This window comes from Amblyomma americanum, chromosome 10 (genome assembly GCF_052857255.1).
Source record: "Amblyomma americanum isolate KBUSLIRL-KWMA chromosome 10, ASM5285725v1, whole genome shotgun sequence".
Taxonomy (NCBI): Eukaryota; Metazoa; Arthropoda; class Arachnida; order Ixodida; family Ixodidae; genus Amblyomma; species Amblyomma americanum.
In genome coordinates, this window is record NC_135506.1 from 98,786,426 (window position 1) to 98,841,425 (window position 55,000).

The 55,000-nt window shown below is 47.0% G+C and overlaps 1 protein-coding gene across 1 annotated transcript; it reads left to right on the top strand.

Moving 5' to 3' along the window:
- The first annotated feature begins 17,783 nt into the window (after positions 1-17,783).
- sha (shavenoid) lies at positions 17,784-42,957 on the top strand. Its single transcript, XM_077639239.1, has 6 exons — positions 17,784-19,497; positions 33,056-33,501; positions 35,225-35,518; positions 37,098-37,342; positions 40,080-40,223; positions 41,892-42,957. Exons 1-6 carry the CDS (start codon positions 19,143-19,145, stop codon positions 42,805-42,807), a joined length of 2,400 nt encoding a protein of 799 aa, XP_077495365.1. The 5' UTR covers positions 17,784-19,142; the 3' UTR covers positions 42,808-42,957.
- The last annotated feature ends 12,043 nt before the right edge of the window (positions 42,958-55,000 follow it).

Genomic DNA, 55,000 nt, shown 5'->3' on the forward strand with positions numbered 1-55,000 from the left:
GAAACGACAGAGCAAGCACCAGTATGAGAACTGAATTCACACTCGCTACAGCTTAAGTAGGGTGCATTTCTCGAAGCAAAACCATGCATGCACGCAACAGTGCGACATACTGATAACGTGTCGGCATACAAGGCACAAGCGCCCCTAGAGTATAAGTTTGGCAGCAGCGGCGTTAGTATGAGCGCAAAAGTAGAAAAGGAACCAACCTGCAAACATCGATGCAGACGTGGTACAATCAGCGTGACTTGTCGCGAGCTGCCACTACTACGAAATCGGGGAAACGCCTACAGAACAATGCAAGAAAACTTCAGATGCGTCGATGCCGGCGGTGCTTGGCTTGACGATGGCGATGTGGATTCTGCAGACCACGGAGAATTAAACCGCCGAACATTCAAAGCAGTACCAAAAGGATTTGAGAGTCAACACAAGCGGTTCCAGGTTCATACCATGGGTTACCAGGAGCTCAAAGTTATTGAAATCCAACTGGAAACATAGAAGCAGATGTGGTACAATCAGCGTGACTTGTCGCGAGCTGCCGCTGCTGCCAATCGTTGCACGCACGTCTTACAATGCGATCGGAAATCCGGTGAGAAAAAGTTGATGTGCAGCAGCGCGCGGTAAAGAACTCAGTTTTTTTTAATGATTATGCAGTGCCCTCTAGAATCATCATCATCATCATCATCATCATCTCAGCCTGACTACACCCACTGTAGGGAAAAGGCCTCTCGCATGTCTCTCCATTTAACCTGTCCTTTGTCAGCTGCGCCCACCCTGCGCCTGCAAACTTCCTAATCTCATCTGCCCACCTAACCTTCTGCCGCCCCCTGCTACGCTTGCCTTCTCTTGGAATCCACTGCGTTACCCTTAAGGACCAGCGGCTATCTTGCCTTCGCATTGCATGGCCTGCCCACGCCCACTTCTTCACCTTGATTTCGACTAGGATGTCATTCACACGCGTTTGTTCTCATACCCACTCTGGTCGCCTCCAGATTCTTAATGTTACACCTATCATTTTCCTTTCCATGGCTTCCTGTGTTGACCTTAGCTTAAGCTGAACCCTTTTCGTTAGCATCCACGTTTCTGCCCGTATGTTAATGCCGAAATGCAACCGCCGCGGCCGGGATTTGAACCCGGCCGCGTCTTTTGCTCGGCAGCCTAGCGCCATAACCACTGAGCCACGGCGGCGGCTTAGAAGAGATAACTTAATAGAACGGAAGCGAACAAAACGAAGCAAAACAGAACAGAAATGAGCCGAGCAGAGCTAAACAAATCACACCTGAACGTAACTGAACCGAACCGAATTGAAATGAACAGTATTCAACTGGAGGGAATTTAGCGTAAATGCACTGACTGGAGCACAGTAATTTTACAACCTCATGATGTAACAGCACGGCTTACCTTACTCTGCTATGAATTATAATGAAGGACAACTTTGTCTATAATCAAAGAGGAGCTCAGAATTCTGTCCATGAAAGCTGACAGCGTGCGTGGGAAACGTTGGCGTGATTGGATGGCGATCGTGAGCGTTGCCTTCACGCGGTCCCCATCACCCATACACAGGAACCACATAGCCTGTGCACACAACAGAACATAGTTTTGTTATCTGCACCGTATTTTTCGCGCCTTTGTACCTTGTGTAATAACATACGCTGACGCGGAAACATTCCGGACATTAATCATTCTGTCAGCAAGGCTCCCCCTGAAATGATCCGTTTAGCGCAAACAGGAGCTTACGCGTACACAGCGTCCACTGCTAAACAAGTATCCTCGTTCCTGCTCATTCTTCACCTTCAATCCCCCCCCCCCTCCCCCCACTTCATCCACTCCCAGGCCCTGCTTATGCTACTGAATTGCAGTGTACCCAGAGCAGTGGTGGCCTTGGTCGCCATAGCTCGGCACTCACGTCTCCCGCCTCGTTAAGGATGGAGCGTGCCGGAATTAAGAGAGAGAGGTCGCATGTAGGCGCACCCGAGCTTCAGCTGAAAGCGCGCATGGCGCTAATGAGCGGCGGGCAGCAGCACAGTTAGAGACGAAGTTCAGAAGAGACTGTGGCGGCCATCCGGCCCTTTTTGTTCACTGGCTTGGTATGGGGTGATTACATTCACTTCCATGACTTTATGCTGTGAAATACTTTCTTTGCAGCCGAAAAGAAAAACACAAAATAAAATACGCAGCATTGTACGCATGTTTTATGCAATGACATACGTATTTGCAAAAAAGAAAGAAGTCAAGAAACAGGACGTCATTCATGCCGTGTAAAGCATGTAGCTTAAATGATGACAGCGCTGCAGAGCAGCTCTTCAGCTAATTGCGCGTGGTTGTATAACTTTGCTGGTCGCATCTCAGGCATCCTAACTACTATAAGAAGAGAGCATCACAAGGGAGAACAGGAAGGCACGTAGGCTTGCATGTTACATTTCAGTTATGAACCAGAGCTATAATACACCTCAATACCCTGCTTCTGCCACCCTTAAGCTGTAGTTACGCCGGTAAACAAAAATAGAAAAAACAATTATCACTACGGTCTCACAAAACTGCGAGCTAAATAAAACCGTAACTTCTAGTATGAACGATCACATGTCACGAGACACATGAATAAGCGATGAGAATAAAGGGGGACGAATGATGTAACTGTTAAAATCATGCTAAAAAAGGCGCATAAACTAAATCATGAAATTAGTCTAGAAACCAGCAAGACATGAGGTAAACATAGCCTTTTTTCACGATCTTTTCAACTATGGCAGCCTCAAACAGTTTTAAAGGGGTACGCACGCGAAATTTCGAACGCAAACAAACCACATGGTTTGTTTCATGGCAGTAAAGAGATACCTAGCAGCAAGTTTCAGTCGCAGGCGTTGAGCTAGTGGCACATATTTTAACATGATTTCGTAACGTTTTCCGAGCAGCCGCTAGGAACTTCCACCCGAATCCAGTGACGTCAGCGTGCACTTGCCCCATTCATTGTGACGTCATCGAACCCAGTGTTTTCCACAGGAACAGCCTGAGCTTGCCGGCTACGCCGACGTCCACAAGATGTGATATTTCAGGTTGATAATTCGGCCATGACGTCAAAGTGAAAAAAATGAATTATTAATTATTAATTATTATTATTTTGGGGGAAAGGAAATGGCGCAGTATCTGCCTCACAAATCAGCGGACACCTCAACCGCGCTGTAAAGGAAGGGATAAAGAAAAACTGGGAGAAGAAAGGGAGAAAGAGGTGTCATAGTGCAGGGCTCCGGAATAATTTTAGCCACCTGGTAATCTTCAACGTGCACTCATATCGCACAGCACACGGGCGCCTTTGCGTTTTGCTCCATCGAAACGCGGCCACTGCGGTCGAGCCTCGAACAGAGGTACTCCGGATCAGCTGTAGCCGAGCGCCCTAACCCTCCGAGTGGCTAACATGTGTAATGGGAACGAGTGTCTATCAGAATGCAGCTCACTGCAAGACTGCTTTTCGCGCTTTTAAGAGGGCTGCTAAAAAGCCCCGCAAGCGCTATTTCCTGCAAGTGAACCTCGTGATTATGAGCCACATATGAGTACGCATCTCAGCCATGCAGGCATTAGCCTCGCTCCAGCAAGCGCTGCGTAGTCCCTGCAACTTGGAGTTTTTAATATTTTCTCTTCATTTATTTTTTTTTTCCTTTATGTATCAGAGCGCAGTGACCGTTTTTTCTAGCGAGCACTCCTCTCCGCACGATAGGATACACTAAGCTTCGACGCCTAGCAGTAATTGCTGGCGTTACCCAAAGAAGGCGGGACGGGTACGCTTTAGCGAGCGGGTTGCCCTGATTGGTCGCTGCTGATGGCATCGCTTTTATAATATACACTAATTATGATTTTGAATGCAACCTTCATGCAATTTTTACTGTTTGTTTGTTCTTTCTTTTTTTCTCCTTCTTTTCCTCGAGCTATTCAGAGTTTTATTGCGTCAATTCAGTACGGCTCATGAAATGAAGAAAATACATGAGTGACGCACGAAAATCTGCTCCCGCAAATGTGAAACAAGCATCGCGACTGTAACATTTTAGCGAGTGATGCAACGGACGTAACAGCAATTTCACTGTGGTTAAGAGGGTGAACATGGTACTGTAGATAAATCACGTGGTTGGTATTCCGTGTAACTTACGGCTTTTGATCCAGAAGCATAGCCAGAACTAACGAGAACAGCCAATGGAAGCAGGGTATCTGTACTGAGGTTCTTGGTATTTTTTTGTATATCAGAGCCCAAACTAGTTTTTTTCATCAGGTTATCATTAGCTCTAGTTTTTTCATGCATCACGAGGAATTAGAGCCGATCGGATATGATCCGCTTGGACAAGGCACGGAGCAGAAGCACGGGTGGCTAAAAAAAGGATTAGGAAACCTCGCAACCAGGAGGTGTAACCGTAGAAGGGGAATACCGTGATGCGCACTACGTGTAAGTATGGGACTTTCGGCTTGCCTTCAGAGAAATCAGCCAAGAGTTCTAAGAACTGCTCGTCGCCTGTTCTCTTTGTGTAACCTCCTTTGCAGCTAATAGCAAACAAAAGGCCTACTGATCACTAGCAAAACAAATTCGTCTAAAGCGGAAAAAAATAGCCGCCGATTACTTAGCAGCCATTAATTGATCGCTTAATTGTAAAATGAGAAAGGTTTAGCGTGGGCTCATAATCCGCGACACCAAAAAAAAAAAATAGCACCCATCGCTCGGAAGTTGCAAGCATGTGCTACTTAGATTTTCATTTTATGCTGAGAAAAAAACAACTCCCCGATATTTCGTGCTTCTTTTAATTCACATGCTAATATAAGGGCACTTTTGTGCATACCACTGACGCCGAAAATTATAATGAGCAACGAAACATAGCTATAGGATAAAAGTACGCAATACTATTTCGCCGTTACTCTTGTACACAGAAGGCGCAACTACCGCTAAAATAAAACCATCCACAAAGGGAGGTTGCAAACCGCGTGCGCTCTGTCAGTGTTGGGGTGCTCAGTGCCATATATATGTATTCCTGTCATAAGCTGTGCCACTTGCTCAGCTGTTCAGAGAGCGGACGGCGTCGGGAATCAAAAACAAAAGTGTTTCATATAAGCAAAACTGACCATATGAAAGGCGGAGTGGGCGAAATAATTCCCGAGGAAAGCGTGGATGGAGGTGATTTAAAACGTTTAAGAATTTAACCCTCAATTCCCTTCGTTAAACTATACTTTCGAATCTGCTTTAAGCAACTGCCATTTGCGGCACGAACACATCAGATCAGCTTAACCACGATCAGAGCTTAATCTGTGTCTAATATCGTCGCCAGGCGTGCTGCCGACCCAGCAAAGCAAAACCATGAGCCAACCAGGCTAAACACATGCTTTCACACGTCTAATTGGTTTGACTACGTTAAAGCCCTACCACTTTTTTCGATTTTCGCTGGCAAGGCACTTAGTGCTAGAGTACTAAAACCGCCGTAAGATTGCGCGGTTGTTCAGGAAAACTTTCCGTAGTTCGAGTTTTTTCGGGCCATTTTTCGCACAAGTCCGTTTAACATAACACTACCCGTTTTTCTTGTGCACACAAGATGTCAAAGTTTTTGCTCATTGTTTAATAAGCAGCATTTTAAACCCCAGTTTCACTGAAACTTAATTAGCAGTTACGATTTTTTTCCTTATTGCAAAAAAAATGACAGGATTGCACTTCAGTCTGCTTAACAGGAGAAAAGCGAAACCCTTTCCCTTTCCTCTCTTTGTCCATCCTTTTTCATTTCCCACGAAATTCTCGGAGCTCAAACCCACGACATTTGCGGCACTCGTTCATACGACCTTAGAGTGACTCGGACCCACGACCTTTTTGCTATCACTATCATCATCGTTACTATCATCACCATTATCACGATCGTCGCTATCATCGACTATCACTATCTATCATTGCCATCAACATCACTATCATCATCATGGCTATCACCAACTATCACTATCGCTATCAGAAAACAAGGACCACGGTGACTTCACAGGAGACCAACTTCCGGTGGCACATTTTGAGGACACTTCCGGCGTTAACATAGCCATCTAATGCTTTCGCATTAATAATTATTCGCGTGCGTTACTAATCACCCTTGGAGCCCTCCCGCGTCTGAGGAACACCGTCCTTCATTCGTACACTGTGAAAACATTCACCATCACAGCGATCATTTTAAACGCGCAAAGTCCTTTGATCAGGGTGTGATTAGCGAGGTTAGCACTTATTACTGTGGCTCCAACAGAGAATCTGGTAAGAAGCAATGTTTTGGCCTCTCGCTTCTAAATCGCCCTTTTCGAACATTTATCTTCAGATTCATTAACCTCATGAAAACAATTTTTAAAAGAGGTTTAAGACCTTGAGTTGACCTAAAACACCTGTCTTGAATATTCAAGCATCAGATATCTCCATTTTTTTTTGCCTGCGTAGTCTACAGCTTTGTGGACTGGAAGACCAACCTCGTCAAAAAGGCTCATTTGCGGAAGAAAATCGGTTTTAGCCCTGGTATCGAGAACTATGTTTGCGCTGCAGGAATCGTGTAATATCGGGTGTTCCCTGAAACGAAGGCCGCTGCTACTAAAGCACTAATCGTTGTGCTGTGCTTAGTAGTAAACATTGCGCTATGTTTTAAAGAATGGAGTGTGCGCTTCGTCCTTTGTTACAGTACACAAGGTGGCAATTAAAAAATATGCCAATAATACCACTGCAGGAATGCGATCCACGATTACAATAGAAAGCACCTTAATCAATGGACGCGAGAGTATGTGCCAGTAAAATGTCAACCAACACACTTTCCGGTCATATTCCACATATAAGTAAATGGTCGCCCCTGGGAGCGAGAATAAGGAAGGCGCGTCGAAGAAAATTATCAGGTGCTTAAAAGCAGTCGTACTTTACGCGTGCGTATGGTGTTCTTTAAAGCACACTGGTAGTGGTGGCTTTTCGGTGACACGTGACAAGCGTGCGACAGAACTCTCACAGCGTGCTTATTGGCCCCGTCTTGCGCTTTCAGTAACAGCAGGGTGTGCGCCGGGTATTCTGCAAACACGCACAGAAGGCCGTTCACAAAAGTTTTCCGAATGCAAAGTTCCGCATGGCCTGTTGTCCTTACGTCGTTGACAGAGCTTCACTTCAGCAGCCGACGTGTCAGAGACCTTGGCTTGAAAACCGCTGAAATGGTGTTGTTACGTCCTGCCAGCTGCCCTTGCGACTAGGAGGCTTTTATGCTGAAGACCATTAAAACAACTTATGTTTTACCGGACAGGAAGAACATTGCTAGGGAGGAAATTTGTTCTCATTAACAACCAGTGTAGCGAGACAAATTATTTTTGGAAACAGAGACATGCGGTTGTTCTAAAAATGAAAATAGGACAAAACTTGATTTTGAGTCCCTTGTTTTTCAATATGGCCGCCGTGTTTCATCGCTTCTGCGTTCCCCATGTTTTATCTTTATCTTATTTCGAGAGCTTTTTTTCCCCGGCGTGTCGTTAACGTTACCGCTTACGCCATCTAGAGGAAGCCTGCGGGCCTTGCGGCTCCCTTCTGTTTGCTAATGACGCTGGCACACACTTTGTAACTAGCATTTCTTTACTTTTTGTCTCGCTTTCGGTAGGCCTATCTTTCGCTTCCAAGCGTTTCCTCCTCCTTCTCAGATGAAAATGAATTTAGGTTTTTTTAAAGCTGCCTTCCACTAGCCCCTTCGTGTTTCTTCCTTCCGGTGTTTTTACTTTTACTTTCATTTTTTCTCTTATTTCCTTTGTTTTTAGGAAAAGCATATTACCATGTGGTGGCGAATCTCTCACCAGCTTTCAAAACATGCATGAGTGTTTCTTTTTTTTTTTATTGCGCCTGTGGTTGCATTCGCTGCCATCGTTAGGTCGGTGAGCGCTGCACGTGCGGTTTTCCTGCAGAAGTTTGCACCGACTTTCTAGGCTGACCTCATTTACGAAGAGAGGAAATAGCGGCGGAAGTGAAAGGCGATCGCTGAGGCGGCATAATCGTTTTTTCCGCTCTAGGAGTCTTCTCGCGGAAGTAAGCTCGGAGTCAGTGCGACACCAGATTATGCGCTGTAAAGAAACGAAAGGTGTACAACAACAGGAAAGCCCCCCCTTTCCCCTCTCTTCTCTTCCTTCCTCTAAGCACCGCCCAAGGCAATTTGATAGTCGGAACGGCTCCTTTTTATACCTTTATCGCCGAACACACTGTCTACTGCATCGGTACGGCATCGAATTCCTGGCTACTTACTTTGGTGTCCAAGAAACCAGGCTTGTAAAAAAACATTTATCGTTATATCTTGGAAGTTTTACAAGGAATATATTAATGACGGCAAACACACGACACCGTGGGATTCATTTTCTTTTTCAGCACATTAGACAGTTTTAGCATAGCGTATTTAAGCTTCCGCTTCGCTCAGCCTGCAAGCGGGAGCGCTAGTGCGCATGCGCCAAGCGCTCAGACTGGAGCGCGCGAGGGGACCGGCACTTCCGCTCCGCTCGTACGCAGTGCTAGTGGAGCGCGCAACGGTGCGACGAGCGTGGTTCACGCAAATCCTTCTGGTCTCGGCTTGCTTGCTAGTTCAACATGGCGGCCGGTTCAACAGATGTCGCATGTGCCGCAACCCCTGCAGAACGCACACGTGTCTCTAGCCGCAAACCTAGAAGAAAAAGGTTGCGCGCTGATGAAGATTTGGGACTTTTGCGCGAGGTGGTTGCGGAAAACCCATTCAACAACTTCTGCATTTGGCAGCAAATGCGCAGGAATAAGAAAATTAACAATCGACTGTCCAAAAACTACGTATGTCTTTCACTTCACATGTTATAAAATGTTCACGAACAAAAATATGTCTTTGAAGTGCGGAGGAAAAATGAAGTTGTTGTTTTTTTATTGTGTTCTTCCACTTTTTATCACCAGGGAGCTCCTCGTGCAGTTCGCCTGTCTGCCTCCGCTTAGCTAAAAAGATGTTTTACAGCCAACGCTCAGGCAAGGCTGAGTGGGTACCCTGAGCGGAGCGGAGACACAAATACGCTCTGCTAAAACTGTCTATTGTATTACACTGCGTCCTTTCAAGTTGCCATCCGTTCTACTCACCTGCTGACTGGGGAAGACAGGAGGAAGGTTAAGTGACTTCTATTTTCAGTAAGAACCTAATTAGAGAAATTGTTATGAACACTTTTCGTACTGTACTGTAGCACTTTGCGGTGACGCTGACTTGGTGTGCTTAGTTTTCTACGAATTCTTAGTGCATGTTTTGGTTTTTCTAGTGCAAAGCCATGAGGACTACACGGGGTGTTCTTGCGCGCAAGAATTCGTCGTGCAACATGATTTGAAATGAAAGTGCGCTAATTCGAGCAGTGTACAAGTGAGGAACACAAAAAAAATCTCCACAGGTAACCATATGACCTGATGCGAAAACCTTAAGTATCCGTTCTATATTTCTCTCTTACCGTGATCGCCTTACCTAGAAATTTGCTTTCAGTGTTAGTTTTGGTGAGTGGAGCCTCCTGCAGGCTTCTGGAGGCTTCTGGAAGCTTCTGGACGCATCTGAGACTTATGGAGGCTTCTGGAGGCATCCGAGGCTTTTGTAAGCTTCTGGAGGCATCTGAGACTTCTGGAAGCTTCTGGAGGGTGAAAGCGGTGAATGGTGGAGACTCGTTGGTGCTAGATGCATTTCTACCGGTGGTGCTCGAAGGTGTGCCCACAGCAGGGTGCCCCGAAGGTGTCCTGGCGGTGGAGGCTTCACACAGACAGCGGGTTTTTACCGAAAGAAAGATATACTGATAACGCAGTAGCACACAAGAAACACTACTGCGCGTCCTGTGTAAGTGGGGATGCGATTGTTTGAGACCGCGAAAACTGGCGAAAGTCGATTTTTCAACAAACCGTTTTCGTACTAAACGAACTTCTTACTTTATCTCCGCAAAACATCCACTTCCAAACGATCCCAAAGTGCATAAATATTTATTATCTTGAGGGTCGCGTGGCTGTGAAGTACGACCTCGAAATGACGATCTAGTTCATGCGAATGCAATTCCAAAACCAGTCCCCAAACGCCGCCATTTCGCTAACGTTTGAAAGCGTCTGTTACACCTTTTCTTTTGGCACCTTTCAACAGGGCATCAGAGCAGTGCAGTCAACACTAAAGACTTTTTCCGGCAACTTGATTTGCCCTCGACTAAATAAGTACACACAGACTTCGTTTTTCTGAAAATATTTATAATAGTTAATAAACATTTTGTAGCTAACGGCTGGTAACGAAAAATCAAATTGGTCCCACATTTTAAGGCCAGCATGCTCTCTCAATGCCTCACCGTCTCTGAGAGTCTATGGTGCGATAGAGGACGCAGAATGAAGTGCAGCCGTATTACCAGTTAACTTATAACCCTGTCACACGGGCATTTTAAAGGCGTTTGAACAAATAGACACCTTCCCAAATGGAGCTGCATTCGCAGACACACGACTGAGTTTAATCGCTTTTCCAGAAGCGGTCTTTTTCGAAATCGGAGATCGCCGATCACTTTTACGGTTGGAAAGACGTAACCTCCAACGCAGTGGGCGCTAATAATTATCATCTAACAAAAAAAAACGAAGCAAATATGCACATTGTCTCACGTTTGCAGATCGTAAAAAAGAGTTTTGTGTTGCTCACAAGCTTAGGTAGGCGCAATAATGCACTTTTTCTACAGCACTCTCGTAAGCAGACGATCCTTTCCATGGCGATGGCGATAAGGCCGCACCCTCTGCAAGGTCGCTAGACAAACTTGCAAAGTCCGCTACTTCTGTGAAGGTTCTTGAAACTGTCTCAATAGATCGTCCTTAATTTAGCGTTTATGAATATAATTCAGATAAATTTACTAAAACACGTGCAATACAATACGTTTTTGATTTATAACTACAGATACATCGGTTTATTATGACTGGTTTTGTCTCAAGATCTGGCGCAACGCTTTCGATAGCGTGTTCATAAGAAAACGTTAAAAAGAGATCGCCAGCACCCGTGTGTTTGCTGCGCAACTCTCTTCATTTAAAAGTATTTCAACTCGGTAAAGGAGCGATTAGGTAAAAGAGTTTTTAGGTGCTCGTGTGACAGCGGTATTATATTCTCTCACAATATAGCACTGAGAAATTTAGGACGTACGCATGGGTGAGCTGATAATGTGTGATCGTATAACAGGGTACACAGCCAGCAGAATAAAAAGAAAAAGACATAACACAAGAGCCCTGACTTACTGCATTTTATTGTGAAAACAAAGAGATACGCATACTGCAACCGAGAAGGTTCACACAGTTGTCACACAGAACCCACAGCATTGGCCGCGGAGCCAGGGTAGCCTCATGAAACTGCTCTAGATAGCGACGCTTTGACAGCGCAGTGTTATAATGAGACTGGGCCCATGTCCATGCCCTATAAAACAGAGGAGAGACCTTGCTTTCTATTTGGAGGAACGCTTTGAAAAGTGCCTTTCGCGTTCACTGCGCATCAGACCTTTTCCGCGGGCTCGTTGATTTGGTTTTTTAGGCTTTCTATGCGTTTGTGCGCTTGTGTGTCGACACAAATACCCGAGTATGCATCTGAAGTGATGTCAGTGGCAGATTCACAAGTAATTTCCTCGCGCAACACAGTATAGAAGGCCTGAACAGCTCTTCCGCTGGGTAATACTTACTGCATTAAGAGTTACAGTGCACACGGAACTAAGCGACGCACTGCTGCTATTCCCGATTTTGGCTTGGTGCGGCCTTTCTGTACAATTTCGCAGCTATATAAAACTCGGAAATTATTCCCCCATACAATTTCACGCTCTATCTAGCACCTATTTGAATATACCCTGAAGGTATATCGCTGCCGCGGTCGTATGCTGCTTTGGTTCGGCTCGTAAGTGAAGTCATCTGCAGCCCCATTCATTGCGTTTGAAAAACTCTTCCAGCTTAAGAACCTCCATGAAAAACTTCGAAAGGCACCTCACTTCCCGATTTCCAAATCCACAAGCAGGCGAGCTATAACGATGCTATTCTTAGCTGTCCTGTGGCCATCGCTTCGTGGTCGACCGTTGCCGTCCACTCCAATAGTGCAGGCGTTTGACTTCTGCTCTGATCGGCACACACCTGCACAGTGGTGCATGCTGGGAGATAGTAATGATGATCACAACAGGAAGTTGTCTTTATCTGGCAGCTCGTGGAGGTGGGCGGCGCTCAAGGAAACTTGATACAAGACCGAAATGCAGTTGCTATTTCGGACCTTTTTTCTCCCAAGTTTGCAAGCCGATAATATAGGAGGGCGGCCGATACATAAGTGCGGTGCTTAGTAGAGTGTATATGTTGCTTTAAAAAAAAGCGCGCAAATTAGGCACACTTGAAACGCTCGGCGCAACTGCTGCAATAATTAATTATGACTGACGGCACGTACAGGCTACGGAACTCATTCTTTCAGAGGTATTTTCGTCCTCATCTCGCACTATTTTCTCTTCATCTTCGTGCACGGTCTAAAAGCGCACGTGAATAACGTGGATAGCGTGTGCTCCTACCTGCGGGAACATGCATACACTGTGCACCATAGGTTCCCTTGTATACTGATTACGCCTTCAAAGAGATCAGTGCTCTTCATTCTGAGTTCTCCTGTTTGGACACTAAAACGTTGCACAGAAGTAAGGACCCTAAAGTAAGTGAAAATCAGATGTGGTTTTCTTAGAGTACATTTCTGAATTAATACATGCACCGTCGCGAAAAATATGCAAAAGTACAAGCTCATCCAATAATGAATGATAGGAGCTTGAAGCTCCACGGTTGAGACAAGTACAGCCCTGATCAAGAGTAACGACAGAAAGGTTTACTTATAACCTGCGCAGTGGGGCTCTAGCAGCATCTGTAGAAGTTCTGTCTAAAGCAGTGGTGAGTATGAGAGTCTCTCTTGCCATCACGGGGATTGGAACGATCCAGATGCATAACCACACAAAGATCACTGTCTAGACGGAAACTCTTTGTGCTCTGTGAATGATAAAGCCTATACACAGGAACGCTACGCTGCCGTACAGTAGTGCGCTCATCCGCGATAAGCCTATTACAGAGGCAAAGTGCCAGCACGAAATCGACCGACTGCTTTCGTCTCTTTCCTTTTTACTCTCCCCCTTTTTTCCACTTATATCCCACCTTTCTTGATAGCAGCCCTCTTTGAGGTGCAAAGCCTTGAGGTATACCAGGATGCATGCTCCTCCATTTCCTTCAAACCATCTGCGCATTCGATGAGGAAACAGGTTGGTGAGCCGATTTTCCTTTTTCCTCTATAGCTTGTTTTCCTTTTCGTTACGTGCTTTTCTTCTTATCCTCTTGCGTTTCATCCCTTCACTGTAAAATGCGAAGCCACGGTTCAATGACAGGCAGCTTAGAGCAGTTATTTCGAAGAACACCTCGGACGCACCGCGTACTGAATGCGGAAGACTTTTCTTTCTTGAAAGAAAAAAAAAACATGTTTTCACACAAATTATGTTTATTTTATGACAGCGAAATTTCTGTATTTCTTCCTTAGAAATAGGAGTGTCAAGCTAATAGTAAATAACTATGGCCTGAAGTTTAGAAAAGGGGGTTAAGAATAGCAAAAGGTGATACTCGGGGAACAGATGCCCCTCTTTCTGGCACATACTTGCAGGCCGCATGAATCCGTTTTTTTCTTTAAAATCTTTTCATAATTCTTCAGACGCCAAATGGATGAGAAATGTTTCAGAGAAAACGAATTTTTTTCATTATCACAACAATTTTGCTTTTCTTATTGAGAAATCGAAATTCCGCCTCAAGAAACCGTGACTGAGGTTTTGTAACGGGGTGTTTGGGAGGAGAGGCCTCTACCAGGACGACAGATGCCCCTCTTATTGAAAACTTTTCTTATCACGCCATCTAAAAAGACACTACTTCTTGCAAAGTTAGTAGAAAATTTTGAAAAAACGAAGAATTCTTCTCGTGATCATACCAATTTTCTGTTCCTTTTTTGAGCAATGCAAACGTCGAATCAATGATAATGAAACAGCGGCTGGGGACTGGGAAGGGGGCGCTCACAGCTGTACGAGGATAACAGGTGCCCCCTTTCTTGACATCTACCTGTCTGGCCCGTCGTGATATCTTGCAAGTGCTACAGCTCGAACGATTTGCATGCATTTCATGTGCCAGTAATGAATACTCCTTGTGACAGCGCCTGGCACTCCTTTCGGGCCTCTTGTTCGTATTACAGCCAGCGAGGCGGATCGAATGAAAGTGATGGTCAGAGGACTAGTAATGGAGGTCCCACCCAAGCACTAATGCGTCGCAAAGAGAACGCTACAGAAACGCGTTGGTTCTGTAGTGTTGTGTGGCTGATATGCTGGAGGCAGAACGCAGATTCAAAAGGCTTATTCGCTCCTCATCCAATGTCGCGCTCAGAGAGCGTACACTTCCGCTTATAGCGTATATGCCTTACGTCTCGTTGCTGGCTTCGCGAGCGCTAATTACAAGGAAGCTGCCGGCACCGCTACGAATTGGACCAACCTGCAAATGCGTGATCTGCATGCCTAACGTGCTCTTTGGCATTTCAGGAGCAAGGTGTACGCTGGCAAGGTTGCCTTAAATAAGCACGTTCGGCGCGTTGTGAAGGAAGGCATAAAGTTTCGTTTGGGGGAGCAGCTTCTATTGGGGGAAGCGAACTTGCGCGAAGAATTAAGATGCTGAACAGTGAAAAGGGAAATGTGATAGTGAAAGGCTTCTAAGGACCAAGAGAGTTCGCACTGAAGTCTGAAGCCAGAAACATGGAAGCACCAGATATTAAAAGCAAGAAAAAATTAAATGAAACCGTACACTATAACTACATTTGAGCGCCAACCCTGGGACTTCAGTCTGCGCGCAATTTACGAAGCGAAAGACCATCTACCTCATACATCCCAGCTGTGCCACTTTTTAAAAGCGGGTGACCATTTGAAAAAACAAATGCCCTTCCTCAGAACTGACGCCAGTAAACAGTATTTTTTTCTTCCATCAAATTTGAATATTAGCCAGTTTCATTAGATATTGCTTTAAATATTGCCGTCAGGTTAAAGAGTCAATCCAGAGGCTCTAGATTCTCTTTTAAAAAAACTACCGGCGGGAGTATTCGCGCCAAGTCACCATTTCGAAGGCTTTTCCAAGAAAAGCTGCCATGTGAGATAGGTGCTAGTTCATCCTGCCAGCCCGCGTGTCAAGAAAATAAACCAGCTTTTCTACGGAGCGGTTTCTCTGACGGTGCTTGCATGTACAGTGGAAGACAAATATGGGCCAGTAGCTGTCACGTGGGAGGTTATGTAAACGCAGTGTTTCTTTTAAGGCCCCTGAATGCAGACGCGTAAATGATACTTTGGTGAAAACGCTAAGTGCATATTCGGGGAGTTGACCCGGTGTATTGTGGACTTTTCACAAAGGGTCGACTATCGCGCAAGACACCCCACTGGATTTGAAAACTACACAGGTCGCTTGGTGCGACCCTGCACATAGCCAGGCACTCCTGTGTCTGCAGTTCAGTTCAGCACCACCGGCCGCCCTCCACCACCAGCACTCTTTACTTTTCCTGGAATTAAACTTTTCTTCCTCTCACTCCTCGTCAGTAGTGACGCTTCAATTCCTTTCTGCCTTCAATCAAGGTCTACTCTCGAAGCCGTTCGTCTATTCTTGTCTTGTTCAAATATCTTTCCTGACCGCGACTCGAAGCTTAGACGCAGTTTTTGCGGTGGTTTCGTCGGAAAGGGAACGAAACTGACGCCATGCTTTGCAACGATCCTTTCTGAGTACATTCGGTTTATCGATTCACTACGGGAACAGCCACGAGCTCGGATACCGGAAACGAAATCATTCTTGGTAGCTTGGTAAACGTGGCTAACACGGAACCTCAACGTGAGCGCCCGTCCTGTCGGGATATAAACATGCATGCCAATTATTTTTGCTCTTTTGGTCTCCTTTACAATAGTGAAGGCCGTGCGAACATTGCTATCTGCATTCTATTCTGCTGTTAACTGTCTCGCTGCTGAAAGGGCGAACACCAACTCATTTCAATGTATAAGGCATTTATAAAGGTGCACATCTGAGCAGGGTCTACTCAACATCATTAGAACCGCTGAAACAAGAATGGCGAATTCGGTGGCTAAATAGAAAAGCAGCGGCTTCTTTCAATGCTCGATATAGCGCCTTCAGTCTGTCAAACAAAATACTTTGCGATTCCTAACATGGAAGTTAACGATCTTTCTCTTACTTTTCTGACCCAGTCTGCAGCACGTTTCTGTCCCTGTTCAGTTATATTGCTTCCTTAATTCATTCTCAAAAAGCTCCTTTCAAGCCGCAGCCAATTTTCATTAGAACTAGTTACGTTTTCTTCATGTTTGCACACGCACTGAATACCCGTATTCCCAGGATGAAAGGCCCGCTGAATGTGCAGTTGCATTTTGTTAATTTATTTCCTCCATGCTTCACATCCTTGTCCTATCTTCAGGACCGCAAACTACATGCGAACTACTTCGAGAAACGATATAGCTACGTTACTAAAGTTAGCCAGTAGTGCAGCACGTGCGGCCGGATGCATACGAAGAGACGCGCACACCCCAGCGCTTGTCGGCAAACAACCCTGGCATTATTTCAGTCCGCCTTCAATGACCCACGTCGCTGATCGAAATTCGCCCGAGGAAACTCCGTTAGATTTCCGCGAACACACAAACGCTCCGGCGAGTCGCCCTCGCTTCGCTTGTCCGGGGGGTAGCGGGGTCGGTTTCGAACCAGGAAGACCATCCCACACACGCGGACGTCTAGCCGCGTGCATCAAACGGAAGCAGCATCACCGGCGGGGACCGCTATTACGCCCTGGGCCGAGACCGACGAGAACGAGGGAGGGAGCGCGATCCAGAGCGCAAAAGCGCGCCATAACAATGTGACCTTGCACACCTGACTGACGCCGTATCGTAAAACGGTTCCACTTGCACCCAGGTGCGCCCGGGCAGGGAGCAAACTTTCCGAGCTGCGCCCACGATGCGTGTTCTATGCGGGGCCCCGCGTGCGTCCGCTACCGCCTCTTCTGATGCAGCGGAGGCGAGGGGCAATCTTCTTGGCTTCGCTCCGGCGCGCCGACGGAAAAGCCACCATTTGTCTCGGCCGCCGACCAAGTGCTTCTTCCAAAGAGGTGCCGGCCCGGCGAGATTCGGACGAATCTCCGGCATTCTGTCGACGCTCTTCGCCAACAAGCCACCCGGCAACGTCCCCCTTTTCCCCCCGTACACGGCTTCACCTCCTCCTCTTGTTCTTCTTCCTACTCCTATGATCTGCAACGCCTCAAGAGATCCTGACGCGTCTGCAGGAGGTGGTGGTCGCTCAGCCGATGCTTGAGGTACGTTGCCGGACTCCTGGTCGACGTGGCGTCGGCCTCGCGAAGGAGGGAAAGGAGGACTGGTGCAGAGAGGGTCAAACTTGAGCTTTCCGCTCAGGTGACTCCGTTTAAGGGGCCACGCCAGAACGGCGGACCTTTTTTCTTCTTCTTGGCGGAGAAAACGCCGCGGTGCTGTACGCGCTCCCCCTTCGCCCTCACCTCCGATCTTCACTCTTAGTCCTCCCCACCTGCCTTCTTTTACTCCTCGCACTTCGTTTTCGACCACTCGCTGCTGCCGGCAGCTGAGAAAGGTGGGGGGAGGTGGCTGGCGGGATTCAGTTCAGCGATCCATTTTATTCAGGGGCCGTCGATAGAATGGACCGGTTCCCCGCTGCGATGCTGAGGACCGCTACGCGAGAGGTGCGTGGCCGTCGCCTTTTGTTCGCGTGCCGTCGACGCAGTGGCCGAAACCTGTTTCGACGCGGCGATGCGGACGGAGCCGTCCGTGGAGGGCCCAGCGCTCCCGCGGCGAGAAAGTCCCGTTGCGCAGGGCTGCGAAGGTCAAGGCGCTGAGGTGATGACCCGCGCCGGAGCCGATAGGCCGGAACCGTTGAAGCGAGACGAGCTGCCGGTATTGCATTTGGTGCTCCCGGCAGAGACAAGGGGCGAGGAGGACGACGCCCGGCTGCAGCGTTGGTCGTGCGAGGAAGAACGTGCTATCGGGCGCCCTGTCTGCACTCAGCTCCTGCAAGATGTGGCCCCTCTGACATCGATGGCACCCAACGATGCCAGGCCTTGGTGCTGAAGAATGTCGTCTTCGAGAAGACTGGCAACTCTTGTGTGTTTGTGTGTCGGAGACCGCAGTGGACACGTATGAACGCGATATGCGCTCATGACGAATAAGTTCTCCCGGTATATTCATACATTCAACTTTCCTTTTGTGCCGAACTCTCCAAGTGCAGTCATCGGGAAGAGATCCAATGCTATTGTTTTTTCAGGAACTACATGCCGAAGCTCCTGTGCCAAAGATCATCACCGCTCTGGAAGAGGCATCTCGCTACAGGGTGATAACGTGTAGTTTAATTCACAGTACCATTCTGGGACTTCAAGGAGTACTGTGAATTATCTGTACTGATATTTTCCAAAAAAGGAAAGACTTTTCAACGTCCTTTTCACCTCTTGAAAGGTAATACAGTGTCAAATTTGTTTATAATTATAAGCGGAAAACGGTTTCCGGTGTTGTTACGCCTGTCATTGCTGCTAGCCCACTGGGACTTAAGCAGTGCTTCACCGCCATAGAAGTTCGTCAAGTAACCAGAGCCGCCAAAAGGTGCCAAACTCTTTTCCGTGGACACACTTGTGAGAAGGAAGCATTTTTCGATCCACTCCATGTGAGCAAAGGAGATGCTATTATGAACAATCAATTTCTATGTCACTAGCCGATCACTCCCGTCAGTTGAGCCCAGATCGACGGCCTTTTTCTTACCCTTTATGTTTTCACTCACTTTTATCGCCCTTATATATGCCACTCTTCATTGAACATGAACTTTTCTCGACATCGACCACAGTGCAATACGCTGCTTTCCATGTTTCGCCCTTCGTACGTAAACCCTTCCTGTGCGGACACACTGAAGCGGTGCGGCAACCTCAGGTCGGGTCTCACCGAATCACGGTGACGGTCAGTCAAACTCTGTGTGGTGTGTGGCCCGTCATCGCTCATCGATTATACACCGTCCTCCTGGAACAACGGAACTAGTCTCAGCCTTGAGTGGACCCGGCCTAACCTACTCCTGCTCAGCGGCGAGGCATGATGGAAGGATGCTCGCCTTTCTCTTCGCCACGCCCCTGCTTCTGGTCACGATGAGCGTGGCTGTCGCGTCCAGCAACGGCGCAGACCTGGAAGTTTCACGCCACCACGGAGGAGACCTGTTCCGAGACTGCGCGGGATGTGGTCCGGATGCGGCCCAGGCTCCCGGCGGAGGCCAGTGCCGGTGCCAGTGCGCGCCGTCCCACCATACTTACCGCGAGGACATCCGCATGTGCGTGCGAGACCTAGGCGAGTGCCGTCTGGGAGCCTTCGTGCGGCCCGGTGCCCCCATGGAACAGATGCCGCTTGTGTTCCTTCCGCTGGCCGGACAGATTGTACATCCCGGCGCCCACCTCAGCCTCACGGGTAAGCGCTTTTGCTACTATCAACATAAGCAGCAACTCTCCGGCCTTTTACAATCCACCGGTGCGAAAAATTTGCATGCTTTTTTTTGTTCAATACCCTATGTGATTATTCGTTACAGTTCCTTTTTTTATGCAGAAATGAATTCCGCATCTTGCTGGCCCCATTTTAGCGCGCGCAATGTGGAACTCACAACACTTGTATAAAAATAACAAGTATATCGACGGTTATTAGAATATACGGCACAATAGGCCGGGTAGGTAGAAGGCCTGCTTGAGTTCTTTAACGTGTTGGGACATCGTATAGAAAGAGGACGTTATCGCATTGCGTCGCTATCAAACTGCGGCGAGCCAGGACTGAGCCTCGTTCCGCGACGATGTTCATAAGCTGAACGTCGCATCTATTGCGCCACCACCACTGAAGGTAGCAGCACGAGCGAGTGTTGAGCCACTCTTAGACGCCTACCAGGTTCGGCAGTAGGACTTCATAAAAGCAACAAGATACTCTGTGATTTGAACCCCGCAGTGTGTTCCAGGTGGGGCCGTAGAAACAACAGGACTGGCATCCGAGGAATTACTCGCCGAAAATAAAGACAACGGCAGGCTTCGGCAAAGACACGCATCATCTATTTCTGCGTCCTATTTCGAAGTAGTCCGCTGTACTGCCGGAGGAAGCATCAGTGTTTTTCCTGTAGTAGTTGAGGAAGCTTTCGTTTTCAGACTAATTGCATGTGTGTATAAATACGTAGCTAGCCGCTTCATCCTTGAATTCTCCTCCAATGTCTATTTCCTTTACCTGAAAGACGCAGTGTGCTTCCTTAATTTCTGTGGCAGAAGCAACGCCTGTGCATTAACGACGTTTCTGGGCAAAAATCCGTGTCTAGAAAGTCGCTGCACTATGAAATAAGCGTAGCATCAGCAAAAATCTGCCATCTAATAAATGCGTGAAAATTTAGGCCGGTGACAGTTCCTATGTTCACCTTGTTTCGAAGTGGTGTAGACCTGTCAAGACGCTGCATTTTGAACATAACATTCTTGTGCGGCCCAAAACAGCATGTCAGTTGTACCAGAGGGTTAAACGTACAGGCGAGCCATCTTGTAACAAATCTCATGGTAGCGCACGGACTGCGATTTTTGTATCCGAGGTTCGTCGAAAATAGGCTTCCGAAAAAGCCGCCGCGATGGATCAGTGGCTATGGCGCTCGGCGGCTGACCCGAAAGAAGCGGGTTCGATTCCGCTGGAGGCAAAATTCTAGAGGCCCGTGTGCTGTTCGATGTCAATGCAAGTTAAAGAACCCCCCAGGTAGTAGAAATTTCCGGAGCCCTTCACTGCGGCGTTCCTCCTAGCCTCAGTGGTCATGGATAGTTAAACCCTCATATAGCAAAGCAATGCAATGCAGCCAAAAATAGTGAAACAGAAGTGAAGCTTAATTATTAAAAAAGTCCGCTCATTGCTGCTTTATTTCCCTACGTTTACGGGTACGTGGTTCATATTGTATTGCTGCTTTTAAAGCCGTTTTCGGCAGTAAACACTTTTTAATGGTCTTCGCACGTTACACGCGCTTCACTCTCGCCCGTGTTTTATTCGCCCATCAGAAATCTATGTCCAGTGCCTGGCACTGCTTGTCGTATTCGGCGGCGGAAAGACATAGTCACCGCTGTCAGTGAAGGCGCTCCGCACATTTGCCGACCATGAACAAGAACCTCGTTGTTTTTTTTTTATCCCTACATGTAGTGGTCGCCCTAAACAAGTCAATCGACGAACAGTTGTGTGTTAGCCCTATCCTCTTCATATACTTATTATGCCTAGTGGCACACATGGAATAAAAGTTTCGCTTGTAATCCAGGCCTGTAGCCAACGAGAACGTAGCTTCCAAGGCACCGCGACTTGTGAAACTTGCCCATTGCAAACGGCAAGCGCCGATCACTGCTGTCCGGCTTCGTGTACAGATGGGCGGTAACGCGAAGCTTACCGTGCTTTGCACCATGCAGCGCTAGCGTCGCCTTCCAAGGCATAGATATTCGACAGCTGCATCTGGTACAAAGTTTAGTTGGCATAATATTCGCCGCGCCATTTTAATTGCTTTTTCGGCTCGCCCCATGGCTTCTTGTGAGAGGGAGGGTTGTGCCACGGTTGCTGGGAGACGCTGATCGGTCACCACTCTTTCAGTAAGCTTTAGTTTTTCGACTGTGGGACCAAGTTTATGCACCTCCCTAACCGCAATTTGCGTCCACGCTTGTGCGTTATGTAAGATGCCCTTGCGTTAATACTTAATTTCGCGGTAGCAGATCCCTCGTTTATTTATTTATTTATTTATTTATTTATTTATTTATTTATTTATTTATTTATTTATTTATTTATTTATTTATTTATTTATTTATTTATTTATTTATTTATAGTCAGATGATGAGAGATTCAAAGCACAACTTTTGTAAAAGAGCTCGAACAACGACGGACAAGAACAAGAAGGACACGGGACGAGCACTGTCCCGTGTCCTTTTTGTTCTTGTCCGACGTTGTTCGCACTGTGTTACAAAAGATGCATCTGTACCAACTTGCCCAACTGAACGCCCTGCTTATTCAAACCCACGGAACAGCCATAAAATACAGCAAAATAAGGCACACATCTACGTACATTAATGACACAAAGTTCACATTAAGCCATTCCATGAATAAAAGCATGAATAGAAGCGCAAAACGCTTCTACAGATGTGCCGTCAAAGACATTTTTGGAGAGTTTCTTCCAAACAGATATCACGTGTGGAAAGTAAGAGGTAAATGTTAGTTCGACGTTTGATTTCATGCACCTTAAAAGCATGGTCCCGGCGTGCAGATACAAAATGTGGCAGCTGAACACACAGAGCTATCAATCTCGGTTTTGGTTAACTATATTCGACAGAAGATTTCTAGTTTACTGCGCATGCACTAAACTAGTATGCAGTGGGAGATGTTCCGAGCCAAAAGATTCCTTTATTGCTGAAACGCTGCGTCGAAAGACGTAATCATGGGCGACAAACCGTGCTGCACGGTTCTGTACGCGTTCTAAACCTTCCGATAATGTCATCATACATGGATCCAACACCGCGCTAGCATACTCAAGAATAGGTCTAATGTGTGTGAACAACGACAATTTTGTTATATGTGTTGGCGCTTTATAGAAATTACGCCAGAAAAAATTCAACATTCTGAAGTCTTTTCCTATCACATATCCAATGTAAGTTCTCCATGTAAGATCCTCTCTTAAATACACATCAAGGAAAAAAATTCAGGCACTTTATCCAAAGCAGCAGATTTTAAACAGTACACAGAGTTTATTGGGTTACTTTTTCGTGTAAAAGCAACATTTGTACATTTATTTGAATTCAGCGCCACTTTCCACTTGACACACCAATGATGGATGGTGTCTAGATTTTGCTGCAGGGTGCCAACATCATGATCGGTGACTATTGGGCTGTACACGACGCAGTCGTCTGCGTACAAGCGGGTTTTACAAGAAATGTTCTCGACAATATCATTAATGTAAACTAAAAACAACAAAGGCTCCAAAACCAACCCCTGAGATGCACTGGAAGTAATATCTGCGGAGTGGGATTTATTACCATTAATTACAACATATTGTGATCTATCAGAAAGGTAGTCACGAATCCATGCAATTACAACGTAGAGGACACTAAGGGGAGCAAGTTTATGCAGTAAAAGGGCATGCGGTACGCAGTCAAACGCTTTTTTAATATCCAAAAATATTCAGTCAACTTGTTTCCCACAGTCATGACACGAAATAATATTATGACTGGATTCCAACAAATGTGTAGAACATGAAAGCCCAGACCTGAAACCATGCTGTACATTCGCAAAGAAGTTGCTATTTTTTAAGTGTTTTATAACGGCACTGTAAATAATAAGTTCTATAATCTTGCAGTTTACGCAAGAGAGGAAAATTGGTCATTTGTTTGAAACCTCAGTATTTTAGACACTTTTATGGATTGCGACTACGATAGCTACTTTCCATTCTGTGGCAAAACAACCAGAGTCTAACGACTTGTTATACAGCGCAACTAAATAATGTGCTACCACTTCAGCGCATGCCTTAAGAACATAAGATGGAACTCGGTCCGGACCAGTAGCGGTTTGAGCATTGAGCGATTGCCGTTGCTTCAAATTTCCATTATACGTAACTGTAATAGGTGACATAGGTACAGAAATAACTTGAGTGGTTTCAGAAACTTCTACCCAAAAGGGAGCGCTATAAACAGACCGAAAATAGCGATTAAAACAACAAACTTTGTCATAATCAGCAGTGACGACAGCTCCGTCAACAGATGGGTGTGGAACGCCAACCTGTTCCCTTTCGTGAGATTTTAAAAACTTCCGCAGCTCCTTAGTGTTACGCGAAATTTTTTCAACCAAAGAAGCAAAGAATTTATTTGATATCGCGTGAAAGGACCTTCATACTTGAGAAACAGCTCTTCGAGTACGAGGTGAGAAGGTGGTGCGGCTTTTTGGACAGTGCAGGGATATCTCGATCGAACCATTGTTTTTCATTTCGCTGTTTGCAAGACACCACCTTTGACGGTACATGTATGTCAACGAGAGCTTTGAATTTGTTTTTAAAGAGCTCCCAAGTGTTCTCACAGTCTAATGTATGAGTGCTCTTTAAAAAAATCAGACAAGAAGGAAACAAGATCACGTGATAAGGATCTATACTCACCTTTCGTGTGAGTATACATCCGTATAAACTTCCCTATCATCACTATAAACTTTTATAACTTCAGTGTAAACTTCCCTCGATTGCTTATGCACGGTCCGTGCAACTGACACCGTAAAACGCGCAACGACACAGTTATGATTACTTAGACCAGGGATTATTAATCCTTTATCTGCTGGCGAGGTTGTATTTGAGAAAACTAAATCGAAAATGGAAGACCTTGAGTGTTGCTGTCTAGTAGGATCATTTACGTGCTGTGTTAGATCATTAATTCGCTTCACCCTCTGCAAAGGCTTACGACAGTGCAGACTTGTCGCTGAGTATGGGTTTCTCATATTCAAGGTTGGGCACGTTAAAATCACACCGATGATAACATCATTATCCAGTGCGGAAAGGAACTATGACAGGACGCAGTACCACTCGACACAATTTTGACCAGGTGAGTGATAAAGGGACCCTGCAGCTAGGATAAAGGGACCCTGCTGCAAGGACATGCTTCGAACGGAAGCATGTCCTTGCAAGTACAAAAACGCGGCCCCCGTGAATGACCCTGTCCCTCCGGTGCACGTCATAACCAGAAGCGAAAACCTGAGAGTTATCAATAGATTCATGAAACCAGGATTCGGTTCCGAGTACGACGTCAGGCTTTACTTAACATATCAAAGTGGCAAAATCGCCAATTTTATTTTTTAATCTACGACAGTTCACAGCAAGAAAAACTAGCTCATCGGCCACCGGATTCGATCGACGAGTACGGGGAACATAAGAAGGCGCGTTGCGGGGCCGACCCTCAATGACTTGCATTTTCGACAACCTTAGAGAGGCGGCATCTTAAGTGAAGAACCGATTGTTGTCGTATGACTTGTTGAAACGCAACTTAAAGGGCACATCTAGTGAGCGCGCATGGGCAACAAGCTTATACTGCGCGTGGCGCACAGAAGGGCTCAAATCTTCTCGGGTCACAATTCGCTTGCCTTTAAGCTTCCCACCAAACGACAAAACGCGGTCTTTGTCTTTGAGAGCGCAATATTTAAGTATTATCGGCCGCCTTTTTTTTTCAATTGTATTTACCCATACGATGTGCACGCTCAATGCCGGCCTGTGACAGTGATTGTCCTAGTTCGGACTGAAAAAAAAGCCAGTTCCTTTTCCTCAGATTGCTGCCAGGTCACAGAGCGCTATCCTCTAAACCAAAATTTAGTAGGTTATTTCTTCGGGATTGATTGCTAGTCTCCTCAATGACAGCTTTTAAGAGAGAACATCATGGGACAATTCAATCAGGTGTAATTCATCACGCTTCACTTTAGTCATATTTTCTTCAGGAGTATGTACTCGATCTAGTAGTCTGTCGCGCGTGCTAGCCATAGCATAGTGCAGCACTTTGACGGATTGCAAGTCCCCGAGGAATCTGGCTTGACGTTCCTCTAGCTTCTTAAGGGTCATCAACACTTCAACAGTTTAGTTTAGGTTTATGGGGTTTAACGTCCCAAAGCGACTCAGGCTACTTCGTCAATAGTGGCCGCATCCTTAGGGTCAGGGTTTGTCTCAACATATCCCGTCACTAGCAACACCAGGTGCGACCAAGCATTGTACGCGACAGAAAACATATCGAGACATTTTCGGCTTCGGTAAAACAGAGCGTGTGGGCACGACACCGCAATACTACATCGGCTCGAGGAACGAAGACAGTATGCATTTCGCATGTAACTGACCTGGGTAAACAACTGGGGTGAGCACATCGAAGAGGCGATGTCGTGCCCCGGGTGCCGCATGCAGTAACGCCTCTTAGGCAGCTGGGCCATATCGGTGGGACCGCCTATTACTGTAGTTGCCAGAAGATTTGTTGTCCAGATGCCAACATCGGAAAAATTGCGTTGACGATCGGGAGAGGTGCGCCTGTAGGTAGGGCGTGCCTTTTCAGTGGACTTGGAGCCGGGACAGAAGTAGTTGTCGAGGCTGGTTCCAGTGAAGCTGGAAAATCTGTTGACGCCCACGGTGCCAGCAGTGCGAAAGCCAGCACCTGGGTAAACGCTGGGCGCTCGTTCGTTATAAATGCGGCGTTGTAAGTGGGCTAGACTGTATTTATTTGCCCTGCTGGTTACACGCATATGTATTCACTATGTTCTGGCTGAATACTAACAGAAAAAGAAATACACGGTGACGACTTCCATGTCGCAAGATATATAAACTACCATTCTCTTCGACGCCGAACTTCAGTCGTAGCACCGTGTTGAATTGAATAGCAGGGTAGCATAGCCTCCGAGATCCGCACAAGCGTCGAACTACGCGTTTTATTTGCGAAATTGGCCGGTGATGGCGAAACCTGTTTTTTCTTTGTTTTGTCTCTTCTGCATATAATTAATAAGAATTGGTTTTTGGGGAAGGAAATGGTGCAGTATCTGTCTCATATATATCGTTGGACACCTGAACCGCGCCGTAAGGGAAGGGATAAATGAGGGAGTGAAAGAAGAGAGGAAGAAAGGGGCGCCGTAGTGGAAGGCTCCGGAATAATTTCGACCACCTGGGGATCTTTAACGTGCACTGACATCGCGCAGCACACAAGCGCCTTAGCGTTTTGCTCGCCTGTTAATTGTTGCAGGTCTTTTTAGTTTATGGCGCAATCGATGCACCGCTGTCGCTGGTGGCTTTCGACGCCGAGCTGTAAGGCCAATACTTGGCCGTCTTAGAAGGGAGCTGATCAGTTTCTTGTCAGAGGAACTCTTTTTCTTGGGGGAGGAAAAGTTTCTCCGGCAGTGGTCATGCCCATTTATTTCTGTTAACAATGAACGTCTTGTTCTGGTCTTTAGACCAAACTGGCGCTAGGGTCTTCTTCTTTATTCCCCCCCCCTTTTTTTTTCCGTGTCAGATTTTTCCGGTATCACTCACTGTTAATAATCATGCCACGCCGCTTTAAATCGCACACAAGAAATTCCTGTCAGTTATTCAAAAATGTTTTGGCACTCTAATTGGCTCGCCTTACATGCTGAGCGTCATGTCAACTTGTGAATGTCAAATGTATCCGGTAACCTTGGCATGTGTACATATGTAAATAAAATTTTTTCTAATCAGCGCCTTAGCGTTTTTCCTCCATAAAAACGCAGCCGCCGCGGTCGGGTTCGAACCCGGGAACACCGGATCAGTAGTCGAGCGCCCTAACCACTGAGCCACCGCGGCGGGGCACTCTTCTGCATATCAACCCTTCGTTTTGAGAGAGAGTTATCTATTTGTGATGAGCACACTGTATCTTATCGATACAAGCCAGCATGATTGGTCCTTATTTGGGCTTTAAAGCATGTTGAGATGGCGTGTGCGCCAAAAACATTACGGGGACGGAAGACCACTTCGACCGCAATAAAGAACAGGCCGCCGCATAAAAAGTAAAAAGGAAGCAGACTAGGTGCCTTTTTTGGCTGCGCCGTTCCCGTTTTAGAATTTTATTGCTCTGTGGTTTCACGCCAGCGAAGCAATATTTCTATTTCCTTCAGGAAACGCAAAATTGGCTCGCAGTTCTTAAAAAGTTTACTACAAAGCAGCACCGAAGATGAATTTAAGTTTGTCCAAACAAACTGACAACCGTGTTCTGATGACAATGACACTACTTTCACAAGAAACGGAGCTGTTATATATAAGCTATAACAAACAAGAAATGGAGGATAGGTCAAGCCGCCACAAGCCGTTTTCACAAGCAGACTGTGCTGTTGGAAAGTGCAGTCTCCTCGCTCATCTCCGAGGCTGGTCCAGATCAACTGGACAGATGCTAGAAGCAATATAAAAATCCAAAACAAAGAATATTGATGCTTTAAGTAAGGCTAGTTTACTATCTATATTAAAATGAAAGACTTTCACCAATAACAATTGTGGATGGAGTTTTTCCCGCCGTCTCCTATTAAGAGGTCCTTTTCCTGCTTAAGCTTCGAGGCAGCTTTGCATACGGCAGCCGCAAAGTCCCCTTTTGGCTTTTGGGGAGACGCTTCTCAGGAGGGCGGGCGGGGAGCGGCTGAATTTTAGGATATTTTATTTTTGGTAGTATGATCAAGCTGCGCCCTATTATACAGGTCTTTGAGTGGCAGCGTTCGTGAATGGAAAGCCCAGTATTATCATAAAAGGGGATGATCGCACCACTGGTGGTTGGCTTAGTAGTTTAAGCATCCGCTTCATGTGCGGACGGTACTTAGTGTTCGATCCGCAGTGCTGCCAAGCATCCATCCGGTTTCCCCATGGATTACCGCTTTGCCCTGCCCGGGTGCTCGCCTTTTTCAGCCTTTTATCACTCTATAATAAGCTTGGTTTTTCCTTCTTAAAATTTGGCTTTTATTTTTGTTTCTAGGAGCATTAGGCACGCTGGATGATACATGAAATAAAATGCCTCTTTAACACCCATTCTTGCATTGTAAACACGAGAGCCTTAGCATCTTTTGGCCAAACTACATTTGATTCATTACAATCAAATCAGCATTGTCATCATCGTCTTCACCAGTTAAGTGAAAACGGGAGAGGTGCCCGTGCACCTGTCCCTATCGCTTCATTTCCCCTTTTCTGCACAGTCTGAAAAGGCCCCTGGTTTTTGCGATGACAGTTTTATATACGTCGGCCAAGATGAACGATGTAGCCGTCATACTTCGTAACCGGAAATCGGTGTAAGCATGTTGGCGGATGCGAGATACCATCGAGATTAGCCGGAAGGAGTCGCCATCAAGATTGTGGCCTTTGTGGTCGCTTGGTTATGGCCCATTTGTGAGCCAAAAGTAATAAAGGACCAGGGCATTCTCAATCTCAAGATTCATGGCCATTCTTGACTATCCGTCTTTCGCGTCTATCTCATCCTGAGAAAATTACCTGGTTCGTGCTGGCCATGTGCGAAAGAGACAGAGAGGAGGAGGAGGAAGAATAGAAGAGCGGACGCAGCGAGATTACCCAGAAGGTGTTACGGCTGGCTAAGGAGAGGGCAGATCTATCGCTTCGGCTACTTCGCCCTTGGCGGAGCGTGGAAAGTTTTCTTTTTTTTTTCTTTTCATTTTGTGTGCTTATGTGCGTTTGGCGCTTCCACCCTGCTGCTCTCAACAGGTGATTCCTGGAACCTAACTGAATCGCATCGCGCGCGTACCTATAACAATTCTGTTTTTGGGCCTCATTAGTGCCGAGCGTGAGGAACGTTTTAGTGCGCTAGCATTTATAATGATTATTCCCCGAATTTAGCGGTTGTGTTGCCTCCTTCTGACAGGTGATCCATGTATATATACCGAGAGATAGAGCAGACAAAGGAAAGGAAAAGAGGGGCTCGTATTGACGTACATAAAGGAATCCAACAGTCGCCGAAACAAAGGCGAATAGAGGAATGCCTTCTTTATAAAACCTGTGGCGTTGATCAAAGGGAGATTACTAGCGCAATTTATTTATAAACCAATTAAACTATTAATCTCCTATTATTCATGAGCGTAAATTAAAACAAAAAGAAACATTCCACTATACTCCTTGGTTTCGGTGTCTGTTGGCTAGGTTCACGTATGTAGAGGGTTGGTCAGAAGTTCCCAGGCCACAGGGTCTGCTTTTCGCCGGTATATCCTAACACTTAAGATGCCCATAAAGCTACGGAGGTTCTCACAGGTCAGAACGATACTTCTTCTCCCCTAAACAGATACTTCGAGGTTGTCGTGATTGCCTGACTATACTGCTCGAAAGCATACCGTGTGGCCTGGGTACTTTTGGGCAACCCTGTACACACACACACACACACACACACACACACACACACACACACACACACACACACACACACACACACACACACACACACACACACACACACACACACACACACACACACACACACACACGCGCACGCACGCACGCACGCACGCACGCACACACACACACACACACACACACGCGCGCGCGCGCGCACGCACAGGTGACAAGTGAGCCATATAAAGCACGTGACTCACCTTTCGTAAACAACCCACACCACGACAAACACCTGAGCGTACAGCGTTTAATGGTGAAAAAAATTCGAAACACGCTACTAGGCGCACACATTCACATTTGACCTAACTACGCAAATCGGCTGCCATCTTTTACTCCGTCAGTCTTTTCACTTTTCTCTTTGCCAGACATCACCAGCAATAAACACGGTCGTTAAAAACCCTGGCTGATGTTTTCAGAGAACCCAGCAGCGCTGCTTCATACAAAGACCAGAGTTAAATCTCCCCTTTAAAGAAAGAAAAACAGAAGTGTTAGACGGGAGTATTGGGCGCCCTGAAAAAAGCGGCTGGCAGTGATGCACGCTTACGCCATCCAGCTTGGTGTTTGTTACAAAGGCTACACGTACCACTTCCACTTTTCGGTAACTGGCGTACGTTGAAGCGGTGCCCATAAATAAAAAAAACGGTTTTTGGAAGCCCACAGAAGAACTCAATGAAGGCAACCAGATTACATGGCAAGCGCTTTCACTCTGCGTCGGTCACGTTCTGGCAGGAGATTCCGTGTCGTTAAGGTGCATCCTTCTGCGGCGTAACGAACTCCTCAACAACGTAACTATTCGTGATTAGTCGGCGTCTAGCCTTTACTATTTTCTCGTCCATTGTTGCTAACCGGAGCACGGACGCTGGCGTTTCACAGATCTGTGCGTGCGTGCTGACTGCTCTGTGAATTAGGCTCGAATTATTTCTAACTTCGCGAAAGGTCGCAGTGCAGGGTCTCATGCAAGAAGCGACAGGATAAGGAGGGATTGGAAGATACCGTCTGTAAAGCCCTTGTTTTGTAAATGAAAAAGGCGTCCCGTCTAGTCGCTACAAGTCCCTCAGACTAGATGGCGGTACGTCAGGTGACAGTGCTTAAAGGCATAGTATGATTGCCTCTAACACGCAGAAGCAAAATTCTTCCAGCCTACATATCAATCCTTTCGATCTGGATACTACCGCAAGGATTTAATTTATGTTTTCGGAACAACTAACGAATGACCTGAAGACGAGTCGCAGAAAACGACAAGAATTTGATGGAGATATTTTCAAATATCGAATTAGGCGTACATACTAACGTGACTATTGTTGGTGATGTATCTTCGCTACTGCAAAACTTTTTTTCAACTTACTTGGAGCCCTTGGTCCTGGGGAGCTAAAGAAAGCTGTTTTTTTCTAACCTTTGTTCGAGGCGGATGTAGACAGCAACCCATCCAAGAAACATGAAAAAACAAACGGCGACATCGTGAAGGCATGCTGGGCAGATTATCGCTATTTAAACTCCATCATTACCCGCTGATTATCTTTGCAAGCACGGCTTAGGAACAGCTCCTCATGGTCCACCTGCCATGCGTGCCGCCGTGTGCACGACCCTGTGCTAGGTGCCCTGTATTTACTGCGATGCACAGGTAATTATGCGATGATTGTTCGAGTCCTTAAACTGCTCGTTCTTCAGGCCACTCCCTAATACACTCCCACCGTTGGTGGCGCTATTTGTTGCCCATTAGCACATCGTTGCACGCAACGAGTCTACTCCAGGCAGCATGTGTTCTGCACCTTGCTGAATCAACTTTTGTATTAACTCCCTGCCTCTTTTTACACTTGCGACGGTGCTTCTTAGTGCACGCGACTGCCAGCTAGTGGCTGACGATGCTGTTGCAATGTACCTTTTATCAAAAAAAGGACATACTCAAGCTTTTCTAGCATTGCGAAACCTATGAGATGAAAAAAATTACTACGTGAGATAAGTTAGCTCATCGTGGTGCCCCTGTAGACATAATTTAAAACCTTGGTGCATTATTGAAGCCCAAGTATACGTACACTGACGTAATGACTAAACGTTGATTTTCCTTTTATCTGCGAACATGCAAGAGCTCCTTAACGATTGCTCGCTTGTGTACTGCTACAAATATGCCCACGTAAATACGTCATTAAGCATGTCTTCACCTTTGCGGTGGTTAAGCGGGGTCCGTTATTCTCAACGACTGGTGCTTTGGTCAGGCTCATTTCCTTTGTGTGTCTGGCACCGGAAGTGTTTTATAATTTCTTTGACTTGTGGCGAAAGTTTCCCACAGAGATTTGCTTTTTTTGTATTTCTGTTTATATTGTCTCTTCCGAGTCCTTAACCAATGGGAATCTCTACACAATGTAACTAACTGGACGCAATGTAACTCGACGCGCTCGTATACGAGTGAGCTCGGCACTAGAGTGCACTTCGCCGTCGGGTAACTCTGTCCGCCTTGCACGAATACGTTTCATGGCGACTACTTTTTAGTTAAGCTAATGCGAAGGCACGTGTTAGCATGATTTCGAGCTTGCTGCGGTCATTTCATCATGAGCGTTGTGCCATGCGGAATCAGGACTTCTCAGGTTTAAACACTTCGACCCGAAATATCGATTTCATCATGGCCGGATGATATCATCTGGCACATAAACAGGGTAAGGAGGCAGACAGCATTCTGCGTCTAGTGCCCTTCATGCCCCCGTATAGGAGAGAGAGAGAGGCGGGATTGATGTCAGTAACAGTGGAGAGGATGCCCTGAGAAACATACCTCTCTCCTGTTACCCGACAAGACAGCGGGGGAGAGAACGGAAATTAACAGCAAAAACAAAGACTGGACGTGTGAAAGTATAACATCATAATACACTGAACACTGGATGTGGTCTCCGACACATAATGCTTATGTCCACACACACAAGCCAAAGCACACACTGTACACATGCCTGAGTTACTGACTGCCGCAGCGAGTAGGGACCTAAAGATGGGAACTCCAAATTCCGCTGACCTGCAGTATTATAGCGCCATGATAAAAAAAAAGGGCAGGTCAGCTTTGCATACTCACATTCGTAAGCCTTTCTGCAAGTTCCATTAACTTTTGAGTTGATTACTTTCTCGACGCAGGTATGGCTCCCATCGACCCGCTCTGGTGTCGCGTCAACCGGACTCAGTACTTGAGCCCGGAGGGTTGGCTGGAGTCTCGAGACCCAACATCGTCTTCGACCGGAGGTCAGCCGTTCGCTTTGTACCGCGCCAGCAACCGGACGTTTCTGCAGTGGCTCGGCGGCGAATCTGAGAGACGCAAGCTTCAGCACAAGCTGATCCTGCTTCGCGTGCGTTGTACGGACGACTTCGGTGCCGTGTTCGAGCCCTGCATAGCCTTCCGCGCCGGGTGGGCGCCGGGCATCTCGCCTGTGGAGCGCAGGACCACAGACTACACGGTCGTCGGGCTCTGCCTGGGAGTGCTCGGACTGGCCTACGTCCTGGCTGTGCTTGTCTACCTGCGAGTACGGCAGGCTAATGTGAAGTCCACATTCCGCAGCTACCTGGAAGAGGAGCAAACGTCTACGGTGAGATTTCTCGTCCTTGCATGAAGTTCATATCTACCTCGCGAATACACATTGTGCATCTCGTCTGAGAGAACTTTCACTGCATCTGATTTCATTATACGCATGCGAATCAAGTATTGCGTCAGCTATCTGTTCCCTGTGCTTGACGGCAAATCAAATCCTTTTATTCAGCATTTTTTTCCATAATAAGCCAGGAAAAAACACTGGGACAGGAACAAAAAGCTACTATCCTAGTAGCTTGACTGGGTTCCTGCCCCTGTCTTGGCATGGGTAGCAGACAACAGGCACTTATGTACAAAACTTAAATAACGCCATAATCATACACACGCTCAAACACAACATCGCATAAGTCATTTACAGGTCAGATTAACAACAATAAGACAGAAAACATAAAAAGGATAGAACAATCAAATGCACATTTGTGTCAAATACAGTCTTTGCCACTCCGGAATCATAAAAAATAGCAGAGTTACATGCTTTGTGATATGAGGTATTCTTTCCATTTTTTCTTTGATTAAAAATCTTTGTGGAGGGTTAAGTTAAGGCATCTCTGTGTTGCTTGTGATTGCTTCTGTCTCCACTTTCCTTTCCTGCTTTCCTTCTTTTCATCTTCCTTCTTTAATTCTTTCTTTCTTTCCTACTTTCCTTCCTTTCTTTCTTTCCTGCTCTTTTTCTTTCGTTCTTTCCGCCTTTTCCTTTCATTCTTTTCCCTTCCTTTATTTCTTTCTTTTTCTCTTTCTTTCTTTACTTCTGCAGCCCATTCTTTTCTGGCATGAATGTGCCGCTCTGTGCAGACTTAACTGCCGTTTTCATCAAAAGTAGGTGTTCCTGATCACTAGTTTCTTTTTCTCATAGTATTTTACCCTGAAATACCCACGTTCTAGGCTTTCGTCCCTTCACTGAAGCTCACTCCTAAAAATGCACCTTCGACATCCTAACAATAACTTGTAGCCACCATGTAATTTTGGCGCGCGTTCACATTTACAGCACCGCGACCTTATTTAATTTCACGTATTACAGTTGCATTGACGTTTACACCAGAGCCGATACCGTCATCTCAGAGATTAACAGAAGGCATGAAAAACTCTTGACTCCACGCCTTTTATGGTTTAACTCTAGAGTTGCCTAATATTATATCAGTTTCCAGTGTTACGTTTTGTATTCCCCCGTTTTTCTTGAGCGTCGTGCAGGAAAATAATCACTTCAACATCGCTTCGTCGCGTTTCTCAAAATAATACGATTTAACACATTCCCATAGGCCTCTTGAAATCCATTGGTAAAGAGAATATCGACTGTCATGCGAGAAACATTTCGGCTTCAGAATAAAAGCAGCTCTCCAGTTCGTCTTTGCCGAAACTATATAGCTCCTCGCTTTTAGGTGACCCTTCCTTTCATACGACATCTAAGAAAAAGCACTGGAGTCATTGCAAGGCAAATAATTAAGGAACACGGGCCCAGGACTTGAGTCTCGCCCAATGTACCTGCTATCCAATACAGTTTTGCCCTTTGGAACGCAGTGTTCGGACAGTAGGTCGCTAGAACTCTCTGTGAATAGTTGCGAGGAGCTAGTCTAAGCAAAATTTCAGGCTACTCTCCTATGAGCAAGAAATACTCTCGCTTTACGCCATTCCGCTGCGCCCACTGTCTTTAGTAATTGTCGACTCTTCTGAACGCTCACGAATAGTGCCCCCCCCCCCCCCCCCCCCCCCCTCGGCCTTCTCAGGTCGGTGGGCAGCCAAGCCAGGAGCAGCAGCAGTACCACGCGTACGATACGCCTCGCGGCTCCGGAAGTGAGTCGTCGAACCGTGACGTCTTCTTCAAGCGTTCCGGCAACCAGCAGCAGCAGCAATGCCTGCCGGGAGGGAGCGCATCCGGAAGCGACGGTCGCCGGCAGCAGCACCTCGAGTCGCGTGGATCTGTGCGCCGCGCAGCGCTCCAAATGAACCTCGGGCCCGAACTGCTGGAGCCGGAGATGCTCGCCTGCCCGCCGCCGCCAGCCCAGGAGTTCCTCGCCAAGGTGCGAGTACGTCTTGTCGTTCGGAAATGATGGCTGCAAAAACGCCTTTCATTGCGCGGAAACAAGACAGTTTCCTCAATCACAGCTAGCGCCATCTGTTGGCCGAGAAAGTAGCGAATACCACGCAGCTCGATGGGAATATTATCACTATTATTTTACAGACAAGTGCAGAGTGCAACAGAATGCTGCGGTAACATGTTGATTCTGAGGGCCTGGTCTTCCTACGCGTTTGAAAATCGACCTCGTAAAACCGTTCCTGCGCTCGCATCGGCTCTTTCTAAAGGCCCCAGAAAAACAAAGGGTGTAGCATACATTGAGAATTCGGGCGTTTTTAACGCGACGGCGTTAAGAAGCCCCTGTCGCAGAAAATCCGGCGTTGACGTCGTTTGCCGTGCGCACAAGAATCCCTGAAAACCCGCCGGAGAACCTATGTAGGAGGCGGGGGGGGCACCTAGGGCACGTGGCCTTGCGGCATCATCACAACCTGTCCACGGCATTGCGAGCAAATTGACCAACGTGGCCGGTGGAAGTTAATGATTGTTCGCTCGTGAAGAGCAACTTGGGTCGCACCAGGCCCACAGGTGGCAGCACCTGCCATTCCAGGGCAGTGGCATATCGTTTAATCGCTGCATCACAGCGCCAGGAGTGGTGTGAAAACTCCTAGAGATCTATGAATGGAAAGCAGAGAATGACCAATCCAGCATATATGGGAATTCACCCATTACGCTACCGCGTCATACCCTTAAGGCAGATCTTAAGTGTCCTCTCAATTTTTTTTATATTCAACGACATGTGGCACGCGGCACGGTGTGGAAGACCAAAAGCTGAAATTGATTCTGAGCTTGAAGGTGGTCCTGGATAGCCCTTAAGCAGTGGCAGTGGCGGGGAATTACTAATAGCTACAGAGCTTGAGGTGCACAACAAGAGCGCTGAGGGGCCTTCGCCGTCTGCGCAAAATTATAGCTCGTAGTTTTAAGCAGGGACTGTCAAAGTGTAAGTTTTAAGCTCAATTCATAAAGCACCGCTCAAACACGAGAGGTTTGTAAGTGTAGCTCAAGGCCGGAGCAAGTGCAGTTTCGAATGTGTAGCGTGCGGCATCCAAGACGCTGGTTACTCATGCGCAGTTAGCTGTATATAAAGCGCGAACAGTTTTCTATAATTTCGGTTCAGACGGTCGGCTCGAATAGCGGAACAAAGATGCGGGCAGTTGTCCCGGCTGCATGGCTTAGATACAATCAAAGGTACACTGGCGAGTAAAAAACTTACGTCAAGCTGACTCGTTTAAACGGGAAGCGAAAGTTAACCTAAAATCAAAATTGTAATGGCAAGCGATAGCACGAAGCAGCTGTACGCAGGTTATATTTACAATGCCAATGCGCATGCGCAAATGACCCTGACGAGAATGTGCGCCTACAGCTTGCCTGGAAATGGCGCCTCGGGGCTTTCAGCGTATGCGCATTGGAGATTGTCATGGTAAGCGGCAACGCAGGGCCGGTACACTGTATGCTAAAACTCTCTATTCCATGCAATCTAGGCTGATCCGTTGCTACCGTCATTTGGGCGATCGCGTCTTCCTCAGGTTCGTGAGATGGTGGCCGCTGCGAGGGCCAGGCTACGCAGCTTCCGGTTCCGACCCTCCCTGGTAGACATACCGGAAGACGATTACTACCACACGCAACTGCACCAGCAGCATCTGGGCCTACAGCAGGGTCATCACCATTTCGCCAAGAAGTCGGATCTTTTCTCTGGCGCTTCCAGCGTATGCAACGGCACCTACGACAGCTCCGTGCGACATAACCCTCTGCACGGAGTCGACTGCCACAGGTGATGAAACTCACAAACTCAAGGTCATTTTTATGTGATCTTGGATTTTTGTATCCAACAACATTACGGCGATAACCGTAAAAAGTAAGCAAATTCACCGCCGCAGTGCATCGTCAAAGAAACAAAAAAAGGCTTTCTTGTGCCTACCACCGTCAACATTCATTATTATCCTGGTGAACAGCGTATGCTCTGCAGATGAACCAGGCTTAGCGAGGAGAAGCGGGTGAAAATCTGGAGACGCTAAGGTGCTGCCAAGCTGCATTTAACGCTGCCACTGTGCCGTGCATCAAAAGGCGTGAGACCTGAGAGTGGCAGTCCCTTCAGATTATTACGAGGAGCTCTCTTCAGCGACGAATTTAGATTTCCTAATTCACCTGTACACTTTCATGCGATTGTATAGTTATCTTCTTTCAGGCCAGGGTTGAGAACAATGTCTGCCGTCGACACTACAATGAAAGTCAGAATTAGCCAGTCGCTGAAATAAAGAAGAACGGATCGGGAAGAAGATCGATATGGTGTTCGAAGGCTGGTCTTGTTCTTCTGGGTTCAATGTCTCGCGTCGACTTCGACGGAGCCGAAATACAAAAATGTCTGAGTGCCTAGTTTTAATCACCATCCCCAGCAGCACCGCAACTGCGTTAACTGGTGGAGAAACGCCTTCACGGTTAATATCCTGTTAGCCCAAACCAAAGTTTCAGTGCCTGTTGAAGGTGTAGGAACACCAAATTTTTCATGGTATGTTTTCGCTTCAGAATAATGCTCAAGACAACAAAAAATATGGATCACAGTATAAAATAAACTCTACTCTACAAATAACTTGTAATTGTATTTCTTCTCTTTTGCACTTTCTGTTTCAGTAGCTGGCAGCTGGGTGTATGCGTCACATCTAGGTTTTTGGCCACGTCAGGTATACAAGAACTGCTATATAACTGACGCTTTCTTTTTTTAATTTGTTCCAACTGCTACGCTAACCCGCTCTAGAAGCCTGCAGAATGATTGCGACCTAATAATCAGTTATTGTATTGCGGGTTTAATATTCCTCACATGATCTCATATTTATTTATGTCATGGCCATCGTTCGATTGCTCCAAGCCAAACCCGCAACTGCAGAAGATATTAAAATTAAGTATAAATTATGCATCGAGGGATGGCGAGATTCGCTTGTTAATGCTTTACGCACAAAAATGCTAGAATGAACTACAATGGGCTATATCGCAAAACGCGGATTTCGGTCACTCCAGTGTCGCTTTTCTCTCGATGAAGAAGTGTGTGTGTGTGTGGGGGGGTGAGGCGTTTTTCTCAAACACTTAACCAGAGAAGCGCTAGGCACTAGGGCCGGGCAAGTATTGTGCCTATTAGGAAACCTATGGGTACCCGTGCCTATCGAATGCGAGGAGAATGCACTAGCTTCTGTGACATGGTTAATTGCAGAAATACGGGAGAGGCATTTGCCCTGCAGTGGGCATAGTTAGGCTGGTGATGATGATAATGGTCATTGCCTTACCCATTTTTCGAACGATTAACACACTATGAAGGAGGTCGTCGAAAGTGGCCCTCCACTAAAGCACATCTGACAACCCACAGTGTTGCTTCGGCGCGCAAAAATACCTTGATCGTTGTTTGTTACGAAGTTGGATCACAGGCTTGACTAGTAATGTCCTCATTCTCGTTACAAAATAGACAGCAGCTGGCACTAAATTTCCTCGAAGTGCTACATTCGTCTTATTTCACGCCACGGTTTTGGGCTGTGCGCTGAGGAAAACCATGTTTGGGGGTAAATCCTTTTTACAGCGATGGCTGTTAAGCGCCCGTCCCTGGCTTTTTCTTCGCCACCGCGGTCGGCGTAACCGGTGGGTGCGTTAATGTCACAGTCACGTGACCTTATGTCATGGTCAACTGGGGTCGCATAAGCCTACGGGTGGCTCTGTTTGGAACAGCCGCCTGCCAGTGCAGGGGTGCATAACTTGACCACTACACCAGTGCGCCAGGAATAATCCTTAAAACAAAGCGCCTAAACAGCTATCGCTGAACATCGCGTTACACAGTCGAAACCGTCCTGAGTTTTTTTTTAATTTTATCTCTACATCTCTGTTACCTGTCTATATTCTCATGTAGCGCTTCAGTGTTGGCGCTATGTTTGTTCAACCCCAGCAAAAGCTTTTATGGCTGGTTAAACACCACCGTATTACTGGCACGTATTTTAGTAGGACAGGCGAAGCAAGGCAGTGAGTGTTGCAGCATCTGGTTTGGTTTATGAGAGTTTAACGTCCCAAAGTGACTCAGGCTATGAGGGACGCCGTAGTGAAGGGCTCCGGAAATTTCGACCACCTTGGGTTCTTTAACGTGCACTCAGATCGCACAGTACACGGGCCTCTAGAATTTCGCCTCCATCGAAATTCGACCGCCGCGACCGGGATGGAACCCGCGTCTTCCGGGTCAGCAGCCGAGCGCCGTAACAACTCAGCCACCGTGGCGGCGAATGTTGCAGCATCAACAACATGCTATGGCGAACGTCCTGTCTAACTTGTTACTGCCGTTGTTCTAAGCTGCGGTTTCTATACACAGGCATGTAACGTCTGTAAACCAACGTGACGACTAAATGAGAAAGATTGTTAGAGTAAGCATTGTTCTCAACAACCACCTAGAGCGTTACGTGAGATTTCTTTTTTCTTGTTTTGCTTTTAAGAAAGACGTTCCAGGCCGGTAAACCTCAACCCGATGTTTGCCATCTGCACAGGTTCTTTGAGGTGAACGAAAGCTTCCAAGACTCACCGCTTGAGGCCTTGGCGCATCAGTCGCCTTACCCTCCACGACCGCCAGAACGACGCCGGAAAAAGCTGTTTGGCAAGGAGACGCAGCAAGCCCGTTTCGACCTCTTCAGGTGGGCCACTCATTCTATATCACCTGTTTGACCTCCTCAAATAGAAAGCCAGGACTCGTTGCAGAAGCAGGTTACGCGGTTTCAGTTTACTATTGCGCGAGAATAGCCGATGGAACAATCAGGGATGATATCACCCGCATTTGTCTCTTAAATACGTTAAGCGATATCGAATTACGGCTTTTTCATTGTCCTCTTCATTCCAAAAGCACGAAACCCTGGTCGAAACTGTCCGGCGCTACATTTTCGTGTAGGCGTTCTGTTCTGAAGGCTTGTCTGTTTCAGTAGAGTGTTGTGTTTGCTTTAACCACTATGATGTTTCTATTGTGATTTCTTGGAGCTCTCATTTCAGCACAGACATTTCAATAAACTAACCAGCAAACTAGCTCATCAGGCATCCGGAAATATGACTCGCTGACCGCACCAGCTGTTGTGTTCAGATTTGTGAAAACATGAAAAATAACTTGATCAATGCATGCTGCAAGGCTGTTATGGTGAATAAACAGCGTTTTTTTGTTCAAAGTGTTGAAAACTTTTTGATATTTTTTATAATGTAGTTTTATTAAATCGTAGAATCAGAAAAATCTTCTCACTACCTAAGGCGTTTTGAGTGGAAATTTATGTGACCTGTTTCAAACACCCTGAACGTTCCATTGCTTTCTGTTTAAATATGTTCAGAAATTGCCGATTGCAATTTCCGATGATAGACCAAGGGAGTTTAATTGTTTTTCTTGAAAAACAAGACGCTACACTAACACACACAAACGACAGGACGACAAGTGCAGGTGCCACATGCAGAACCAACTAGCCTGGCAACATACCTTTCTCAGTTAATTGTTTTCTTGCTTATGCGGAGCTGGTTTCGGCACTGCCTGTGATTCTTAGTTCGTTTGTCTTAATGCCTCAGTTTCGCTTTTGGACTGGATATTTTCTTGCATTTATGAGGTGACCACAGTGAATTCTTTCAAGAATTTACTAACCGGTTGCACTAATTTGCAGATTGCGCTTGGCTTGTCAGGTACAAAGAAATTCTACAGCAGTTCTATTCTGTTCACCTGCAGTGCATGTACGAGGCATTCTTTTCTCAGACTATGAGCATTTTCTTTCTCGATCAGATATTCAGCGATATAATTTTATGGTATTCGCCATCGGTATGAACTAGAAAATTTGAAGGTATTCCAATATTTGTGTGCACTTCACCAAAACAATATATATATATATATATATATGTATAAGTGTACATTTTTAAAGAAACTTAGTTCGCAACGGCAACGTCACATCAAGCAGTACTATTTCACCTTAAATTCTGTCTGTGCGATCCCAAACTAAATTTTAACCACTGTTGTAAGCATCATTTAGTGTATCAGTGTTCGATATAACATCATTAAATTGCTTATATGCGAAGATAATTACATATTTGCTCTTTATTCCGTTTGCCTTTGCACTGTGCGATATGTCAGTGCACGTTAAATAACCCCTGGTGGTCAAAATTTCCTTAGCCCTTTACTAAGGCGTCTCTCATAGCCTGAGTTGCTCTGGGACGTTAAACCCCCATAAACCATAAACCATCTTTATTCCGTTTGAAAGCTTGTACTGAGACGAGAAAATATTCCCCTGTTGGAGCAAATCTCAGGCATTGCGTAATAAATATAGCGTGTATTTTTCTTCCAGGAAAGACCTCTACGAGAAGCTTCAGAGGCTGCAGGAAAGCCGTGCGCAACAACCGACCGGAGTGCGGTGTGAACCCGATGGGAACTCGGACAGCCCGTGCTACGAGAACGTCTTACCAGCGCCGCTGCCCAAGGGCTCCTTCCACGATGCGCCGCCCCGGCCACCGCCCCGCCTCTGTTCTTCGCCTGTCGACCAGCTCCGTTCCGATGACTTGGACGGCGACAACGGTTCCTCCACGAGCGTCGACCTCGACTCGCTCTACTCACCCTGCGATTCCCTAAACTCGAGGAACATCACCAAGCTGTCGGTACCTCCAGACCAGACACTTCTCGAAGGCCTCGACGAGCCCATCATCTTCGACTCACTTCACAATCCGCGTCCCACTTACATCATGAACTCTGCCCGGGTCAGCCCCGACATGATAGTGAAGGTCGCGAGCTCGTTCAAGCCGACCCACTCCGGCCTCTACATGAGCGTGCAGTCCCTCCAGAAGTGCATCAAAACCACGTCGCGGTTCGGACCTTGTCCTCGAGGCTTTGACGCCATGGACGCCCTTAGGCGAGTTACTGCTGGCGACATCGAGTTCATGCATGTGTGCCGAGGTCAGCTGAAGCGTCGGGACAGTGTGGGCTGCTCGTCAGTGGCCTCGGACAGCCTGGTGCCGTCACCATCCGACTCGGAATACGACCCGGACTACTCCGACCCTTCGCCGCAAACGGACGCAAGAGTGGTTAGCCTGCGACGCACCAGGCGTCGCTTCCGCTCACGCGCGGAACGCAGCGGAAAGCATGCGCAGCCACCACCGCCGCCTGACGTCACAATCATCGAAGTGGGAGACGCTGCTGGAGACATCCTGAACGGTAAAGGAAACTTCGTGACGCTTATAGAGTTGGACACTTCAGAGAGCTCCAACTGACGCGACATCAGAAAATCTGGACTCCTCTCTGAGAGCAATCGCTGCACGTTGGATGGATGAATCTTCAGTAAAGCCATTGGTGTGTTCCCTGGAAAGCATCGGTCAAAATATGCTGCGCCGACTTCGGAGTGCTTCGAATCACGACGCCGTGCTGCGTAAAGTTTGCGTGGTTTGTGATCACGAAGCATCAAAACTCTGAAGTTGATTTTCTAACTGATGACCGCTACACGTGTCTAGAAAGGGCTACAAAACTTGAAGCACTAAAAGTTTTCTTGGCGCCCAGTGGTTTACGAACCGAAATCTAACAGGGGTGCTCTACTGTGAGACAGACCTGCTCCTCATATAGTCGGATACAACTTGCGACTGCGACGGCTTCTCCTCGCCAAAGGACCCTCTTCCAGTCAATGGGATCGGCCGATTCTCATAAATCCGCTAGCGTGACAAAGGAGGGAGTGGTCAACGGAAGGGGATAATCCCTTCATCCTCTCTCAATTGTGGCTCTCCCCCTGCATTGTCATGCTAGCAGTCATGAGAATCGGTCGATACCTTTGGTTTGAAAGGGGTCCTTTGACACGGAAAGCCGCTGCGTTCTTGAGTTGTATCAGACTATAGAAGTGGTGCCTTTTAGTTTATCATATACTTCCTGTCATCACATCTGTTGGGGACGCAAGGCTATGGCGTACACCATGAACATTTGTGGAATTTTTTGACGTCTGTATTTAGCATTGTTTTCACGACAATAATAACGCACTGATAAAACTCTCTGCTCGGCTCAATATCAAAGTGCTGAAGATTGGAGAACCAACACCATGGCTCCGTCAAATGGTTTCGGATCAAGCCCTCCATTGTTTTGTTACTGTGTTTATTTTTCGGAGAATGGTGCGAGTGCGAGGACCATCTATGGAAAGCACACCTGGACATTTGAACTGTTTTGCGTGTACACTGCGAGACATTTTATCACGTATCTTGCAACTCAATATGCGTCGATGAGAAATGTCTTTAAGGAACAGAGCACGTGGACGTGTTCCTTCCAAGGTGCAGAAAACTGAAGGCACTTGTACCAGCTTAATTACAAATAATAATCTGTAAGGGCCTCGTGTACTTTGTATAAAAAGGCGGAACCTGTCACCAGTGCGCTGAGGCTAGATGCCATAACTTTTTGCCAAGGAAGGATTGTTACTTGGGTAGGAAATAAAAAACATAAGGTATTTTTACACAATAAGCTATGGGACTGTAGGCAATGTCTTTGCATACTGCTGCATCTTTTTGAGTGCTGGGGGGGGGGGGGGGGGGGGGCAGAATGGGCAACCTTGTGAAATGGGAGGCTCAGTGTGAGATCGACCGCCTCTAGGAAGCGACCGAGATGAGAGCATTGCGTTTCACACTTTTGGTAAATTTGATGACAGCCCTAAACGTGAGAAATGTGTATGCAGTTATTTTTGAAGCGAAAGCTTCACTACGCTAGGTTTTTATGAGGGCAGCGTCAGTTCAATCACGTAACAGGTGTCCCGTGGCAGGTCATGTGACCTACTGATGTCATCACAATCTGCCCACGTTGCAGGTGGCGACTGCCCCATCAGGCTGTGAGCAACCTCTCTACCGTGGCAGGTGGAGATTAAATTTATGATTGGCTGAGAGGCCACGTGACTTTTTAACTTCATCTGCTGATTCAGCCATCTGATCTCGAAGCGTCCCGTCTAACCAGCGACGTAGAGTCGGAGGTTTCTACAACTTCGACAGCTTTTGCTTCTCACCACAGATAACCAAAGTTTTAAACCACAGCCAAATTTTTGTAACTAATTTACACCATATCCGCACTCTATACTGCGCATGACATCAAACTCAGCTTCCCCTAAAGCACTTGTAACAAGACATGTTGTTTGTGGCTGCACACCTGTCCCGTTTTCTTACTGAGTCCCGTGAGCATCAACAGAAACCTAACGTCAGCAGCTTATCGCAGAGCGAAGTGGCTGTGTGGCCGCGTTTACATGAATGCGACAGAAGTCGACTCCAGTCCCCTTTTGGGGGGAAACTGCAAAAGCGTTGAGGAGGAAAGTAGAAGACGAGTCAAGCCTTTCCTTCTCAAAACCTGCTATTTCCCTCAAAAAGGGGACTGGAGTCGACTTCTGTCGCATTCATGCAAAACGAGGCTAGTTTAAGAAAATCACGCACAGGAAGAAAGCGCCATGTTCCTGCATGTTCGATTAGCCAAACAAGCAAAAATGAACCAACTTCCGACTTTCTCCCTTCCACTGGTGCGAAATGGTTGCGGTATCGCCTACTGTGCAGCTCTAACGTCGCGCTGGCCTCCAACGTTGAGCCAGAGCGGTGTATTAGACGTAAACACGAATACGCCTAAATAGCAGTAAGGGGAGTAAGCTGCCCTGTAGCGCACTGCTTTTTTTATAAAAGGGATTGCGTTAGACGACAGCTTTCACCTTTTTTACTCCTTTCTGTTGAGTGTTAAAGGCCAGTAAATGAAAGCCAACGTACAACAAGCTTTAGACCTAGTATAAAATAGAAAAGAACCATCTTTGTCGCTTACTTTAATCTTGTGGGCGAAGCTGCATAACATTGTGACGGCTGCCCGAATGAGGAGTGCAAAGACTTTTTTGAGCGAGCAACTCAACGGACAGAGCATGGCGTGTTTGTAACTATCTAAGCAACCAGTTCCCCATTCAGTGTACGAAACTATAATCTGTCAACGTGAAGCCAGGAGTTTCGTGACGTGCATTGCACGAGGCTTTTCAGTCATCGCGACGACCAGACAAGTTTACCTGCTTCTTACCGTGTAAGAATTTTTTTTCTTTTACTTTCAACGCCTGCTGCTCCAAAGTTGCGCTTTAGCGTAGCGAAGACAAAAATACGCACTTTCCGTCTTCAGGATGCTCCGCAGAGTGCACTACCGCTTTGGTTACACTGTTACTGTCGAGACGGCCATCTACTGAGAGTCCGAAGAAAGAAGAGCTTCAAATAGGCCTAGTTGGTTTGTAATCTTCGACATGGTTATTGCGCTACTCAATGTTTACACACAATAGAACTACACATAGACAGGGCGCAAACTATCAGCTGATTATTTTATTTCGTGGGAAATTCGTTTTATATGAACTGTTAAGATGAAAAAAGAACGGACACAAAAACAGGTAGCTTGATGGAGATGAGTTGTCTATCTTATGCTGACAGGCATGCGTAGAGGATGCAGTCTTTTCACTTCCTTAAAAAGTTAATCTCTCGCTTCGTCAGCGCTACCGACGGGTCGCTTACGCAAGTGCCTTCCAAGACATCATGAGCTCCCTTTGCATTTTATCTTTGGATCGCAGGATGACAGTGGTGCTATCAAGCAATGCGCTGCCAGGTTACCCGATGCGGGGTATGTATGTGTCGTTCATGTCTGTGTAAACCTTGAGTAGCGCAATAACAATGTCGAAGTCCGAAGAAAGCCCGGGCACTCCAGCGGCAGTTTCCGACTTCTGGCTGACCTTCCGACATATTGCCACTACCCATTGACATCATTAGCCACCACCGACATGACCCGGACGCCCGACTCACTATAGTGTGCTCCCCGTTATGAAAGGCAAAACGCAAGGCTGCGCGTTTATCGCGGTTACCGCTCCCTCCAAGCACGCGGGCGCCTGCGAGGAGTCAACCGCCGATTGACACGCGCTATTAAGGCCAGCCATTTTGCTCCGTCTCGCAATCTCGCATCCCGGACACGTCAGGAAGCGTCCCTGTCCGAACGCTCTCGCTAATAGCCGCCGTGTGCAGTGAACGAGCTGGCGATAAGACGTGACTGTGTGAAGCCACCTTGTCGGGGAAGCACCGGGGTCGTAACCGTGACAATGCCATTATATGACATGGAGAAGCCTGATGTTTCTACAGCGCATGCTAGACAGGGACAGAAGGACGAGAAAACGGACACACGAGAGCTGAAGCCGCGGTATAGAGAAGCCGCAATCTTTGTGTTTTATTTGCTCTTTGCTGCGCTCTGCGCCGGTCTTTCAATTCATTGGTGTCCTTTTGCACTGTGGCCTGTGCGTTCCCGGTAGGCGAGGCACTGCTGTCGTGCGTAACCACTAATAGCAACGACGCGATAAAGATATGTAGGCCTATTTCAACGATGATCACGATAGCGTTTAGAGTACTTATGGCTATGCCTCAACGCTTAGCACGCTGCATGTTCTGTTAAAGCCTAATAGCAAACCACTAAGCGAATCATCTTATGCGACAGCCTGACTATGCTCAGTGAAGGGCGAAGACCTCTCCCATTACTCTCCAATTAATCCAGTCCTACGGCAGCTGCGGCCTCCTTATCCCCGCAAGCTTCCTAATCTTATCAACCCACCCATCTCTCTGTGGCGCCCTCTTAAGCTTGCGTTCTCATGGAATTCAGTCCGTTACCCTTAACGATCATTCGTTACACTGTGTTTGCATTACACGTCCTGTCCATGCACGGTACTTCGTCTGGGTTTTGACTAGTAAAAAAATAAGTATATGTAAAAACCGGCTTATTTTTGGGCACGCCTGATATGCTTAACAAATGTTAAAATTTCAGGGGAATTTCTGGAGGTGCACTTGGAACGGCAACTCAAGCGTAGATTAACGTACAAAAGGGAGTACTCTATTGAAGCCTATGTTAACTTCCTGATTTTTCGCCCCAAATAAATGGCACGTAGAAACCCAGCGGTCACTCAACACGCAAGGTAAAATTTAAAGATAACATGTTAGTGAAAATTTCAGGCAGTCAATGCTGTTCGTTTTTTCCTCTTCTTCCTGGCACTGTTTTCATCATTTACTTTTCACTCCTTAATTTACCGCCCTCCTCTGCACGTGTTCGTGGTGTGCCGATGGTGAGGCAGTTTCTGCGCCTTTACTTTCGTAATGACCAATTTATTTTATTTATTTATTCTCGCCGGCTGACCCCTACAATGTTGAAGCTGCGACTCCTACATGGGACCACGGAAACGTGCGCACGAGATCTTATGCATGCTTCTCATTCAACAGTTTTCACTGAAATTCCTGAATTTCGAACTTCGGAAGCTTTTCACGGCGTTGTGGCAGTTGTCACATCTTTAAACGAAAGTGCCAAATTCTATTAATGGCTTTGTCACTTATGGTTCCTAAGAAGAAACTCGCAAGAAAGCGTTAAGTATTCGCATTATTTAAAGCTTGCCTGTCATCTGTGGCTCCAAACGACCTTTGTAACTTTGTGTCTGCCTATCCGTACTTTAATTTTTCGTGTATGTTGCGCCCCAGCCACCGCTTTCATGTACAACGTTTCACGACGGGACAAAACTCACAAGTGTGATATAGTGTGTGGAATGCCAACGCGACGCCGCACGGTCTAGCATGAAGGCCATTGTGTGCACCCGCACAAACATCACTCATCGCACTCACGGCAGAGCCCCTTCAGAGGCCCCGCTCCACTCCCAAAAACAAAAGCAATGGGAAGCGCGCGGGAAGAATCCCGTGCAAAAATTTTTTTACACAGCTATAGACAATCTATTTATTTATGGGCATACACTGTCAGTGGACAATTGTCTATAAACAGTGAATAGACAAAATAAATATATATAGGAAGGCAATAGAGCCAATAAGAAGTCTCTAGACAGTCTGTAGACCATTTTTGTAAGGACAACTAGGCGCCATAATGAATGCCACATCTTCGCCTACACAAGGAAAACAACTCGCGGTGTGCCACAATGCTACTATAAGCCCGCCTGCGCGAATCCTAACGAGATTTCTCAACCCTAATCGAATTACAATCCCTCTGGGCTATATATCTGGCAATGAAGGCATTGATAAAAACAACATAATTCATACATCAGCGTTAGCTGCCTCGTTGGCCTATTCAGTGAATACTATTACCACAGAAATCGCAACAGGTTTATGAGCACACCAAGTATATCTGATACCAAAGCCCCAATAGGACTTATCCGAAATACAGTGCCATCTTTTGGCCACCGCGTGCGATCCGCAATTCACCGAATATACCTGACACTAAAGCACCAATAGGCCTTATGCGAAATGCAGTGCCACGCATCGGCCGCGCCCCATGCAATCCGCCATGTTAAGAAGATAGCCTCCGATATCGCAGCACGGATCTGCGGACGGGCGTCGCGCGCGCTCTAGTTTTTTGCTTCTCAGGATACCCACATGTTGATCCGTGCCTTGCTGTACACAAAAGGGCCACAAGGACGCTCAGGAAAAAAAAAAGATGTAAGGGCGCTTGGTTTGAGCGCATTTCTGTTTTTCGTCCGCAATTGACCCTTCGCGGAAAAGTTTCTGCGCATGCGCGGTGACGGCGCAGCCAGGCCCCCTGTACGCGATTTGGTTTTGGTTAGAAAACATGAGCCGGCAGTGCATTCCTGCGCTGTAGTGCGGTGACTGATGTGAGCTGTAACAGCCACGTAATTGCCATGTAACTGCAACGCGTTTTTATCTAAGCAAACCACGCGTTTTGCAACAGCGATACTTGTACGTAATAAAGGTCGCGACGAGATACAAGGCGCAATAGACGAAGGCGTTGATGGGGCCTGTGATGTGCGCATCCAGCACGTTTCGAAACGGGTGTTCGCGCTTTCTGCAAAGTGCACACAGCTCTGTCGTTCGAGGAGAGTTTTGCGATCGACGCACGTTCGTATTCGGGGAAAACCGAATGATATACACTAGTATGAAAATTCACCACAAATGATACAATGTCAAGCTGCGCTAACTGAACAAGCGGGAGCACGGCAGAGCGCAGCCTCGCGTATATCCGCGCATTCTAACGCTCCTGCGGCTCGTTAGCACGCAAAGCAACGCTCTGCCGTATCAGCACGAGCTGTGATTAAGATAGTACAACTGGTCATTTGCTAACCAGCTAAGTGTGCCCTGCAGCAAAAGGTGTTCTACAAAATTAGCAGAAACTCCTCCCTGTCAAGAAAGCGCAAAGATAAACGCCTGTGGGCATTAGGAAAGTGCACCCCATTATACTGTTTATTTATTTAATGAATACTGCGGACATACTGTATGTCCAAGCAGGAGAGGGAAATACATACAGGGGAAAGAAAAGCAAGTACGATAGTGCCGAACAATATAGATGCCGCAAAATAAACAATGCAAAAACACAAATGAAAATGCGGTTACAGTGCAGCTACTAAGCCAGCGGTGAAGATATCAAGAATGATTGAAAGCAACGGAGAGTTCTGCGGTAGAGCATTCCATTCAGAAAATGTTCTTGGAAAAATGAAAACTTGTATGTATTTGTGCGGGCAAAAAAAAGGTTCCAGGCTATGGGTATGCTTGTGGTGCGAGGCTCGTCTAGAATCACTAGCGATGTGATTTTGTGGTCAAATACCAAGTCGAGAAAAGTATAATGAATGAAGTAAATTGAGACGGGCTTTCTTTTTTCTACCTGCAAGTGGTTGTCGCCCGCCCATAGGCGTGCATTCACGCACATTTGCGTTCGGTCATTCGGCGCTTCATTGAGGTAGCAGAGTGCAGGTACAGCCACACATGGTCGTTTTTCAGGCTACAAAGCGAAAAAACTTCGCTACACCCCGTTTCTAAAAACGGAAATGGGATGTTCTCCTGGTCTATCGCCCTCTTTCGTTAGCAAACGCACGTTTCGGGCAAAGAAAGAACACTAAAACAACAAAACAAGCCCTGGTGAACTGCTGAACGCTGCCTTGCACGTTTGGTCGAGGACCCCTTTCCAACCAAAAGTGCAGCCGAGCTTCCCTGTTTGCACGATAGGTGGCGCTCGCTTTTCCGAAAATTTCATGTCATGGCTAGGTGGCTTGAGCCACCGCCCGACTTAAAGGGTTCAGCCGTATCCATCCATCCATGGTGAATTACCGACATCCGGGACACAAATTTAGCAGAGCCGTCGTCATGTGTTGATCTTAAGCATCGCTGGACACATTTCTTTATCGCTAGATCGCGAAAATGATTAGGACGAAAAATTGCCAGTGGCTTAACTTGGCTAACCCTGGAATTCAGCGAAAAGCAAGCTTCCTTGCTAAGCGTCCGAGGCTCACATGGTCTTACGACACCGCCATCGGAAGTCATCACGTGGCTCACATCCCCCCATCGGATGTTCTGAAGGTCAAAAGTCATCCCAAAAGTCACAAGGTCAAAGGTCAGAAATCAACTCAAGGTCAGAGGTCTACCAAAGGTCATGTTTCAAGGGTTCGAGGCCATAATTGTACCACATATGGTCATACACGGCTTACGTGGCTGGGCTGAATGTCGTTCAAGGTCATTCTCCGGCCTACGCTACGACTGCTTTACCTAGCGTAGTGAACTTCTTCGCTTCAAAACATTTTGTCGGCACCGCGAAAACATCACGAAAAGCTATTTTGTTTCACTGGGGTTCAGTGTAAATTTATGTGCTGCAAATATCGGCCTCGCAAGGGGCAATCATGGTCCGCTGTTTTGGTGCGGCCTCGGTCGCCGCTCGACAGTTTCACGCGTGGTTAGTTTTTTCGTCCGAACATTTGTTTTTTCGTTAGCAAGGCCAACACTCACACAACATTGGCACACAGGCGAGTGGAAGTGGTTAGACTTAGCACCTGCCTAAGCCTTCCCCGCAAATTGCATTCGTTGCTTAGAATCGACGCACAGTCTTCCTGATTTTCGATAATATAGCGCGAGCGTCGACCATAATGCTGGTCAGCGCCTTATAACGGCGATAAGCGCGCAACCCGGCATTTCGCGCGTGCGTCCTCTGCTTCGCTGTTCCGATCACGAGGACACACCCTGGCACAATATCTGTGCGCAAAAAAAAAGGCTGTGGTTTAGTTCTGGTTAAACCTCGAGTGACGCGACAGCTACAGCTGGCCGAGTGGAACTCGCTCAGTCGAATTGCAGTCAGTCTTTCGCCGCTGCGTTTCTCTGGGCGTTCCTTCATCTTCTCTGGACGGGGATTCACTCTCTCCTCTCCCTCTCCACTCCTCCCCCACTCGGTTTCGCCGGCGCGCCGGCCTCCAGCCATGGAGGAAAAAAAAATTAGGAGGGAGCGCGACGCCAAGCGGCTAGCCTTTGCAAGCCGAGGGCTCATGAAGCCGCTCCCTCCCCCATTTTTTCGCTCTCCCAGTCAGTGTTATTATTTTGGTGTCGGTATGTTTTAGTGCGCGCGTCTGCGCGGCCCGTGGCGCTGGCGTTTACAGCTAGGAGATTGATCTACAGTCAGTCTGCTGCGCCCAGCGAGGCTAGATATCACCGCACGCTATCACGTGGCGTGGTCACGGGGGGAACAGACTGTCTTCTTTCGAATGCATTTTTACTAGGCTTCAAGACTCTTGCCGGATGCTCCCTCCTCAGTTTTTTTTTTCCTCCACGCCGCCGGCAGCTGTCAAGGTGGCCACGGCGCCGCCACGCTGAAGGCTCAAAATACTAGCGTAATGTAGGCGCGCGGCGCGCCCACCAGCTGCGTGCTCTGACGTCACTCCGCGCAAGCGCACAACTGACGAGGCTGCTCCGCCGTCGGCACAGCTAGTGTTCTAGAAGGCGGAGCGGCGAGTCGCGCGTCGCGCACACTAGCTGCGAGCTGTGACGTCACTCCGCGCATGCGCACAGCTGGCGGAGCGCTGGTGACACGGCTCAGCGCGCAGCCACACTGGCCTCGCGAAGTGGCTGGCGTGGCGTAGCTATCGCTAAAAAACCGGTCGGCAGTAGACCACATGTGCATGACTAAGAGAGTGCAGATGACACTCTCCCTTCGTGCGCATGCGCGAACTCTCGCCGTTTTGCGCACTTATCGTCGTTATAAGGCGTTGACCAGCAGTTTAGTCGCGTTCGCGCTATATTAATAAAAATCAGGAAGGCTGCACGTGCACTGGCTTTCCACAAGTATGGGAAAGGAGAACGTAGGAGACCTGACGTAGGCGCTTGGCAAAAAAAAAGGAGCGACGAACAGTACGTCACAGGTATGAAAGTGAAGCTGCCGCTGTTCAAGCGGAGCAGTTCTAAGCACTGGGACAAATAATTGATTATCGCGTCAAGTTTGTTACGTAACACAAGGAAAATTAAAAATGAGGAATGGTGCGAGTCCGCTCTTTTCTACAACGCCTCGACACATAAGCGTTAGTAGCAGTAGTATTCTGCCAAACGTTACGGGCTTGCGCTCGCCCTCGCCTACAGCGTCGCTGAATTACGCATACTACACGTTATCGCAGCAACAGCTACCTAAGCAGCAGAAGCCCACTCACAAAATGCGCCGAACAAAATTGTACTAACCCAAACATGACCGAAATTCGCAAGACATTTTTAGCAGGAAACGAAAATTGTACTTGCCTCGTGCATTTCTTCGTCTTTAGCGTCAGCAGGCTGACATAAGACTCTGTAGAAAAATTGTAGCTGCATTCCTGGTGGCATTACACGTGTTTTGGACGCATAATACGTCTCTGCAAAGTCGCTTGGAAAAATTGGAAGTACAACTGTCCGTCCAATCATCATCCACCCTCAGTTCTCCAGGAAAACTTTGCGACGAGCACTTGCTGCAAGGAAGCAATCGCAACACGCGCATCAAGCTAGTGCTGAGGAGAAAGTGGCCATGGTCATCCTCTAACGTGGCGGCGTTCCGTCGGTTTTGCTTTTCTTCGATAGATGACAGCATTTTGGCGGTCGAGAGAGTATTTGCCTATAAAAGTACAGCATTGCGTGGCAAAACACAGGCAAAGCGCATAAAGAAAGCCCAGGCAGTATGTGCAGCCAGAGTTGGCCAGAGACGACGATTCTGCATCCCGCAAGCTTGATTAAGAATGGAGCGTGTATACAAGTTGCTTAACAAAGCCTATGCACCATTCGAATACCTTGCAACTAAGGACTTGGCTCCTGGCACAAATGATTGAAATCAAGAGTATAGGCGAAGGAATAAGTTACGTTTATTTTACTTATCACAGCAAAGCGGTGTCCCAAACAGAGTCCTTCATTAGGGAGGACAATTCGTTGGACAGGTGAAATATTTACAGATGGCTGACGATTATGTTCATGGCACAACTTGTCGCTGAGAAGATCACACACTGCGGCCGCCAGAGCAGGTTCCGTACCTACGCTGGCCTGCTGGGGAGGATTCCACAAAGTAGTGCCTTCGACGGCCTTTTCTGTAAACGAGAATGAATATTCTTTATCACACTATGCAATCGCTAGCATCTGAAAACAGAATTGACAATGGCAAGCAATATTTTGGGTAAAAAGCAGAAAAACTGGGCTCCCACTAGGAAAGCCTCAAAACAGTTATGCGCAAACGCATATGGGGCATATTTTGCCGAGCCTGGCAGCGCCACAGATATAAAGCAGCCTTTTACTTTTGGTACAGGAACAATAAGCTGCAATAACAACCCATTCTAAATTATCTCTACTAGATAGCAAATTGGCTGATGTTAAAGAAAATGAGCTAATTGCATCGAAAAATAGTGTAAACATCATTATATCACACCCACTCACTACGCACTTCACGGCACTAGAGGAAATGGTTTTTGACTTCTTGCATAGTTAGATACAACTTAAAATTGCACTAAAAAGGAATCTAAACTCGTCTTTTGACCGCGGAAACTATATCTACACGTTCCGGGCATTCTTAGAAACTTCGAATTATTATCCTGTGCGGCCGATTGTTCTAATTAAATCAGATTAAACGTCCCGGCTCCCGCCTTTTTTTGAACTGAACGCGGTAGGTAGGCGGAGTCAACCAACGCGTGGAGTGCCTTTCATCCAGTCTAGCGGCGGCTTCGCTTTCGCTTTTATTTTGTTTTTTTAGGTTTCTTTGAATAAACAGTTTCAGTCACAGACAATATAGCCGCAAATTATGCCCACGGAAATAAAAATACACTTGGACTCTTCGATTTATATATCACTCCGCCGATGGCAGAGCGGCAAGCCGCCGCGGGACTGGCTGGTTGACTCCTCCTACCTACCACGTTGAGTTTTAAAAAAAGGCGGGAGCCGGGACGTTTAATACCACTGTCACACGGGTACTTGTAAGGCCTTAGAAATTAAGGTCCTTTGCCCCAAAGGCATGTGACGCGCATCTACACGGCAAAGCGTCGAGACCTTTGCGATAAAGGTCCGTAGCAATAAAGGCGGCCGTCAGCGGCCTTAAAGTTGCTTAAAGGAGCAACCCAGACGGCAGCGCCAGCCAGCGAGCTCAAAGAATAGAAAATTGACGCAATTTTTAGTTTTGAAACTGTAGAAATTTTTCTAATTTATCTTA

Coding starts and splice junctions, on each gene's coding strand:
- sha (XM_077639239.1), top strand. CDS start 19,143: ATGCTCGCCTTTCTCTTCGCCACGCCCCTGCTTCTGGTCACGATGAGC. Junction 37,343..40,079: donor CACGGAGTCGACTGCCACAG/GTGATGAAACTC, acceptor CCATCTGCACAG/GTTCTTTGAGGTGAACGAAA. Junction 40,224..41,891: donor GCCCGTTTCGACCTCTTCAG/GTGGGCCACTCA, acceptor TTTTTCTTCCAG/GAAAGACCTCTACGAGAAGC.